Source organism: Polyodon spathula, chromosome 11, assembly GCF_017654505.1.
Source record: "Polyodon spathula isolate WHYD16114869_AA chromosome 11, ASM1765450v1, whole genome shotgun sequence".
NCBI lineage: Eukaryota > Metazoa > Chordata > Actinopteri > Acipenseriformes > Polyodontidae > Polyodon > Polyodon spathula.
Window position 1 is genome coordinate 21295570 of NC_054544.1, and position 67611 is coordinate 21363180.

General features: G+C 37.9%; 1 protein-coding gene across 1 annotated transcript; it reads left to right on the forward strand.

Moving 5' to 3' along the window:
- Nucleotides 1–307: 307 nt before the first annotated feature.
- Nucleotides 308–26564, forward strand: LOC121323070 (lactase-phlorizin hydrolase). The gene is made up of 15 exons (XM_041263799.1): nt 308–428; nt 3674–4258; nt 9944–10031; nt 10308–10992; nt 12148–12796; nt 13853–15409; nt 15811–16079; nt 16852–17142; nt 17768–17966; nt 19768–19970; nt 20919–21025; nt 21902–22033; nt 22330–22553; nt 25573–25809; nt 26200–26564. The coding sequence occupies exons 1-15, from the start codon at nt 308–310 to the stop codon at nt 26445–26447; spliced, it is 5595 nt and encodes a 1864-aa protein (XP_041119733.1). The 3' UTR covers nt 26448–26564.
- The last annotated feature ends 41047 nt before the right edge of the window (nt 26565–67611 follow it).

Below are 67611 nucleotides of genomic sequence, written 5' to 3' on the forward strand. Positions count from 1 at the left end.
AATATGTGTAAGATCTGGTATTCAATTTGCATAAGGGGTGGAGCTATGTTATAAAAGGCCCTACGTTGCCAATTGTGTGTGTACTGAAAGCTGGTTATTGTTCCAGGTTTGCAGTGAAGCAGACAGAACAGTGGTGTCTGAGTAATTAAAGCACTTGAACTTGAACTTGAACTTGAACTTGAACTTGAACTTGAACTTGAACTTGAACTTGAACTTGAACTTGAACTTGAACTTGAATCAGGCGTGTTGTCACCACCTTTTCTTCCTCCTTGTGAAACGCTACACTGTCGCAAGAGCGGGATACAGAATGGAACACCCGAGCGTCAAGCTGGGGCGGCTAAGAGAAGGGGAGACGAGCAGCGAGACGGAACGACTGTCCCAGCGCCTCCAGGAACTCGACATGGAGATTGCCCGGACGATGGAACAGGGCAAGAGCCGCGTTGAGGGATGGCAGTCACCGGCGGCAGAGCGCATGGGGCCCGGCTAGGTCCCGCAGAGCTCAGCGCCGGATACCTGGAGCAAAGAGTGGCGTGTCTGAACTCGCCCAGAAGAACAGTGGTCACTGGTCACTGGTGGCAGGGTGCTGGGTCCTGCAGAGTGCCGCGCTGGATGCCCAGAGCCAAGCAAGACCGTAGGCTGATCAACCAGGCGGTGATGGAAGTGCTGCAGGACAGCAGGGCGTGAAGCTGCCCAGCTTTGATGGCACCATGAGCTAGGAGGCCTTCCATGCACAGCTGTCCATGCTGGGTAAACTGTGCAAGTGCAGCAAAGACAACAGGTCACAACAGCTAAGAGGGGAGGCACAGATGGTGCTGCTAAACCTGGCCGAAGAGGAGAGGGGCAACTACCATGACTTTGTGGCCACCTTCTAAGGTTAGGTTAGGCTTCATAGTTAAAAACATGTATAAAGAAGAAACAAATTAAAACATTCAAGGAAAAGTAATGCATTGTGAAATGTTCATAATAATCCTTGATGCGCTCTCTGGTTATAGAGCTCTGCATTAGTGAAGCAGTCTTCCACGTGGCTAAGTACCAATATACAATGTCCAGCATCTAGTTGATTAAATGCACATTACATATTGTGACGATATCATGGCTTCAGTTCAGTTACTTGTCAACACACAATATAAGTTTGATACTTATTCTGTTGGTGTGATGTTTAAAACAAAGTAACACGGTCATCCTCTCTGTGGAAGTTAGTTGTACAGCAGTGCAGTGCAATATCTTTGTGAAGGCTGTAGGCAAAAGCTTTCATCGTTCCGGAGGGAGCCCATCTTCTCCAGGACAGCTTTGAAGATTAAATCATTGCGTCTTCGTTGAAGAACTTCAGAGTTTGAGCAGAGTTGAGAGTGATGAGATGTTTTGAATCCAGAGCATCCAGTGAGAAGAGGGGGAAAAATCATTGTTTTGAGTTTAAATAACATGATGTATAGGCATTCCCTTGTACTGTAAACAAATCCTTGTCGGTCCTTCCATTGGTTCACAGTATTTGATAGTCAGTTGCTTGTCACACAAAAAGGGTGTGTTAGAAATGGAATGTATCCGCCTATTTTGTTATCAAAAGATTTTACATTTATCATTTAAACCTCCTATTCATTATAACTTTAGTTCATTGGAGAAGCATACAAATTTCAGTTTCATTCTCTATACAAAGTTACAATTACAAGCATATAAAACACATAATACAATCAAAGGATAATATTTAAAAAGTAGTTATTAGTTTATAATATTCATTTACATACAATAAACACTTCAGATTTATTGGGAAACTTAAAATAAGTATTAAACTTGTGTCCACAAGTTATTTAATTAAAAATGATTCTTAAAGCATTTTAACTAACTTTTAACACAGTAATGGAACAACTGCATCATCACTGTAGCTTGCTTGATAAGTTTTATGATGCCTTAAGAGATTAGACAATCATTTGGAACATTTGGAAGGCGAGCTTCAAAGAGTTAACACAGTTTGTGGCCTGTGCCTTATCTAATCAGCTTTGAAGTAACAACCCATTCCCCACAGCATGACCCACAGACAAGAGTTTGAATTAAATACCTGGAAAATACTTATATTAAAATGAATTTAACCATGAATTTCCTTGACAAACCCCCTTTTTCAAAATACAATTATTTTGCAAGATATAGTTATACTTTGAAACACTTTACAAATTAAATTCATATCATTTTGCAAATTTCAGATATTAAGATGTCACCAGTTATAAAAGCATCTCTTTTCTCTCTATTACAGTAATTTAGCTGGGTAGTTTACAAACAGTAAGCATTCACCTTAGCAATCAGTACGATATCTCAGATTTCATCATACAAAGTATAAACCATTTTAACGTTAACAGATGTTGGATATTTCTTAAAATGATCGGGTCATATACAATTAGACATTGACATTTCTTGTTAGTAATCAGATGTATTAGAGAGTGTTAAAATCTTTAGGAACATTACTGGTACCACAAAAAAAAAAAAAAATACTGTGACTACATCTGTACAATTACTACTACTAATAATGATAACCATAAATGTGTTTGATATATAGGGGTGTTCAATAACTCTGATCTATAAATTTTACAAGTCCAACCTTTTATTTTACAACGGAGTTACCGGGGGTCAGGGTGGTAACCTTTATCAAAACAAGACCTGTTTTGTAATGGGACAGCCCATCTGTAGTATGTCCAATAGGAATGCATGGGTGGGGTCACGTATTTATCTCCCGTCTGTTTCCAAGTCACCTCTGGTGATAGTCATTAAGACTTGTTTACAGACCTGATGATTTGTTTTGTTCTGTTCATACTGCTAATCCTCTGAGATGGAGAAAAGTAATAAAAACACATCTTGTGTCCAGCATGCTGTTTACACAAAAGATAGTGTCAAAAATTCTGGGAACAGTGACAAAGTCACAAAGAGAAAACATGCTTGATCAAAAATCTAAGCAGTTATAAGAGTGCACAAACAACACTTTCACAAATAGAGCACCAGGCATTATCAGCTATACTATTTATTCATGTTTGTAAAGTAGTGACTAGTCGACCTATTTTAACCTTGACTTTTTAACTCAAATTAGAAGTCATTCTACTCCTACTATGGGGATATGTAGAGAAAGCCTTTTAGAAATGAGCCCAGCATCTAACAGCAGTGTTCATAAAAATAAATAACCCATCAGCCTGGGGACCATCACTTTAGCAAGTGTTAGGGAGAGAATTGCATTTCACTGGAACCATCCTGCAGCCCCCAGGGGACCGCAGTGTTACAGTGTTTGATATAATCCTTAAAGCAGCTCCCATATTTAATGATATCATGGGCTACAAATCATTTACAAGTTATCAATTTCTTATGTAATCAGGACTGATAACAGTCAGCAAATTATATAACAAACAGTTGTCATTTATCACTGCATCAATCACGCAACACATTTAAAAACAGATGCTATTAAACGTTATAGTACAAAAGTGAGAGGTTTTATGGTCCAGCTATTAAAAAAAAAAAGATGGTAACATGCAAAGGCTCAAAGGTCACAGTTCAGTCAGGTATTAAAGTACAAGGCTTCAATGAGATCCACAGCAGGCTTCAATGATGAAGACAGCAGTCTGCAAAATGTTTTTAATCTTACTCTTCATGTGTCTCTGGAACGCAGTGCAAAACTCACCTAACCTTTTGTTTATTGCAGGACCTCTAACAAACAACTTGGTCAATGAGTTAAACAAGGGTGAGCTTGCAATCCAGAGCTTGGACTCTATTGCTAAAGAAACTGCTTCTGCTGGAGAGCAACTGTATGTGTGTGAGAAAACTCTGCCTCAGTCTGCAAGGGACTATTTCATTCACTTGCATTCCAGGGGAGTCACGCATTTCAAAGTGTTCTTGTCCTGGTCGAAACTGCTCCCTGCAGGTAACACAGCAAGTCCTGACCTGAACATTGTAGAATGCTATAAAGCCTTATTCAGACAGCTGTCCACTTCAAATCTCAAGCCCCTGGTTGTACTACATCAAGCTGGCATCCCTGAGGTCTTGCTCTCCCAGCACGGAGGATGGGAGAACGAGATCCTTGCCCATCTTTTTGAAAATTATGCAGAATTTGCTTTTTCTGCTTTTGGTGACTTTGCAGACATCTGGATCACATTCAGTGACCTTTATGGGTTGGTGGAACAGAGGGACACTGAAGACTCTGAAAGCCTTAGACACTCAGCTCTCAAGAATCTCATACTTGCTCACAAAAAAGTATACAGACTTTACCATCAGCTGTTTACTGCTAAAGGTAAGACCAAACTCACATAATTAGTATGTACAGAATTGTCAGGTTATACAGCACTATTAAAGAAATTTGTAAGCAAGCAGTGATTTGTAAGCAAGTTGCAATAACACACGCAAAACACATCTGTGATGTTAGGCACAGAAAAGTAATATATTCACATCTTATTTAGGACAAGTTTATCAGCAGATACTAGGTGAGAATAACTGCATTAGGCATCTAGCAAAATAATTTAATATAATAACTATATATACATGCTCCATGTGTTCACGTAAGAGGTGGAGTTATACACAACCACATAAATGTGCTTTTTATATCATTTATGTGCATTTTTGTGTATTTAGTTTCAGATTAATTTTAAGAATACATTTTAGCTATATATTTTAGCAGTGCTCAGTTAAGTGTCCATGAATTCTTTTGAGGTCCTTCACAGTCAGTTAGGTGGTTTTTTTTGGTTGTTTTTTTTCTTGGTAATATCTATAGATTGCATCACTGTCTGGAAATCTTCTGTGATTTACCTGCAAAATGTTACCCTGTGGCTGTGATAACATTCAACACTCATAGTCATTGATAAATAACATAGTTTGCACTTTAAAAATATAAAATGTTAATGCAGTTAATAATATGTATATACAAAACTTGAAAAAAAAAATTGGGATGTGCACAAATGATAGCCACTCCGCAAAAGAAAGGCTTTTGTCAGAAATGTCCAGAAATAAATAATTTTTTAATCATTTAAACCCAATGTAGTCCTTTCAGGTACGTGCAACTACACGCGCCCTTAATATGGCCACCTTCCCAATTCCGCCTACCGTCAAAGCAGTCCATCTAGGAGGAAGCCTACCACCAACCTCACACAGCACCCTTTCTAGTTGGGAGGGAAATTTACAGTTCAAATACTTTCTCTCTCTGTCACAAAGCCTGATACCTGTTATTAGCTGTATAAATTGCTATTTCAGGTTTTTCACTCCATCTTATTCTTATGATTCTGTATGACACATGCATTCACAATGTTTAGAGTTCATATCCTAGCCTTTTATTTAATGTATTATGCCTGTATTTAATGTATTTGTATTGCATTGGGGTTTTTTGTGCTTTTTTTTGTATGCATTGTTCCTAATTATCTTGTAAAGTGCTTTGTGATGGTGGTCCACTATGAAAGGCACAATATTAAATAAATATTGAATGATTGATTGATTGATTTGTCAATAATAGAAAAACAGTAACATTTATGCTTATGAAAAACTCCAGGATACTAACCTTTAGTAACCCTTCTGCTGGGGCAAAAGCAACATCATGAGACCTTATCGTGGTGCCTTTATCTTTTAGTAAATAAAATACATCATTCTATGTGTAATCTGATAAAAGGGTCACATGCTAGTTTAAGGTTACATTAATAAGCATGAACTCACCTTTAATGGTATGATGATAACAGTTTATTCTAGTATTTAATTTATGCAGTTACTGATCAAATGTTAAAACTAGACAGTATGTGCTATTATGTTTTATGTATTTACTTACAGTACATTGTGTGATAGACCTGAAGTTGATTACAGTGAAACAGTACAAATACAAAAAAATAAGATGACTGTACCATAATTTACTTGGTTTAGTTCCTTTAGGAAATCAATGTTTGGAGATGTGAATGCATTGTTAATATGGTGGTCTTTTTTATTTACAGATAGAAAGATATCTGTTGGAGTTAGATCGTTGAACATTCTGGCAAAAGAAACAGTATACCAAGCCGAGGTCAATCAAAAGGTAATACCAACGCAGACCTTCCAACACTACAAACATCTAAAATGGTCTAGGACATATTGACATAAGTTTCATAAGTCAACTTTATAGGCAGTTGTTGGTGGTCCTGAAAAAGGGGAAGTGACAGAGTGACTTAAATATCAGTGTGGCTTATACAGTATGCCAATTTGTCTTTAAGGCATAGTGCAATAAAGGAAGTCAATAAATGCTTGATTATAGCCTGTTATTTCTTGAGTATTAACTTCAGCATAGAAATAGTTGCACAAATATATATATATATATATATATATATATATATATATATATATATATATATATATATATATAGAGAGAGAGAGAGAGAGAGAGAGAGAGAGAGAGAGAGAGAGAGAGAGAGAGAGAGAGAGACTGACTTACCTTCTGACCTTAAGTGAATAAAAATCAGCTTGTATCTTACACAGAACCCAACACTGTATTCATTTTTTATAAAACATAGTTAAATAAGAATACTTTAACATTGTAGCTAATTTTAATATGATATCATTTCTATCTGATACAAAGACATTTCAGATGGCTGTATCACATCAATATCTGGGATCATTAATTATCTCTCTACATTTGTGGTAGTACAAAGTATTTGACCATGACCTCTGGCTTTAGAAAAAAAAATAGTTTAACAGCAGTAACACATCTGTATCAAATACCATCCTTCAGTAATAGACATGCATTGCCAGGGAAGTTTGATGCAATTGTTTATGCAATCTTGTCTTGTGTGTTTTTTGTTTTTTTTCTGGTGCTTTGATTGAATAGTGCTGTTGAGAGGAAATAATGTGGGTATCACAGCTATGCTCAATTTTTATATTGAAGTACCCTTTAGGGTTAAGGCCCAAGATGTGATATCTATATAAAGGTTTATATGAAATTGTTAGTGTTACAAAATTAGTAGAAAGCAACTCAAATAAGAATTGTCGCTAGTTTCATAAAATTAACAGATATTTCATTTCACAAAATGATGTCCAGTAAATAGCATTGTGGTATAAAACCCCTTTCAGTCTATGTTTTATATGACTTTAATGCTGAATATGGGTCTCACTGATTTTCAGTGTAACAGTTATTGGGAGTAAATGTTAACAAAATGTAATGATTTATTTTAAGGGATTTGTAGATTTCCTTGCTGTGCACCTTAACTATGACTGCAAGCCAGAAATACATTTGGAAAATGAACTGTTAAATTTACAGGTAACAAAGTTATGCTTTATTTGGAAGTATGATGATGATAAATTATTTACAATGTTGTTTTTAAATGTATCTTTTTCATAACTAACAGTTTCATAATAACAAGCTTTCATTAATATAAATAACACTTCAAAATACTTACTCATTAGTTAAAGCTTTGGGATAAGTGCCTTCATAGGGATTGTTTTATTGACTTAATGTTATTTAATTTACCACAAGTCCCCAAGTTATACAGTAATAAATAACATCAACACCCAATAAATAATAAAACATCAACAATTATAATAATGATAATGAATAACAACAATCAAGCCTCTATTGCTTGTTAAACTTCTAGCTCACATTGGTTCTGTATCACTCAGTGACAGGTACAGTAATGTCAGGCTTGCTGGGTCAGTCTTTGTTTTTGCAGGGCAGTAGGAAATGGAATCTGCCAGTTTTAGTCTTCCAGCTATATGTTGAAGGATGTGCTGAAGGACAAACCACCAAAGAGATTCAACCCATAAGAAACTTAATGAAGAGTAAGGATGCACACATTATTTTAAAACACAAACTTTCAGCAAGCAGCACGTTGCTTCTAGAAACATGTGTAAGGCTAACAGATAGAGTGGAACGAAGGTTTCCTTGTGCAAACTGGGCTTTACATCCAAATGAAACCCATTGCAAAACTGTATTTAACCTCTAAAGAAGATGGTAATGTCCACTGAGTTTCTTAACATTTTACAGGAAACATGTTGAATTCTCATACTTTTGGTCTAGGGTGTAGGGTGACCAACCATCCTGCAAATCGCAGGACAGTTCTGCATTTGGACCCTTTGCCCCGCATCCCACAACATCTACAAAATGTCCCGCAAAATACTGATTTGAAATTTTGAACATGCAAATAGGTTATTATCTAACGCTATGTTTAATATTATCAAAATTATTATGATTAACACAGTTTTCGTAAATAGAGTACAAGTTCCAGTATGTCTTCCTCTTGTTTAAATGGTTTGTTTAATCCCATTTCCATGGTAATGAGCCTCAGCTGGTTTACTGACCTGACACCTCATATGCCAATCACACCCGCATTTATTGTACAGTAGCTTGCTACAGTCAATTTGGAATTGCAGTTAAAGAAAATGGATCCTCCAAAAATGAAAAGGTGATTATGTTGCTACAACAAATAATGGGAAACAGCATACCCACGGATAAAGTACAGGAGATTCACAGATCCACCGTCTGCCATAGAATTTTTACTGTAGTATCACACATGGGGGTGAGGCTGATATATAACAGCATAGCACTGGTGAATCTCACAGAAAATAAAAGCTCTGCGAAGAGAGAAAAACAAATCTATGTCCACTTTCTTCGTAAGGCCAAAGGACAGCAATGTAGATAAAGTAACTGTGGTAGAAGTGACTAGTGTCTACCACACGGTACGCCATGGACTTTCCTATAGATCAGCGACTGTGGAACGAAACTCTACTGTACGGTATTTCCAGATTTTGGCATTGCAAGGAAAATCTCATGCAGTTACAGACGTGCTTGCTCCTGCCTCTGTCAAAGTGCTTAGGGGATTTAAATTCTAAAATGATCGAGACCGAGAGTGACTTAAAAGTTGATACGAGGTCGTTCGTTTCTGTTGCTTTAGATGACTCAAACCATGGCAATATAAAATGTTTCCCCTCGCACTCCGATTCTGGACACCCAAACTTGGTTTACCTAGCTAGCTATAGCTGCATTCGACGAATTAATTAATTAAATGTTGAGAAATAGTGACATCCAGGATAGGAAACATTATGAAAAAGTATTTAAGCACCACTACTCGCTAGTTAACTAATTGCTGTAGTATGTGTTTAACTCGTTATTATTTACCTCGCTGCTAGCTGTTATATCGATAGCTAGCAGCTACTGAATGCAGAATTGTGTAACGTTAGCTAAATGTGTTGTTGTTTTAACTGTTTACAGCTTGCCGAAACATCAGGCTATTTTGCGAGGGGCTAGAAATGTAGTGCGCTCTTGGTTTCATTAAAGTAAGGGATATGTTTTTGTAATTTCGTAGTGTCCTGCAGTGTCCTACAAATGAGTTTATGCTGTCCTGAAATTGGACTTGTGGCAGTTGGTCACCCTATCTACTCGGTAATCATTTTCTGAAGTATGTAACTGTATGGGACATAACATCTGGAAGTAATTGAAGCTAACAAAATAATGACATACATTTTTTCATGCAATCAACATCCTGTATATGTTTTTTTTTTTTTTTTTTCATTTTAAACCCTGGTATCCGGTACTACACGAGGCTAAAGAATATCTGTTTGCAGTCCTTGTTTTCAGGTAGTCTTGCCCTTTCTTGGTCATTTCACATTGAATTATATTGTCCCCACCCCTTCAGGGACATCCTTTCTGTCAGTAAGCAAAGAGCTGCTTCCCATAATGACTGACATGCTTTGCAGCCAATAAGATGCTTTCACCCAAAAGACAATCCTGAGGTGAAATATGCAGATAAAGTGCAACTGAACAGATTTCTAGGAAAGCAAGGCAAGAATCCCTTTTTTTAACCTTGCGTAGTAGTACCAGATAACCTCTACATTTTGTTTTTCACTACAACCACTGTAATATTCATTCTGTTTTCACTGTAATTCTCTGTGATATGAACTTTTAGCTTTTATAGTACAAAAATGTTAAAGTTGAATCATGTATCTGATTTGTTAAGGCCTTTTTCTTTCATAATTGCAGCCATTAAGATGGATAAAGTGCAGCTCTTTGGCTGTGACATTAGTGACCTTTTGGACCTCTTACCTGACATGGATGTAAATTCAGACAGGTAATTATAATGAACTGGCTTTAGAAACATGGCTTTTTTTTAGTGGTAGTCAACTGTTTTCTGTAACTACAGACAAGGGATTCAAATTGACAGTCATTTTGCAGTATATCATGCTTTCCTCATGCTTGTAGAATTTATAATCCATGTTTTTTTTTTTTATCATTCTTCTCTTTACCACTATGCTTTTACCAACCATGGTACACTACAGTACTGAAGACTGACTCTATATTCTTATATGGTACTTTAAAGAACTTTTACTCTTTTTTTACAATGCAGTTTGATCATTCAAGACCATGGGCAAGAATATGGCACCTCCCCTTTCTCCTCCTACCAAACAGTGTGGAAAAAATTTGCCAACCAGACAGCGGCTGAGCGGGACATCTTCTTGCAAGGGACCTTTCCAGGCGACTTTCAATGGGGCACGTCAAGCGCTTCCTTCAAAGTGGAAGGTGGCTGGGTGGAACATGGGAAAGGGGAGAGCATCTGGGATCGGTTTGGGCATGAAGGGCACGTCTTTGGGAATCAGACAGCTGATGTAGCTTGCGACAGCTACAACAAAATCGACTACGACGTTTACCTCCTGAGGGGCCTGCTTTCGAAGACCTACCAGTTCTCCATTTCCTGGTCTAGGATTTTCCCCACAGGTTTCAAAGAGAGCCTAAACGAAGACGGTGTTGATTATTACAACAAACTAATCAACAGTCTGCTGGAGTCCCAGATTCAGCCCACAGTGACCCTGTTCCACTGGGACCTGCCACAAACCCTGCAGGACTTGGGCGGATGGCAGAATGAGTCCATTGTGGATGTGTTTGCTGATTATGCAGATTTGTGTTTTGCTAGATTCGGAGATCGGGTGAAAGTTTGGATCACGTTTAGTGAGCCTTGGGAGGTGAGCTCTGCTGGGTACGGGACAGGACAGCACCCTCCAGGAATCTCAGACCCGGTCATTGCCTATTACCAGGTTTGTTGTTTTTTTTTGTTTTTTTTTACCTTTTTAGATTATGAATGTTTTGCATCCAATAAAAGGTAGAAATTAAAGGGTTTGTATATATTACCTGAAAACATGGGTAATAAACCGTTAATATATGACTGGAGGTGTCATCCATATGAGATAATCACAGCTTGAAAGTTGTTATGAGATACAATGCAAAATTGGGTTGCATGAGTACAGTATTTATTTATTTATTTAGCATTTATTAAAGCGCCTTTAACCAAGGCGCTTTACAAGTTTTTAGAATGTGTACAATCTGTAAAAATGGGTGAAGAAAGAGGGTAAGATTATTAGGGTAAATTGAGGAGATTAATAGCTATATGAAAGCAAGGGCCAGAGGCTACTTCAGGATCAGGCATGCAAGGTCATAACAAGAGGTCAGGGGCAAGGAGTAAGGGTAGGATAGGCTAGGGAAAAAAGATGAGTTTTAAGGGAGGAGCGAAAACTACGTAGAGTGGGTGACTGTTTTATGATGAGTAGGAGTTTGGAGGAGCTGGAGGAAGAGAGGGGAAGTGTGGAAGTGGTGGGGGAGGTTAAATATAATACGGGCAGCAGCATAGGAGGGGAGACCAAGGAGGAGGGATTACAATAATCAAGCTGGGTGAAAATGAGAGAGTGGAGTTTGGTAGCGGAGAAGAAGATTGAGGGGCTTATTTTGCGGATGTTGAATAGGTGAAAATGGCAGGTGTGTGTTGTGGCCGAGATATGGTCAGAAAGGGAGAGGGTGAAATCAAATATTACCCCGAGGTTATGAGCAGAGAGGGTTGGAATGATGGACAGGTGGGAGTGGGGGGGAATGAAATGGTGGGGCAGGGTAGTGATGGGTTGATGAGGAGGTAACAGTACGTAATCCAAGGTGCGTGACGATAGATATGACTGTAGCCAGGCAAGGGGTGTGCCAGAGATGCCAAGCACATCTTCTGTTACAGATAATGCCAACTCCTTGAAATGTTTTTTTTCTGTTATCTACAAATGCAAACTAGTATTCTCCTTTTGTACAGTAATTGTAGCTAACAAAATATTTTCTTACCATATCTGTGCCATGCGCATCCATTCACTATACATGTCACACAAATAGATTTTGATATGGATCGTGTCATTGTGTTTCTTTTTTTCCACCAATAGGTTGCCCACACAATGCTTAAGGCCCATGCCAGAGGCTGGCATGTTTACAACGATAAATACCGCACTCAACAAGGGGGGAAGGTGGGCATAGCTCTGAATTCAGACTGGGCTGAGCCAATGAACTACACAGATCAACAGGATGTGGAAGCTGCTGAACGGTACCTGCAGTTCATGCTAGGCTGGTTTGCTCACCCTGTGTTTGTGAACGGAGACTACCCTGAAATATTAAAAACACAGATTGAACAGAAAAATACGCAGTGTAACAAAGAGGTGGCGAGGCTGCCTGTTTTCACTCAAGAGGAAAAGCTAAACATTAAAGGGACTGCTGACTTCTTCGGGCTCAATCACTACACATCTCGGCTAGTGAGTGTTAGTGCCAATAAGACCTGTACTGCAGGCCCTCATGGAGTGGGAGATTTTACTGAGCATGTTGACCCCTCATGGCCTGATACTGCATCTCCTTATATTTATACTGTTCCCTGGGGACTTCGTCGGCTCCTAAACTTTGTTGCTCATGAGTACACGTTGGCAGCTAGAGTGCCAATTTATATAACCGGGAATGGAGTACCAACAGAGTATGGGAGAGATACTATTAACGATACCCAGCGGATTGACTTCCTGAATGGCTACATTAATGAGGCACTGAAAGGTTAAGTCCTTTTTAATTATTTTCACGGGTTTGCATGTATTGCAGTTCTCTTCTTTGCGTTTAACATGAATTCAAGTTTTTTTTATTAATTTTATAGTTGAGATAGCTATAAGGAAAATATTCCCAAACCATTTTTTATGTCCAGTGTCATAGATCATTTTTTTCATTTGTTAAGCCATTTTTTTTTGTACTAATAGTAATTATTAGAAAAATCGCAACTTGCTATATTTGGGATTTATCCAATTTACGTTAACAACAGTAGAGCAAAATATGCCCCTGTTTTGATTGACCATTTCAAATAGACCATATGAACATAGCCTGAAGTGTATTAACATGAAACTGTTACTACAACAGTTATATAGTGATAAATCTCTTACCACATGTGTGGGTATATCTGCGTGTGCTATATCTTTGTTATTTAACTTAAATGGGATAACATAAGTGGAATAACATGCTTACTGGGACTAGTTTCAAGTATTTCTTTGTCTGCATTGCAATCCACTGGTGTGCTGCTGAAATTCAGGATGGAGCTGCGCTTCGGTACTTCAAACAGTACTGCAACACCGATATGCGTTTCATAACAACTTTAAAATGTCTGAAATCATTTCAGATATCTATAGTTTTTTTGATTTGGACTCCAGTTTCCTTGAGAACGAGTTACCAATCTGTGTGCATCTGACTTATCCAAACAGCCTGTAGCCCCTTCATTAACAACGGTAACAGTAGGAAACAACAGGGAGGCTGCAAATTCACAGATTGAGCTCAAGGTTCTATCTAAAAAGACAGTTGCAAAGAGGCCACAGACAGGGTTTGAAATGAATTCGTGTAGAAGCATAGTCTGTTGAAAATTAAAGATCCAGCAGGTAAAATAATCTTAGGAGGATATCCTTACATAAACCACTCGCCCCTGTCTGTGAATAAAAACCTTATACTACGAACAATCACTCAGTATTGTCTATATGTAACAACCCTTGTCTGTGCAGAGAAGCAGTTAGGGAAAGTCTCTATTATCTCAGCACTTACTAAAAACAAACTTTTTTATTTTTATTTTGTCAGCAATCCGGATAGATGGTGTGAATCTGAAAGGCTTCACTGTGCGCTCACTCATGGACAGTTTTGAGGGCCATCAAGGGTACAGCCAGAGGCTTGGCTTGCATTATGTCAACTTTGAAGACACCAACAGACCCAGAACACCAAAAGGATCAGCCTACTTTTACTCTCAGATCATTGAAAACAATGGCTTTGTGAACAGCACCGTAATGAGGCCTTCTCGGCTACTAGTTGGTCAATCTGGAATCAACAGGCTGTCCAGCCTACCAGCATCTGAGGTCCCCTCAAAAGCAAAGATTGTCTGGGAGAAGTTTTCTCTTCAGACCACGTTCGAGAGGACTAAGTACCACTACGGCACCTTCCCAAAAGGGTTTTCATGGGGTGTGTCCTCCTCAGCATATCAGATTGAAGGCGGCTGGAATGCAGAGGGCAAAGGACCAAGTGTGTGGGACACCTTTACCCACAAGCCCAATAATATCAAGAACAATGACACTGGCGATGTGGCATGTGACAGCTACAAGAAGATAGAAGAAGACCTGTATATGCTGAGGGCTTTGAGGACAAATACCTACCGCTTCTCCCTGTCCTGGCCTAGGATCTTCCCAACTGGTAAAAAACAGTCCCTCAACCAGAAGGGGGTGGACTATTACAACCATCTCATTGATGGCCTGCTGGCCCACAATATCACACCAATGGTAACCCTCCATCATTGGGATCTACCTGAAGACCTGCAGCTCATTGGAGGCTGGGAAAACGAGCAACTAATTGACTTGTTTGATGAATTTGCCGACTTCTGTTTTGCCACCTTTGGGGATCGGGTGAAGTTTTGGATGACCTTCAACCAGCCCCACACCATTGCATGGATAGGCTACGGATTAGGATACTTCCCTCCAAATGTTAAGGAACCTGGAGAAGTTCCATACAAAATTGCTCACACCCTGATAAAAGCTCATGCTAAAGCCTATCGCACCTATGACCAGAAATATAGAACCTCACAAGCTGGACTGGTTTCCTTAAGTCTCAATACTGAGTGGGTTGAACCCAAAGACCCCAGGGACCCCAGAGAAGTGAGAGCTGCTGATCGTTACCTCCAGTTCCAGCTGGGCTGGTTTGCCCATCCTATCTTTAAGAACGGGGATTACCCTGATGCAATGAAATGGCAGGTGAAAAACAAGAGTGAGCTCCAGGGTCTGACGGCATCCAGGCTTCCCTCATTCACAGAGCAAGAGAAAGCTGACATCCGAGGGTCTGCTGATGTTTTCTGCATCAACACCTATACTACAAGAATAGTGCACCACAGAACCAGCAGGCTTAGGCCATATTCTTATTCTGATGACAGAGATTTGGGGGAGGAAATAGACCAGAGCTGGCCTGGCACAGCGATAAAAGAGTTCAAAGCTGTCTCATGGGGTCTGAGGAGGCTATTGAACTGGATTAAAGAGGAATACGGTGACCCAGACATTTATGTCACTGAGAATGGGGTGGGAACTGATGCAGCTACAACTGTGAGTGACATCGACAGGATTTTCTTTTACAAAACCTACATCAACGAGGCTCTGAAAGGTAAAAGATTTGTATATATTCTTTTTTTTTTCTCTTGAAAACATAGGTAATATTGGGGGAAGTCTTATAATGGTGGCCTATAGTACTTACAATACATGTTATTTGGTTTGGCAGGACTATAACATATTGTTCTGTATAGGTTCAGCATTCACTTGACTGGTTATTCTAGTGAAAAACTAAGTACTATAGAGAAGCAGCGGCTAACAACATTAGACCATTTTTCAAAGAAAACACACCTGTGACAGAGCAACATGGTTGCCCAACTGACCATAAAAACACATAATATATTTTTCTAAATGGGCAAGCTAATTATATTTAGTTATAGAAGACTAAACTGTAAATCTATAGTACTGGACTTTTGTATCAGAGCAAATAATATACATGACCCTTTTCACATGCAGCGCACAATTTGGATGGTGTGAAACTGAGAGGATACACAGCTTGGTCCCTGATGGACTCTTTTGAATGGCTTAACGGGTACAGCATTGGATTTGGTCTGCACCATGTGGACTTCAAGAGCCCCAGCAGACAGAGAACACCGAAGCGATCAGCCCATTACTTTTCAGAAATCATCAGCAAAAACGGATTTCCATTACCTGAGGAAGAGCAGACTCTTTATGGGCAGTTCAGAAAGGACTTTTCATGGAGCGTGGCTACAGCAGCCTATCAGGTGAGAATACTTTTATCGGAACTAATAGGTATTAGAAATAACCAAATCATTCCAGTAACTCTTACCTAATATTTCTTGTCATTGGTTCGTAAGTCTCACATTTCCCTGCATAAAATATGCACACATTATAGTAATTCATGCATATTACATTTTTTAATGGTGCTTGACCTATAGCTCACATGGTTTCAATGTCCATGCATTCTTCTTGAAGTACAATTTGGGGACACTTTGGAAGTGTAGCAATGTAATGTCTGCAATGAGCGATGAGTATATCGTGTTCATAAATAGTTAAAATCATATGCATATATTATGGAAAATGTAAGATCTATGAAGCAATGTTATTATATATTTGGGAAGCTTTCCTGCTAACAAATGTTAAAATCCATGTTCTTTCCATTGTCACTTTTATTGAGCTTAGAATCTTTTGGTTCTTATCTTGTTTTTTTTTAGTTATTTCAGGATACACAAAACTAAAATGATGATGCTGTAGATAAACTTCTGCATCCTGGTACTTAATCTGAATGCAGCTAAGCCATTGAGTTTGAACTACAGTTGAACTCAACCTTGAGGGATATTCTAATGCTATATTTAAAATTCCAATAAACACATAATATTCTAAATGCTCCCCCTTTATTTCACTATCAACAAAGTGACATATCTTAGACAGTGAATTAGTGAATGGTCCTCATTGAAGTCCAGTTTTTCAAACAGAATAAAAATTGGGACCCATAACTCTTTAGTAAGGTTTTAATTTGTCCATCCCCATGTGAAGATTGAAGGAGGCTGGAGGGATAATGGAAAAGGCCTCAGTATCTGGGACACCTTCGCGCACACCCCTTTAAAAGTAGGAAATGATGAAAATGGGGACATAGCCTGCGACAGCTATCACAAGATTGATGAAGACGTGGCTATGCTGAAGAGACTCAAGGTGTCTCACTATCGCTTCTCAATATCCTGGCCAAGGGTCCTTCCTGATGGAACCACAAAGTTCATCAATGAAGCTGGTCTCAACTACTACGACAGGCTGATTGATGCACTACTTGCTGCCAACATTCAACCACAGGTAATTCACAAGTGCCACCGACGTGTGGTCATCTTTCACATGGACCACTTGATTCACTGCTGAGATCTTAGTATAACACTTTACTGCTTAAATTAGTCATTATAAAACATGAAATCTGGTACTACTTTAGGTTGAAGAGAGTTTGAGTTTCCGTGCTGTACTTCCTAGGTCTTTTCAGCTCAGCAATGTCTTTTAGGTGGTGCTGGTTGATCAATGACAGAAAAAAGGCCTTGAAGGGATGGGGACATAGTCACCCTCCAAGTGTAATGACAAAGGAAGTGCACCACTATCTGAAAGCAGGGCTTGCAAACAGAGATTTCTTTAAACTACATACTGAGTTAAAGAACAAGAGGTAAAATGTATGGAATCATTTATTAGCTACAGTTTATTTCAGAATATTGTATTTGCCTGTTTACTATAATGTTACTCTATGTTGTTTGATTGTTGTAATTATTTCCCAGGTTTACTAATGTAATTTTTCTACCATGGGGAGTGCTTCTGAAAAGACTGAAAAAGTTCTCAACAAGTTTTTGTGATTGATGCCTCCCACTGTGACTGAATTATAAACAATATATTATGAAAATCCAAATATATATTTGCCATCTTTGTTCTTCTTTTACTGTAGGTGACGCTGTACCACTGGGACCTGCCCAAGAAACTGCAGGATATTGGTGGCTGGGAAAACGAAACTATAGTCCAGCGTTTTAAAGAGTACGCTGATGTCATCTTCAGAAGACTGGGAGATAAAGTGAAGTTCTGGATTACTGTGAACGAACCCTATAATGTGGCAAACATTGGTCATGGCTATGGAACAGCTGCACCCGGTAGGACCGTTCTGCAAATTCTCTAGACCTAGATACTGTGCAGTGCCCTTTTATGGGGTCACCAATAGAGAATGCAAATATTTCCTGCCAATGCAAGCTTGGTTCAAATCCCAGTAGAGCTGGCATTAGTCTTTGGGTATAGATGGGTGTAGTTTGCTTTAATGACCCCAAGCAATTAATTAAACAAATAAATACATACTGGTAATGATAATGATGTATTATTAGTTACTTACTTGAGTTTTCTTTTAATTTCCTTTTAGTAGATTCCTGTGGACAAATTAATTTCTTATATTCAAGTAAATAAATCATAATATATCTTTTAAAACTTCCCATGAATCATCTTTTAGATATGTTCTAAGATAAATGGAGAGTGCTTTCTGACAGTATTTCCCAAAAATATCAATTTGCCATAAAGTGGTAAAATAAAAATAAAGAGCTAGTCTTCAAAAAAAGCTTTGTTGGAACACCTGAAAATGTTGTCTCAACAATAATAAAAAGATTTGGAAATAGTCGATTCAGTGGTTCTAAATAGTGTTGTTACATCACTAAATAAGACTGGCATTTTACATATTTGCACTTACAGAAATGCACTAAAAAGGGTCGGAAGCACTGTTTGATGTTTGATTTTCACAACCTTGGTACACAAGTATTATCTCAATGGCGATATTTAATTCCTCCACTATTTGGATACATTAAATAGAACCCAGTGTGCTAATTCTGTCTGGGTTCAGGTAGTAAAGGGTAATTCAAATGATATGTAAAGAAAGATACAACAAATCATTGTCCAGCCTTGCCTATTAAATCTACTTCAACATAACGGGCTGGCTCTTCTATCACAACAAGCTGATTTTCAGATGCTGCTCTGTCCTGTGCTAGTCATGCATCAGAAGTTGAGTTACTGTTCTGGGGTGCCCCCTGGCTGCCTGTGGCACACTGGGAGGTGTATGTTAAGTCTTTCAAACAGCTTGGGGGGTCTTGCATGTAACTCATCTTGCAAGCGTGTAAGTCTTTCTTCTGCAGAGTTAGCCACACTGTGCTGTTTTGTTGATGGGTACCTCTATTACACTGATTACCTCTGTTTCAGGACGATTACCTGGTCAACCTCTCCATTGTGGGGTCTGTTGTTGGTTAAAAAAAACCCTCTGTTCGCCCCATTACCATTATTCACAAAGGATGTACCAGTGGTTTGCACTGAAACCTGACTTATTACATTTTGTGGGGGATTTTGAATAGCCTCCTAACCCTCCACTCTCACTGAGCAGGAATTTGTGTCCACACTGTATCTGGTACACTCTGTGTCTTTGACCAATATTTGGTCAACAATTACCTTTACAACATCTATCTCTGGGTCAACATGCAGAATCAGAGCCTTACCTTTGGTTGCAAATTGTCAATATATATTGTCTTAAATTCAGGATAGTCATCTGCTTGAACGTCATCCATGGATCTTTATTCTTTTTACAGTGTTCTAGCAGCAGAAGCTACTGCTGGTCTATTACAATAACCACAATACTCCTTTCTCAATGCTTTACACAGCAACTAAGAATTAAATTTTACAGTACTGGACTGATTACACATCCACCAACTGCTTACCTCAGCTGTTATTTCTAAGAAACCGCATTTCACCTCATCAGAGACTTAAAGCTAACTCCCTAAGAGTGGTCAGATTCCAGTATCCCATACACAGTATAACATAGTGTTGGTCAGTTTTGTCTTACTGACAGGTTAGTTTAATACAGCAATGTTAATATGTCATATTTCAGGTCTATGTTACTATAACAGTGTTCTGTCTTACTTCTAGGTATCAGCTTTCGGCCTGGAACAGCACCTTACGTGGTTGGTCACAACCTGCTGAAGGCTCATGCTGAAGCCTGGCACCTTTACAATGACACATACAGGGCAAAGCAGGGGGGGCTAATCTCTATCACCATCAACTCAGACTGGGCCGAGCCCAGGAACCCATACAACCAAGAAGACATTGATGCAGCCAGGCGCTTTGTGAAGGTAAAACAAAAGTCAAGAAACCTATTGATTTGGCAGGGAGAGTAATCTAACACAATTCAGCCTCAGTATTATAGTAAAATAGATTAGTACTGTAGGATGACACTGTGTGGATATTAGCCATTCCTAGAAACCAAGACTGTTAATGGCAAGATGTATGTATTCTTGTTGATGAAGGCAAGTAGCTTCAAATTACATTCCTCCATGATCCTCAGTTCTAGTTGCCTGCCATACAAAAAAAAAAAAAAAACTAGGAAAATGACATTTGAAGGTAATTACTATTTAAGAAATAGGTGATTAATTAAAGCCAGATTTCCTGATTAATATTACCTGTTTTGACTCCACCCTGGCTACAACAAATGGAAAACACTTTTTTGGTTTGTTTTATATGGATTGGAGGTATAGTGTGAGAAAATGATATTCCTTTGCCATCCCACAGGCATAGTAAGGTGTAGCAAGATGTGAAGTCAAAGGTTACTGTGACAGCTTTACAACCAATGAGAAATAATTGCATAGAAAGTGCATTAAGTAATGAGACTAAATTATCTGCAATGTACAGTAACTACAGTTTACACTGTATACTGTATCTGCACTGGGAGATGGCAAAGTATATTGAGGGATACAATGCAATCTAGCGTAGGCTACATTTGAAAAAATCACAGTGCATAAAAATGAAAATATCTTTTTAATAGAGAATTGTGGGGTAAAATGCATTAAAATGCCTCACATTCCCCTGCTCACAAAAACCTTTGTATAGTGAGAGTGTGTCAAAATCTAAATATTACAACGATGAATTTGCATGCTACAGTAATTGTTCCCCATGCTTTACAGAACATTTATTTATTTAGCAGCCAGTTCTTCCTTACAATGCTTTACTTCTCGATTAGCGTGCATTGATTTCTGTGTTCCGGACCTGCGCTCTCAGTGCTTAAGCCCTGTTTGTTTCTATAGTTTTATTTAGGTTGGTTTGCCAATCCTGTTTTTAATGGAGACTACAATGAAATAATGAAGACTAGGATTCGAGAGAGGAGTCTGGCAAATGGCCTTCCCAAATCTAGGTAAGAATATTGATACGCAGTTTTTTTTTTTTTTTAATTAGAGTCACTGTCAAACCATCTTATAATGACTTGCATAATGGTCATTAAAAGTTAATAATAAAATGACTGCTGGGTGAGTTTTCACTACATAAGTTTACCATTTAGTTTACCTAGAAACCAGATCTTCCTGGCCTTTTGAGTTTATGCTCATTCCCTAAAAGTAGTTTTTCAGCAACATGTGCTCACTTTGTAGGTAATTCTAAGGAGAAACTGAAGACCCCAGCCTAAACATTTACTTGACTGAAGAGGAAGGGAAAAGAGTATGTTATCAAAGTTACAAACATATGAATTTTCTTTTTACAAAACAAAGATTTCTCTTATAAGGTCTAATAGTTTTAATCAGTCGTCGAAAACCTTTTTTTTTTTTTTTTTTTTTTTTTTTTATTACATATACAAAGCACCCTAACTGCCAACAGGCCCATTTGTGTATTGGTCAGGAGGCCGAGCACATTATAATTTCTCTCGTTTGACACTACTTTTTCTAAAATTTATAATAAAAGAACATTAAAATACAGATATATTCAATGGAACAAGAGCAAAGAATAAGAGCACAGATTAAGAGATATTAATGAATTCAGCTCCCTATATATACATATATATAATCAGTATTTCAGATACTGATGCAGTTGCAGGCACCACGCTCTGCTCTTGCAGGCACAGATTTGCCTGGATCAATGCACTAAACAAACTTGTTTAACTTTAACATCTGGTCTCTGTTCTTTGTAATTAATGTTATTTGCCACTAAACTTCAAATACAAATGCTTCAGCTAGGAAATTAACTTCTGATATTCCAGAATTAATTCATTTAAATAACTTCTTTCCATATTCACGCACAGGCTTCCAGAATTCACAGACAGTGAGATAAAGAGAGTTAAAGGCACTTTTGATTATTTTGGATTTAACCACTATACCACCATCCTGGCCTTCAACCTTGATTACAAGAAAATCCAGTCTTATGATGCAGACAGGTAAGCACTCATTATTTTTCAATTCTAGTGTTCAATGATATATTTATTTATATCCTGGAATTACAGCATAGTATGATTTAGGGTTAAATGTATCTGCTTTATAAACCATACAAAACGAGATGATTTCTTGAAGTACGTTTTGTGTGAGGAGAATGTAACCCTTTTTGGCACTGCAATGAATAAAGGATGGTTGTTTTTTTTCTTTTTTTAAGGTAAGAGGTAATAAGTACTGAAACCCCTTTGTTTGTGAGTGTTCTTGATACTGAAATCCTGTTCAATGTGATTGTTACATCTAGGGGGGTAGGAACAATCACAGACCGCAGCTGGCTCAGCTCAGGTTCCATGTGGCTGAAAGTGACTCCTTTTGGGTTCAGAAAAATCTTGAAATTCATTAAGGATGAATACGGTGACGTTCCCATTTACATTACGGAGAACGGCATTTCAGAGCGCGGACCTGTGGACCTGAACGATATCTGGAGAGTACACTACTACGACAAGTACATCAACCAAGCACTAAAAGGTACAATATGCAAACAGATTTATCTACAAAGCAATAATTAAGAATCATATCTGCAGAGCTATATTTAGCACAAAATACTCATAATGACGTAGTCTGTAACACAGTATATACCTATATCATTAAACACAACGACACTATGCACGCATAGGGACTCGTAGGGTCTACACGGTGTAATCACTATGGGTATTAACGAACGGAAATACCTCAGATAACAGAAGATTGGAGTTTATCTTACAATAATAATTTTCTATATATAACAGAAATTAATTAGAACCTGGAAGGAAGAGATGGCAACGGAAAACGTAGGATGTGTTAACACATTAAGTTAGATGTTGGTTTGAAATAATGAGTATTGAAAAATGCTTACGATAGTGTTTCATCTTAATCAATCTTAAAATTAGCAAAAAGCAGAAGTGAAATAATTTTAAGGTCTGCGTTTTTTCTGTAAATGTTTGTCTTAGATATACAGTATAATTCTGGAAGGGCATTAGACCTTCAAGTGATAAGGCTTGGTCTTTGGCACCTCAAAGCAGGATTCTGTGTTGGCGCGTTAAAAAGCGAGATTCACTGGTCTTCAGCAGTTTTGAATCCAAGGTCTTTCCAAAATTAACTCTCTTCATGATATCATAAAAATTAATGAACACTTGGAAGCCGAATGAGCATTTGATTAAAATAGAAAAGTCATCTGCAGTATGAGTCCTTATCAGATAGGTAGTGATTTTAATTGGAATAATGTTTGCAAGCCAAAAATGACTTCTTGCAGTGAATTTGGAAAAGTGCTTACAGTGGAGTTTCATATTAATTAAAAACACTAGGCTTGGTGAACAACGTGTGTGGAAACCTGCTGGTGCAGACAACTTTTAGAAACAGAGAGAGGTCAGTTTTAGTCCAAGCATGGTACAAGTTAATATATATATATATATATATATATATATATATATATATATAATATATATATATGATATATTAAGCGTATATTATATAGTCATATAAAATGCATATCGAGTTCTTTTTATTTATTATCGTATAGCTTAAATTTAAATTTAAATAGAAATAGCTGAACTAACCACTGTATGCTTGTTCAAAGGCTAGTCATAAACCCCTACAGTCTTTTCGTTCCATATTTTGTTAATATATCTGTATATGAAAGTGATAAGATATGTTACTCAGGCGGATTATAGCAGGCTCATGTTAATGTAATCACACAGAACGTTGATGTTAAATATATAAAACAACATCTCTTTTAATACACATATAAACTTGTATCGTATTGCATTATATGGTAGCACCATTATATGGTGGATGATAGTGAACCATCAGCTCACATTCAGTTAATTTTGAAAACAGAGTTTATCGGATCCTTCTAGAAAATATCATTAACTCAAAGTTAGGAACTGTCAAGGCAGATTGATGATCAGATTTAATTGGGACTCCTGATGTATTCAATGGAGGTAAAATCCTATAAAAACCAAAGTAAAACCCCAGTCAAGTATCGTGCGACTTGCTAACTATTAGTTGTGTGGTCCATGCTCTGAGGATCTCTGAAAAACTGATTGTTGTTTGGTCAAAGGCAAGTATCTGCCTTTTGAAGAAAGTTTTTATTTTTCAATATGTCCTACACTACACTTCCATATACTGGAAGGTAATCTTATTTTTTAATTTAATATCTCTTTTATATTGATGCATTGCTGTAAGGTATAGGATTTAGATTTTAACTGTAAAGAGTGATATATTGAATGTTCTAGAACGTAGCTGTGGGTGCTTTAGCTTTTTGCATTTTATAGCCTGAAGGCTAAGCATATGATAACCATATTTGTATTACTGTATTGAAGTATTAATGCTGTTCAACCTGTAAAAGGCCTGTCAGCTGGGATTCGAAGTAGTCTATAACTCAATTGCGAGCTTCTTGATTATTAAAAGTCATCTGGATACGGTGCAGGCCCAATGCACAAACGATCCACTTACAGGAGTCCGAAACATCTTTGTCCTCCTGAATGTCTCCCTTAAGTTTAAGAGTGTTCTTAAAGCATATATATCAATAAAGAGTATGTGCGAAAATCCTGACAAGACACATCATAGTCATTGTGATGAGTCAAAGGGATTTCGGTCTGGGACTCAGCCTCCCGACAGTAGATGGCTCAAATCAACTCGGGACTTCCCTTACCAAGATCTCGTGACCATGGCAAAAGTCATCTTTTTGAGGGGCGGCACCTTGGTGAGGGGCGGAAGTACGAGTATGTAAATTCCAGCCACTGGAGTCAAGTGAAGGATAAGGGCACTTGTCAGTTGGGGATTGGTGTTCCACTGACTACAGAGGCGGGACATTACATACTAAAGGGAACGTACTACTGTGTTCGGGGTTGGTCCGAAAGTAAAATAGGCGGAGTAACGGGTGCAGCGGGATTTTTTGAAAACACTAACATTTCTTTTGTCTTTTTTTTGTTTATGTATGGTTCGCCATGAAGACGATTAAAGACGAGTTCTCACGATCTGTTTTGGATTTCACCCCTGCACTCCTTCCCTCACGCCGTTTTGTTTTCTTTTGTTATTTAATTATTTTGTTGTGTATAGATAATAAAAATAAATTATTTTATTTCTGTACACATAAATTACTGTCTGGACATTCCGTTTAATACACTCTCGCCTCACAGTCATATTTAATTGTAAACGTATTCTATAAAAATATTTCCTTGTAGTTATTTTCATGGGACCAGAAAACTACACTTTTCATGCTAGTTCAGTTTTTCCAGTTGTTGCCAGGGCCAGCGTTTTCATCTTGGAGTTTGTTTATAGATGATTGTAGGAAACTAGAGAAATATTACTGAGCTCTATCAAACTCCCTGATGGCCTGTGACTGAAATAGCTAGAGACTAGACTCTATCTACACAATATATGTTCCTTAATTAAAGGCCTGGTTGAGTAGTTGCAGCATTCCAATTGATTTTGTAATGATGGGTCACATAAAGAACATACTATGCCCATTTTCTTGTTACTCACTGTGGTTTGTTTCAACATACAGCTAATAAACTGGATGGTGTGGACATCCGTGGCTACACAGGCTGGAGTCTGATGGACAATCTGGAGTGGGCTGTTGGCTTTGCTGAGAGGTTTGGACTGTTCTACGTCAATCGCTCTGATCCTGCTTTACCACGTATTGCCAAGGAATCTACAAAGCGCTATTCCACAATCATACGCTGTAATGGGTTCCCAGACCCTGCGGAAGGCCCTCATGCCTGTCTTCAGCCAGATCCAGAGGGTAAGAGCCTGCTCCCTTTAAAGTGGTTGCAGCTGTTCAATTTTTCAGTAAAAATATGTTGTAGCAAACATGTATTTTGTGATATCCGGTACTGCACCAGGTTACAGAATATTCTCAAATTCCATGCCTTTCTCTCAGAAAGTCACTAGATAGAGGATAGAGGATAGTGAGGAGCATTTCCCTTGTATGCATTTAAAAAATGAGAACAAAAAAATTGCTTTTTTCCATGCCATGACAACCATATTCGTTCTTAGCCACTGCTGAAATAATTTCAAGGTTCTAAAGCCCTGCAGGAATTCACAGGTAGATAAGGTCTAATGACTGTTCTTCATAATGACAAAATGCTAGTACACACATCCTACAGTATTTCATTTTCTTCTTTTTTCCCAGCTACAACCAAGCCCACTGAAAACCCCAAGCCCACCGACACCCCCAATACTCCCTCTGGGGCTCAGGTGAACTTCCTGGGGTTGGAGGTAACTGCAGGGAATGCAGAAGCCGCTCTCTATGTTCTCCTGGGCCTCTCGGTAGCTGGTACCATTGGGATTGTTTATGTCTCCTACAGATACATTAAAACAAAGAAACGCATAAAATCATTAAATTCAAATGATGACTCCGTAAACCTTAGACGAATGTAAGTACAAGCAGTTAAAAAATTAATTTGGAAGGAATAAGCAAAAACCATTTAAGATGGGATTGCTTGTTTCAGTCTTCAACATTTGTCATGTTTTTTACTTAAAAGATGATTGTTTACAAGGCCCAAATAGAATTTCAGAAATCATAATATATTTTTTTAAATTTGTGGATCTGTTGCAAATTAGCTCACACCTTCCACAGGTATTGTCTAAATTTTTTAAATTTTTCAATACAAAGTCTATTACACTGTTGACGTACAACCCAATGTAATAATTACAAACATAAGAAAGCTGTTAGCTTACCCATTGCACTGTTCTTTACACTTTATTGTGGTACTGTACTTTATATTCACAACATTTCAATACTGTGCTTTAACTTACATGTAAACTTTCAAATCATAAGGTTTTATTAACTATGAATGCTATTAACAAGAGTGTGATAATAAACAAAGTGAAATTACCAGTTGCTTGTCTCCATTGACTCCCATTTTCTGGCCGGGACATTTCAATGTGATGAAAATAGGCAAAAGGTGATATTAACAGCTAGTGAGCAGGTTTTGGTGTAATACATTTGTCAGTTTTCTGGGCATATATTAAGAAATGGTCAAACTTACATTTTCAATCCATTTATATGCCTGGTAATTTATTATTTACAAAAATGTATCTACTGAATTCTTGGTATAAACAGTCCTAAGTATTGAATTGTGGTATGAAAATTTTACTTGACCATGCAGAACCGTATCACAATGTCATCGCGAGTCCAAGACCACGCAGACATCACCACAGCTGACATTACAGTGTCGACCACACAGGGACTGTCCATAACAGCGCTACGACATCACCGCGTGGGCCATTACTGCGTCAACCATTACAATGACTGCTCATAACAGCGCTATGACATCACCATGTCAAACTACAATTCAATTCCCAGAAGACTCTGGAAAATTCAAAACGTGTTATATTCATACCGTGTGTGTGTGTGTGCTTATACAGTGGTTGTCTAAAGTTTACAAACCCTAATTTATGTAAGTGTAACACCCTAAAATTAATGTTGAATACATGCATATAGTACATTCCTATAAACACCCCTATTTATGCTAAAGATGGTAAATTCCTAAAATCCCCCTATTATTCTGTTTTCTAATATAAAAAAAATAGTTCCAAAACAAAAACTGTCAGTTCAGCTTGTTACGGTTACGTACGGCTTTGTTTACGTCGTGCTCTTGTAGCCCTGAATAAATATATTTTCAAAGAAACAAAAAACCACCATTTAATGTGTGCAACAGAAGCATACACTGGGATACCTTTCACAAACAACTGTAGATATCGGCCAATTGCAATATATGCTGAGCCCTTGAGGGTGAAAGACTCAAATACAGATATGAATGCACAATATAATAATAATAATAATAATAATAATAATAATAATAATAATAATAATAATAATAAAAGCTTCTGCTCAGAACTCAGATACAGGGGAATGGGGAAGAGCTGCAAGTCTCACGCTGTCACTGGAAGAATTGGATCAAGCTTGCGCCTTTGACAATTATAATTAATTACAATTATATTATAAATATTAGCAGGTGTAAATACCTCTGATGTATTTGTAAGGGTCTTTTAATAGACCATTTTATTAGGCATAGTGTAAAGACCCTGATTATCAGTAGTACTGTAATAATAATAATAATAATAATAATAATAATAATAATAACTACATGCCAAGCAAGTACGTAAAGGGGAATTATCTGACTACAACATTTTCATTTTAAACAACAAAAGCGAACTCACTCTGGATGAAAGCATCTTGCTAGAAAGAACACAGTGTGTTCAGTACGGATACAACAGGGCAGAGACGCAAGGACAACAATCTAAAGTTAAACTCTTTATTTAAAAAACATATCTGTATAAAATATGCATTAAAAAAATAAATAAAAAAATCTAAACACGTCATGTCCTTGTATCGGTCCTCAATCCCAGATGTCCTGTGGAGGAGTAATCGCATATAAATATAATGCAGCGATATAGGTTAACTATCGCTGCAATATATATCAAAACAGGTGCTGCATATCATTCTGCAACAAGTGGACATTTCTTTAATAAGCCTTTGATGAACGCAAGCCCACTGTAGACAGCAGTACTCTGAGCCTTTCAAGGGGAAGTACCCTGCTTGTTCGGTCAGCACGACAGCTCAGCACGACCTCCCAGCTTTATAAGGAGCAGAGGAGTGAAGAAAGGTCACACATCTTGAAATGAAAGACCTTTCATCCTGATTGATTGAAGGTTTGAAATGCTTAAAAACAGTATGGTATAGGCTGGCCCTTCACCCTAGACCACAGTCCCAAAGAAAGTGTAAACTCTAGGGACACAAGCCATCCCTATACTTGAAATCTGCTTGCCACTACATCACTGCAGTGGAACCCTTAAGTATTGTTCAATCATTGACTGGATGGACTGGAACTAATTTACTTTCATGTTATCCTTTGGTTCCAATAAACAAATGTGTACATTGATGTTGAAAAAGCAATCAATCAGTAGAAAAATAGACAACCATGACATCAGGAATATTAATTTCTAAGTAATAGGATGTAGCAGTCAACTTCATTTGCAGATTAATTATTGATAGAACCATGCAGTATACTTTTTATATTTCTTTTAATTGGTATTGCTTATTAAGAGGGATCATTGCTGCTTTTTGCTAGTGAGATTACATTAAACTTTTTTGTCTGAATTTTGTTTGTTAGAATTAATTGGCAATTATCCAGTTAATTAAGCAGCAGATCACTCCGTTGCTCGTTTAGTTTTTTCATTTGTTACTATTGTGTTTGATTAGTATGGCAGTACCACTGGCAGTCAGAGAACTGGGCCTAAGAAACTTGCAAATCTTGATTAAATCTAGTGAACTGGAAAGATGATAAGGACACCGCACTGCACATTGTGTGAAGCACAATGAAAATATAAAAAAGTGAAAGGGGTATAGTAGCTGGTACTTTGCTAGACAACCCTAGTTGTCTAGTTAATCTGATGCACCAGGGAGGCTACTCCACCTACCCCCACTGTCACCTCTCGTCGTAACCTCCACTCTCTCTAGCCCTGTGTCTTTGCCTGCACCAGTCTCTCTCACCTCCATCCTATAGACTCCTTCTCCCAACTCTCTGTAGACTCTACAAGATCCACCCTCTTCTCCACCCTCACCTCCCTCGACTCCCTCTGTTCCCTCACCTCCCAACCTGCCTGCCTCTCCCCTCCCCAACCCTGGTTCTCCTCTGTGCTCTGCTTGGCAAGAACCAAACTGCGCTCTGCTGAAAAGAAATGGAAGTGAACCAACTCCCTCCTGGCCGGCCTCCCTGCGTCCAGCACCGTCCGCTTCAGATCATCCAGAACTCCTGCGTCCAGCACCGTCCGCTTCAGATCATCCAGAACTCTGCTGCGCACCTGGTGTTCTCTCTGCCTTGCTTCTCCCACGCTACTCAACTGCTCCAGACCCTCATCTCTCCCTACAGCCCCACCTAACATCTCCGCTCCACCTGCACTAGAAGACTGGCTGTATCTCCTCTACGTTCCCCTACCTCCAGAACTTGCTCCTTCTCCACCTTCGCCCCGCTGTGATGGAATGACCTTCCTACGGATGTCAGGACTGCCTCCTCAAGACATACCTCTCCAGACAACACCTGTAAAACTCAACTCTTCCTCTGGACAATATAGCACTCTGCCTTTAGTGCACTTTAACTTGCACTTATATGCTCCTTATTTTACTGTATTTAATCCTGCACTTAACCCAATCTGTAGTATTTTGTATTTCACTTACACTAGTATCTTACCCTGATGTAACTATCAACACTGTTATCTGCTCTTGAACTCCCCTGAAATCAAATTGTACCGTATTTTGTATTTGCTCTTAATTGTACTGTATATATATATATATATATATATATATATATATATATATATATATATATATATATATATATATATATAGTGCCTTGCAAAAGTATTCAGACCCCTGACCAATTCTCTCATATTACCAAATTACAAATGGTACATTGAAATTTCGTTCTGTTTGATATTTTATTTTTTAACACTTAAAATCAATTATTGTAAGGTGACATTGGTTTTATGTTGGGAAATATTTTTAAAAAAAAAAAAAAACTGAAATATCTTGCTTGAATAAGTACTCAACCCCTGTGCTGTGGAAGCTCCCAGTTTGCACCGATGAAAGAAATTGCCCTAACGAGGACACAATTACCTTACCATTGGCCTCCACCTGTGAACCATTGAAGTTGTTGTCACATTTTCTGGATAAAAACCCCACTGTTGAAGGATCATTGGTAAAGCTGTGAATTTGAAGGAAAATTAAGACCATAGAGCATTCTGCAGAAGTTAGAGATAAAGTAATACAAATGCATAGATTAGGGAAAGGGTACAAAATAATATCCAAGTTTTTGGATATCCCAGTGAGCACAGTTGGATCAATAATCAAGAAGTGGAAGCTGCATCACACCACCCAGGCACTGCCAAGAAAAGGCCGTCCCTCAAAACTCAGCGCTCAAACAAGAAGGAGACTTGTGAGAGAAGCCACAGAGAGGCCAACAATCACTTTGAAGGAGCTACAAAGTTCAGTGGCTGGAAGTGGAATAATGGTGCACCAGTCAACCATATCAAGAGCTCTGCATAATACTGACCTGTATGGGAGGGTGGCAAGAATGAAGCCGTTACTCAAAAAGTACCATCTGAAAGCACGTCTGGAGTTTGCCAGAAAGCATGAGAGTGAACCAGCTGCGATGTGGGAAAAGGTTTTGTGGTCAGATGAGACCAAGATAGAGCTTTTTGGCCAAAACTCAAAGCGCTATGTGTGGCGCAAACCTAACACTGCCCATGCCTCAAGACACACCCTCTCTACAGTGAAGTATGGTGGTGGCAGCATTATGCTGTGGGGATGCTTCTCATCAGCAGGGACTGGGCATCTTGTTACAATTGAAGGAAGAATGGATGGAGCAAAATACAGGAAAATACTGCAAGAAAATCTGCTTCAGTCCGCTAAAAAACTGAAGCTTGAAGCTTAAAAATATTTCCCAACATAAAACCAATGTCACCTTACAATAATTGCTTTTGAGTTTCAGTGTTTTAAAATAAAATATCGAACAGAACGAAATTTCAGTGTACCATTTGTAATTCAGTAATATGAGAGAATTGGTCAGGGGTCTGAATACTTTTGCAAGGCACTGTATATATAGTATATATATATATATATATATATATATATATATATATATATATATATATATATATATATATATATATATATATATAACAACTGTAAGTTGTCCTGGATAAGGGTGTCTGCTAAGAAATAAATAATAATAATAATAATAATAATAATAATAATAATAATAATAATAATAATAATAAAATATTTATTTTGTTTTAATAAATACAGTATCATCTTCCATTCCCCTGTTAAAGACACCTTGAAAATAATGATGTTTATCCAACATCTCTGTAGAGCAGATTGAAATATTTTCCTGTAAACTGTTTTAACAAACTGCCTATTTCCTTCAGTGCCAGACTCATCAAAAACACTCACATCCAACAAGTTCATAAATCTTTCATCTCTTTTTATGTTACCCTTTCCTTTACAGCAAATAACAGTCATTGAGCAGGGCTTAATTTGTCTTTTTAAGAAAATGCATGTTGGTGTAATAGTCATCATTTGTCAGGAAATAAAAGAAATCCCATTCCAAATAAAATTACACATATACTGGTAATTGGAAAAACAACTTTGGGAAAGCAAACTATATGAACAATGAAAACAAAAGAAGCTTCCTGTGTTGTCCCTGTAGCCACAGCTATTAAAACACAACTCACCCTTATAATAATTTACCATCGTATTTTAGCAGCTTGGGGTTCTGCATATATCTAAAAGTATCAGTCTTTTAACGATTTCTCGATGCTTTCACAGTTTTATTCACTACTAGACGTCTTTCAGAATGTGGACCAGACGATACTATAATGAATTATTTTGTATCTGAATACTGAGTGTATTCAGAGTTATTTATACTACCGATTACTGGGGGGAAGCTAAACCTCTACTGTTTGCAAATGCAGAATAAACAAGGAACTGCTTATTTTATTTTACTGCCTGGTTTGTGGTTATTTAGATCATTTACAAATAAAAATGAAGACCTGAACCAACACAAACATTCTTCACAATGGCACAGTAGAGGCATAACTGAGCCTGATGTGGGGCACACCAATGAAGATAGATAGATAACCTTTAACCACATCAAATGGGAAAGAATAAAAGGGCAAAGCAATTGAAAGTACAGGCAAAAGCTGAGCCAGAATTCCCTATGCTCTACAGCACCAGATACAGGTTCACAGTCAAATCTCCCCACAGTTAGCAATGTCCATGTCAGCTTGCACGACAGTCTTAACAGAAAAAGTCAAATCAGAACAAAGTAATTTCAAAACCATTATACCAAGGAACCAGGCTCACTTGCGAGAACTGTTGCAGACCAGATAGATTTCCAATTGCTTGTATTACCTCGTTTAAGCTGCAGGGGTCAGTCTTGCACCAACCCTTTTTACCCTGTGCCACATTAGCATGTGGAATACATCTCAGTCTTTGAAATAGAAAGAGGAACAGCAATTGTTTGAAAGCATAGAGCTTGTTTGTTGAAATACTCCTGTAACATAATCATTTCAGAAATATGACCAGATGTACATAAGCTAAGAAATGAGACAAAAAATGTTAATTCTTTATCTTGAAAAAGAATAAATTAAGTGTGGTTACATCAAAGAAAACTAAGTTAAAATAGAACTTTGAAGAACTTTCAGCTCCTAAGGGGGTTATCAGGCTCCCAGGGTGTACTCCCAATTACCAAGGCAACTGTTTCTTTAAAATCAAATTTAATCATCATTAACATGATGATATAAACAAATACAGACCTAATTAAGTCTATTAGACTTTAGTAAACATAACAACACACATTGTAACTGTAGAAACAATGTTTTGGCAATTTAGAAATGGGCTGTTAAGGCTCTTGAGTGGTGCATCTGGCAAAGACACTCCATGTGGATTGCAGGATGCACCCTATAGCCTGGAGGTCGCTGGTTCGAGTCCAGGCTATTTCACTGCTGACCATAAATGGGAGCTCTCCTGGGGGGTCTTAGGTCAGCCAGAGTATCCTCAGCTCACTGCACACCAGCAACCTCTGTAGACTAGCCTGCAAAGTGAAAAGAAGCAGTCAGCTAATGGCACACGCTTCAGAGGACAGTGTGTCTTCATCTTCACCACTCCCAAGTCAGTGCAGAGGTGGTAGGGTTAGGGCTAGGGCTAGCTGAGCCTAAACTACAATTGGACATTTCAAATTGAGAGAAAATGGGGTAAAATGGGGTAAAATCGATCAGCAATAACTCAATTTTTCGAAAAGAAATGGTCTCTTAATTCAAGTCAAAGAGTTTGCAAAAACAGCTTGTGTTTTCTTACATTTTATTATGATGCTAACAGTGTACAGCACTTTCTCTGAAAAACAAACTACAAACACTATACTTAAGTTCACACAAAAGATATCGTGAAGGAGTACATCCCGCTCCTGTGTGTGTTATATTATTTGTTGTATTATTATTTAAAATGTATGGTTTAGTGTGGTAGAAACTGTTTTATTGTTATTATTGTTTGACAGCCTGGGTGGGGTTAAAATGCTCCATCCAGATAAAATCTTGAGAATGTATGGTTAACAGTGAGTGCTAATTGATAAACCGGCTGTTGACCACTCATATGATAAAACCTGTGCCGAATGTGGTCAAGGGATAAACTAGGTACTTGATAGCCAGTTAATCCCTCAGCCACAGTATGAAAACAAGCAGCTTTAGCTGAACTTGGTTGGTGTGTTCAGAGGCGGAATGAGAGTTGAAAAGTAAAGCAAAATAATCAAGGGAGAAAGATTAATAACAATTGCTACGCGTGCTGGCTCTACAACAGCACCACACTTGTTTGGTTCCGTGTTCTGTTTTGTCTGTTTGTTTTGACCAGTGTTTTGTTTTGTTAAACCTTTTGATTTATAATTAAACATGCTCATCAGCGCTTCCATACCTCAGTACTGTTGTCCAGTCTAACTTCCTGGTCTGACGTCACCACATGAGCTGGTCACCTGTTCACAGATATATACAAGGGTGGGACATTTCTAATTTATAGAAAATCACCACGGGCAAAAAGGCACATGACATGCTGTGCAAAGTCATCGATCTTTGCTGGGGATTAGACAGAAAAAGTTGCATGGGCTCGGATTAGAGAGACAACATTGACAGGGACTGTTCCCTCACCACACTACTGCAGATCTTACTGGCCAGAAGGCTAGGTGAGCTCGTGCAGGACTGCCCTTTGATCTCCACGGGAAGGTAGCTTGCCGACATCCACTCTCAAGTTCCCTGGTGTAAAGAGACAATTGGCTTGAAGAAGCGTGATTTGATATTCTCAATCAGGAAAAAAAAAACTTGGGCATGAGAAAAATGATATTTCTCAACAGGCATTCAAACAAAAAAGTTTTGTGTACTAAAATGATGTCACATAAGCAAAGGAAGTAGAACATTTTTTACAACGTTTTCTCCTTTTTTCATTATCTGACTTACACAACAAAGAAATGTGAAATGCTGAAAATAGTAAATTAGTGAAGGGCCCTTATATAGTAAAATAATGTACTTGTAAAATGTACTATCAACATGTCAATATAACCATGAATTAATGAAATTAATTGTAAAATATTGGGCAAGCACTTCAATTGGCACAACCTGAAAGTAATAGCATATGTTGGACATTTCTTGTCTTCCTTGTTCTTCTCTGTCCCTGGAGGTGCCAGCTTCACTGTTAAACTAAAACAGGGCAGACATGTCTTTATTCAGAAACAGTGAGCCAAACAGGCTATTTGAATAATTAGCAGATTAGAGCACCACTGTTTAGGGACAGATAAATAGTTAAATAACAGGGTTTAATCTATTAGAAAACCACAACGCCACTTTAATAATCAGTCTGAGGAATAAGTCAGAAATGAAAAAACAAATATTACCTTGCCTAGGGATGCATACATGCAGAATGACTGCGGATGGTACCCTGTTGTGAGTTTCTTTCTAAATATCTCTCTATGAAATAATATTTAAATTGAATAATGTAAATGTGTAGTACACTACACTATATAATTCACTCATAAATGAGAAACGTAGAGAGACGAAAAAGAAACGAGTAAAACTAGAAAACCAAAAACTACGAAGAACAACGGCATGGGAATTTAAAAATGTTTTTAGGGAGATTCCTAGCAGTTCTATTCCCTAACTGGTAAAAGTGATGGACAAATATTTTGTCAAGACATCTTTATCCATGAAAACATAATGGATTTAGAACAAATACTGCACCAGTATTGGTACTGGTATACTAGAATACTATTACCGATAACAGATTACCAATATGTACTATTGTATAATTTAACAAATCTTGCATAGGGTGCCTTATTATACAGTTCTGTCTGCTCAAACTATGCGGAATGATTTCTGTTATAAGAAGAAACACTGGCACACAACATACTAAGTTATTATTATAAATCACAAATTAATATTGTACTTGGGAACTGCTATAAAACATAAAAAGTTGTTTTTAAACTGTACTGAAGATAAGATGTACTGGAATTTTTAGCAGTACTTAACATAAATTGATAGACTTTTTTCATAGTTCATGTTGGATGTACTTCAAATTACGGTTGCATTACCTACTCAGTAGCTATACTTTACTTAAACTTTTGTCACATTATGTACAGCATAATGTGGTAGCAATACATGGTAACTACAGTGAAACTATATGTTGTTTTAAACTGTAGAAAATGTACCACTTTGGTACCATTATAACAATGACTCATAACATTGTAGCTGCCCTTGTGCTACCATTGACCCTCAATACAGAACCATGGCATTGCCATTGCAGTGAGGGTAACAGGAAACCAATGCAAGCACCTGGACAGTTGCAGCGGCTAAGCAATCTGTCTAATTATAGCTGCAATAATAGAAAACCATAAATCAGATATCTTCAATTATGTGATACAGAATTCTCCACAGATGTGCCTTGCAAGCCTTTGCGGTGAGGTCATGACCCCAGAATCTAGTCTGGACCTGAAGAAGTCAATTTGTCGCTGCATTATTAGCCTTGGTGAGTGCTTGCAAACATATCATATTGCTCGGCAGCTTTTACATAATGTAACATAAACTGCAACTGCCCCCCAGGGAGAACCAGCACCGTACATCTGAGCTGAGCTTCGGAGGGAAAAATCAATAATGTGACAGCAACCCTTCACATGTACACTATGGTTTGGAGGCATATGCTTTAGAGACTGTCCTCAAAGACGGCGTGCCATGGTTCTCAAAAGGATGTAGGATGCCATGTTTCTCCTATGGCCCATCTTCTCCAGGAGCAGGTGTGAGGTACAGGGTAAGAAATCCAGGAGAAAATGTCACTCTGTAACTGCTCATCCAAGCCAGCCTGCTTCTCTGTACACTGGTTAAGATCTGGGGTGAAGATCACATCCAGTGATCTGTAGTCTGTGGACCTCTTTGTCTGAGTTAGGAACCTGCTACACATGTATCATTTATCAAAGACATACGTGCTAAAAGAAACTCAAACTGTGAAAAATAATGTCTCTTATAGAGCATGAGAACATTTACAAACGAGAGGACATTCAGCCCATTTTATCTTGTCCAATTCCTAGCAGCAGACTGATCTCAGAACTTCATCAAGTTGGGTCTTAAAGGATCCAAGCAATTTTGCCTAAACAACATGATTAGGTAGCCCATTCAATACCCTCACGAAACGTCTCCTTCCCACTGTCCTAAGTCTATCTCCACTCAATTTCCTAACTGCACTTAAAGTATTGGTTTCGGTTACTATATCAACTCCTTTTAAAGTCTTCCATCTTGTACCCCCTAATTTTTCTTGTAGGCTAAATAGATTACAGTACTTGGGTGACATCTGTACATAAGATAAGATTAATAAGACAAGTAACATGTAGCCTATAGTATTGCAAATGCAACAGCATGGTTGCAATATTTCCCATTTTAAGCAAGCTGTTGTGATACTATTCCACCAGTATATACAGTGTGATTAGAAAGTAAGTTTACCACATCAATGCACCATATCATTGATGTGGTAAACTTACTTTCTAATCACCCTGTACATAAAGGGAAAGGTTAGCTGCCTCTACCAAATCTGTATCCATCCGCAGATACAGAATTCACAATATTGCCATTTGTCAAAAATATTTGACAATCTGCAAAGACACGAATTGAAGAACACACACATGAGGTGAATTGTGTCAGTATCGATATTACTCATATTTGTTTGCTCGTACTGGATCAATAAATTGAACGAATACCAATACAATAATAAAATACATACATTTTTACTTTCGTTATGGCTGGTAGTTATATTCATTTTATTGTATAATAAGTGTTTTCTGTAATGGTGAGTATATTGCTGGTTTTAGGTATTTACCCATATAGCACTTGATAACAGTAATAATAATTACAATATCCAGATTCAGCTGTTTAATTTAAGTTTAAACATACAGTACTTTCTTTTCCATGCTTTGCACCTGCTACATAAAAAGAATATTCTGTGAATGTTTATGAGTGCTGTATTCATTTCACTACATCCCACTCTCCCTTTTCTGCTGTTATTCATTCATTCTCATTCATGGAATAACTCCTTGTGGCAAAGTAGCTAGTGGAGGGGAACAGGTGTAGCGGTGATGCGATGCAGGATTGACAGGCAGACAACAGTTTACAGTGGGAAAAGGTGCTTTTATTTATAATCCAGGTCTGGTGACCGTTAAATAATAAATCCCCGGCTATACACAACAATGTGTAAAGGGCGGGGATAGCAATAATAGGGCACAGTCCCGAACAAAACGAACACACGGTCACCAGTCCTGGGTGAGTGCAGTCGTGCTTGTGGTGGGTGAAGACACTGTATTTTGTGACGGTTCCGTGCAGTGGTGATCCGGATTGTGCTGACCCTGGTCGACAGCTCCGGATAGGTGAGTTAACTGTCTGGTGGTGCAAAACGCAGACAATTACAAAACAAACACAACACGTAATTCTCTGTAACAACGAGAGCTCCTCTCTCGCTCCTTCTCTCTCCGAACGTTTACCCAAACGAAGGAAAAGATCAATGTTACCCTGACCCCTACATGTAATCCCGCATGATATCTAGGTAAACGGTTGCAGCTGCCTCTCGTTTACCTTTCAAATCAATACGGTCTTACAACAGAGTCTCGCTTCTTTCCAGGCTGACCCACTTCCCTGACCTGGAAACAAACTGCTAGTCCAGCCCTTCCAGATACTTCTCCTCTCGTTCTTTAGCGAACCTCACAGGTCGGGAGGAAGATTCATCACCAGAACTCATCTTTCCGTCACACTCCTCTATAGGTTAAGCAACATAAAAGGGAATGTTTTTAAATGCACTACAAGTCACTAAAAGTCAGGATTACTTAAAACATGCAAATATTATTTAGCTTTAAAATATATTGGCTTGTTGCAACATGCTTGTGTTTCGTTAGACTCCAGACACGGTGCATTTGTTTTATATAGCCAGTACACTGAAATAGATTCAAGCAGTCAAAAGAAACACCAGTTGAAGGCAGTTGGTACAAATTAAATGTGTTAATACATTTGTTAGGGTATTGTTTTGTTTGGTATCCATGCCAACCCCTGAATTTTAAACAACAGGTTAGTTAGAGTAACTTTCTATAAAACTTAATGATCTCTTGTAAGCAGATCCTAGTGCCAATGTGTTTACAGAGGCCTGCTTTAACAGGACCAGGACGTGACTCATTCCAGTGACTGAGGGCTACAGATTCTCCAGGGTCTTAAAATGCCAGTTTGCAGGAGGCTGAATAATGCTGCTTCTGTTCTACCTAACAGCCTTGGCACAATTGTTCGTTTAGTCTGGTGATATCATACCTGTACACCAAAACTACACACCTCTGGCTGTGTTGTAAGACAATAAAATGGTTGGTCTGAAAATTGACACTTTTTGAAACAAGCTTAATATATCAATGGGGTCTATTTGAATCATCTAAACAATGTTGACAGTGATACTGTAATATTTGGTTACATCCATTTGGTTAAAAGTTGCCCACAGTAAAAGCATTGCAAAGTGTAATAAAGCATAGTGAAAGCAGGGTAAAGCATTGGTAAACACTGCAAAGAATAGCAAGGTATGGTAAGTAAGCAATAACACATGATAGGGTGGGTAGGATTTTCAAAAGGCTGTAAATGATAACTTCAGTGTTAATCAAGAAATTGGTATGTAGCATTGATTTTGGCCTTTTCAAGTAGTCATTATGCCTATTTCGTTATTAAACAATCGTGCTAATGTAATTTCTGAAATTACGTTGATTTATGAAATGTTAATATTTTAACGCGCAGGGCTTCTTGCAATCTATTTCTTTTGTTTGAGAATTTGAGCATTTAAAAGCAAATCTGTGTTAATTGTTATAATTTATCAGGAGATCAGTTGCACTTGGAAAAGGAGGGTTTTAATTAACAAAATAGTATTGTAGCGAGCACGGGGGAAGGCAGTAGCAGGGCTGGTAGGTGACGTAATCACACTCTGGGACATAAGCCCAATATATGCTCCTTGCAAAGGATCTGGCACTTTTGCAAGGAGTATATTGTCACTATGCTTTAGTGCGAAAGGAGGATTACAAAGAGTACCAGACAAAGTGCATGAATAGAAGATTCACGGAACAATTATAAATAAATTGAGTATTGGGTAGGGAGCTCTATCGTAATTTTAAAAGTGCAATAACAATATAATGAAATGTTACATTGTGGCAAAGTAGTTAACAGTGTGCAGGTGCAGGTGATCAATGAACAGACAGACAATTATAATCCAGGTGCAAAGTTCTTTAATGGGTTCATCTGTCCAGTGCCCGACAGCAAAAAAAAAAAAAAAGTAAAAAATAAATGATGCTAAGTAATACAGCAGCATGTATTAATTAAATTGTAATCCCTGTGTTTGTCCCAAACTAATAGTTCTGTTTATTATACAGCTACACGAAACACAAAACACATACACAAGTCTGTTGGTGCGTGAATTAGTGCTCATGGTGCAAATACAGTTGTTTGTGATAAAAGTGCAGTGCTGTTCCAGGTTTGTGCTGGCCCTTGGCGACAGCTCTGGAAAGTGTTAGTCGTCTACTAATAACAATACACAATTAGAGACAACGCAACACACAGATCCTTTCAGATTCTTTTCTCTAACCAAAACAAAGAAACAGATTACGTTGCTTTGTCCCCTACTTATACCGTCACTCACACGACTGCAGCCACTCCTCCAATCCGCAGCCACCACATAATTTCCCTTCCGGGTCGATGAGTTAATGTAACTAAGCTCTGCCCCTTTTCTAAATGACTGACTTCCTTTTAACCTCAGGAACAAAGTGTCATGCCAAGCAGTCCAGGGTACTCTGTTCCTGTTACTTAGCGCCCACACAGGTTGGGAGGGAGATTTGCCACCAAGAATCATTGTCTTTCTGTCACATACATACATGGTATACATGTATAATATAGCTAACAACTACAAACACAAATGGCACTGCAAACGTATTTATTTATAGCCTACAATCGTACATGCCAAAATACAGACATAAGTAGACGTCAACATAAGAAAATAAATTCCAATCAATATATATAGATGGTTTAAGGTATTTTTTTTTTCTTTTTAACCAAAAAAAGATTGCAAAATGCACATTAAAAGATTTGTATATTGTAAGCTATGACAAAATATCCCCCTGAAAGAGGGCAAATAACTAGTGGGGTTTCATTTTTATTTAGTTATAATTGGCCACATCCCCCAATATACCTTCAGTCACGCCCCCTTCGGTAGGGGGTGCAATCACATATCCTCCAATTCACTGTGTATTGTGACTCCACCCCCTTTCTGGATGGCCGACTTCCAACTAACCCTGGAATTAAATGCCAAACCATCCAGTCCAGGGCACACTGTTCCTGTTATAAAGCGCCCTCACAGGTCGGGAGGGAGGTTGTTAACTTGGATTAATTCGCTCTCTGTTACAGTGACCAGCGACAATTAAGCTTTTTAACGAGAAATGCGTTCATTGATGACCTCGTCGACTCAATTTCAAATCATTAACGGATTGATTTAATTAACACATTTTGTTTGAAAATCACTTGCTACTAAAGCTCTCGTTGCTATACTACGAGTTAAATACAGTAACACTGGTTGTGCCCATTGTGTTGTAGTTATAAAATGACTGCACGTCCTGTGTGTTGTAAGGCGAAGCCAAGTGCCTTCAAACAACCAGGAAGTGCGTAATTTTCTAACTTGTTCTACGTTATTGCTTACTTATAAAATATCATGGGCAAACTAAATGCTCAGAATGGATGTTAGTGACTACATAATCATGCACGAATGATTGCACTTCCACAGGAATACATTCTTCAGGCCAGTTTTTGCATTACTGCAGTAATAAGTTCTTCAAGCCAATCTGTAGTCTCTACAGGAAAAGCATCGGGACAGTGAGTTTTAGAGCGGAGTTCTCGCCATGGCTGACCAGATCAAGATTGAGACATTGTTAATGTCTTAAATGCGTGTGATTCCTGACAGTTTTAAATGCGTGAGATTCCAGACAGTGTTAGACAAATGTATAATTATTAAAAAGCTGAATATCTAAGTGGCCTGTAGTTCTTAATCACATGTAATAGTGGTTGAATTACGTTTTAAAAGCTGTTGACCCAAATGCGCTTTGATCTCACCGTGTGACAAATTTTATTTATTTTTTTGTTCCTGGGTAGTAAATGTTATTTCCTAAATGCTTATGCCTCAAAAGTCTAGAAAATGGCTATTATTCCCCACAAACTTTGCTTTTGTGACCAGGACAGTGATAGATAAGTCACTTTTTGTTTCAATGTTTACATCCGGCCAGCCTTCTCCACTTTCACATTTTAGCCATGATAAGAGATGCATAGTCTTAACTTTCAACTTGGCAGCACCTGCTTCTATACTTTAGAGTTAAAAGGTCACAATACCAACTTCAAGACAAAAAAAAAAAAAGGGAGCTATGATTCAGGAATCTATTCTCCAAGTATATTTTCTCAATTTCTTCACAATAGATAGTTACAGTTATCTGTTGTTTGATTAATTTCAATTTTGTTGAAAAAATGCAGGTACTGAAAACACAGCCATCAGATTAGCAGCTGATCTGCTGAAAAGCCTCACATGAATCCATGCCTGGGAACCCTCTTTATTCAGCTGTACTAGAGGTAATACAATTGAAGTAATAATGAAGTGACAAAGAAGCAGCATCTAGAAATGAACAACCTGCTTTCAGTGCCTGTTTATTATAGTAGGGGCAATATTTAAAATTTTTATAAAAGCAAAGTAACATTTGCTGGTTACCTACGGTGTCCTACATGTACCATAAAACATTCACAGATTGTCTCATGGTAGATGCCATTTGAGTCTTTAAACTCGTATTGATATGGTGGATACATTTGAAGCACCTTAATCCATTTGAAAAAAATGTATATCTTAATGAACAAAATAACAGCTGGCCACATTCCACTCAGAGCAAGTCCTTGCACATGATACTAATTTCTAAATATAATTATTTGATGTTTGTTTACTAAACATCACTTGCTATTATCCTTCTGTGTACTTTACTGTCTAAAGATAGCTGTTGGTAGATTGATGAAGGCACTAGCCGCAAAGGTCTCTACTTGACTTGGTTTCTAGAACGTTTTTGTCAAGATACAGGTTTCCTCACCTGGCCACAATACTGGTATTAATTGCATTTGGCAGAATCAGCTTATGATGCTATACTGTACATATCATATTCAAGCTTAATTCATTAAAAAATACTTTTATTATAAAAACACAAAATAAAAGGATTTAAACACAAATAGAAAGACACAAAAGCAAAACTTACAAAAATAAAGGTACACTTCCCTACACTTCCCAACACTTCCCAACACTTCCCAACTTAGCTCTCTCCTCCCCCTAATGGGAAGCTGAGGCCTCCTTTTATGTCAGGTGGCTGGGTGCTGATTGATCGTTAATTATGCTAATCAACTAATCAACCCCAGCCACCTGAACACAATAAACCCAGGCAGGTAGGGGAATTTAACCCCATCCCTGCCAATCTATATAGACCAGAGCTCTGCCACAGGGTGTTATACTTTATTCAGTTAATCTTTTACTGGATGCGGGGGCTTGGGACCTCCTTGGGTACTGCACTATGGCTTCAAGGATGCATTAGCACATACTATGTTAACAAAGCAATGTCCACTTAACATGAACCGTTGCTGTTACGTGCTTGGGGTTATTTCAATATGAACATTGTGCCATGATTTACTCAATGGAACTAAAGTTTTATTGGAAACAATTCCTTGGCAGCCTCCATGACTGGGAACTCTGACAGGAGAAGCACTGGAAATTTGAAAAGGGTGCCATGAAAAAACAATCCATGCGAGGAAATTGTGCTCAACAAACTAAAAAACACCATCCTATTCAGTGCAAACTAAAGGGCAGTGTAAGACACAGTATGATGTAAGGTAGTGTTATTAATTCAATTAACCACTGAGCCATCTCTTGCAAATATTCAAGAATACTTTAAAAGTAATTCATATGAATATGTAGTTACATAATGCTTATAATGATTACGAAGGAGCTTGCTGTCAAAACGTGTGCGTTTACATGTGCGTTTTTAGAGTTATGGAGGAATTGCATCTGACATTGAAAGATCTGATTATGTTGAGTAGAAACCGATACTAATAATAAAAAATACAAACCATAATCTGTACAGCTCATGTAAGGGATTGAATGGATAAAGAAGTAGAAAAAACATTTGAAATACAGTATTATAGACGTGATGGTAGTAATAACACAGGCAGAGGTGGTGTTTCTGCAAGAGACAAAAAAGACTATGTTTGGCTTTAATCCCTTTATATGAGCCCATGCTAGCTACCTTAATATGCTGGTAGTTAAAAATAACTATTAAACTTGGACAAAGAGTTAGAATTAGAGTGGTCAGTCTTTGCTCCATTTGGCAGACAGTTACCATAGAAATAAATAAATGAACAGCTGATCATGTGTTCCAGAGGAAAACCGGGCAGGGATCAATTGAAAATAGTCTAATTTTGCAATAGAGCAAGTGACGAGTATATCAGCATACAAAAAATGGAACAGAGCAAAATTTTTGAAAGTCAGCCTGTTAACAAACTGGAAAAGTACACATTATGTTGAGTCCCAAGTTTAAGTTTAGTGCAAGGGCAGCTATATTGGTAGAATGATACATACCAGTGGTATTACAGTGGTCTTTTCTACATACATGGAGATTGTCAGGGACATGTAACAGATAGCTGAGCTCTCAATACCCTGGACCCCCCCAACCCCCTTACCTGTGCACTTACATTCCTGTTGCAGAAATCACGTGCATTTTCATTTTAAAACGATAATAATACTAGGTTAAAAAAGCTCTCAGTTTGGCTATAACCCCTTTAAATCGCAATTATATTTTTGAAACTTTATATAATAGACATGTGTGACAACATATATGAAATCAGTTCAATAAAGGAAAGTGCTTAGTGAAGCCCTGTCTTAATTATTCATTTCAACCCCAGGTATAGATTTGGCCCTGAAGAATGGGATCCAGTCTTAGTAATGCAGAGCTCTAATAAATGGCTTCAACATACGTTATGATGGAAAAAATTTAAAAAGTCAAGCAGCTAATTTAATGGAACAATTCCTCTCGCTTCCAAGCCTGGCAGTTCTCCAGGGTTAGAATGTCACTTCATAGCCAAGGGAGAGTGCTTTTTTACACACTGCCCATGACCTGAACTCAACTTGTTTTAATTAAAATCCCTTAACCACCTCCCTAAATGAGTGAGGAAATAGCCTGTTTGGGCAGAGTTAGGGAGTGGTCAGAAATTAGGAGGGTGGAGGGGATGTTATGTATGTTTTGATGGCTTTCAAGGGGGGAAACTATTCTGGAAATTTACCATTTTAGTACTTGTACTTGTTTATATATTTGTCAGTCTGTAAACAATTGTGCTATACTATTGCTTTTGCGTGGTGGAATGGTTTTTATAACAAGTAATAAGAAATAATGATTCACTATTATTAGGCGCAAATTTTTCTCAAATAATATAAACATGTAATCAAATCAATTCAAACTATTTAGAAAAGTGCACTTTCAATTTGTGAAACTATGCAGGCAACCAATCAAAAAATGACATTCAAGCATATACAGAAAGTGGTATTCAAGCATATACATAATAAAGGTAGAATGGAAAGAGTTCAGACAGACATAAATCACCCATGGCAACGATTGCAAGAGTATGAACCAGCATTAAAGTAATTGTAGCTAACAAAATGGTTCCATTCATTATAGTATATATGTCTCAAATGTGCAGTTTCGAAAGACACACCTGTTTTAGCAGATTTATTTCATTTTAAAACATGCTTGGTACAGCACTACTCTAGGTTAAAGAAATCTTTGTTAGCCATGTACACGTTGGGTAATTTCACCAGTAGGGTGACATTGTTTCCATATCTCCACTGGCTTCTTTGCTGTCAATAACTAATCAACTGCTTCCCCCATTACATGCTTTCAGAAGACACTGAAGGCAAGAAATGACCAAGGAAGTAAGCAGTAAAAGACTTCCTGGAAGGCATGGCTTGAAAAGAGAGATTTTTTAAACTGTGTCATACCAGATATCATGTTTCAAATGAAAATACATGTTTGTTGTACTATGTGTTTCTCTCAAAACTGCACATTTAACACCTATGTAGTTAACTGAAGTGCAACATAGGTAAGGTTTATGAAATTATTTTGTTAGCTACAATTATTTAAAAAGAAAAAGAAAAACTGTAACTTCAATGAAAAATCCATTTTAGAGCCCCCTAGAAAAATACCTGTCATCTGGAGTGCAGGCTGGGTCATATGGGCGTGGTCCAAACCCCACTTGTGCTAAATTGCAGATCTTGTCTGGGGAGCCCTCAGGTAGTTTGTGTGGTGTGAACTGTAGATGGATTTTTTTTCAGGCTTTCTGTTCATAGATAGGATCCACAGAGATCGCTACACTGGCCTTTGTGCTCACGCTTTGGGATATCCCCAGGGGCTACTTCACCTCATCGAGCTCCAGCAACCACTACTGCTGAAATGCTTGGCAAGTCCAGGCTGGGCCCTTGTCTCTAGGGTTCAGGAGCTTGCTAACATCGTTGCTTAGATTCAGTTTGTGAGACGTGGCCTGGCTTGACTGCAGGAATGCAGGTAACACATTCATCTTCACTCCTTCTGATCAGTGAGTGGGAAGGGCAAAAGTAAACTGGGCATTTCACATTAGGTAGAAAAAACAGGGTCAAATTGATAAATATGTTTAAAAAAATCAACGATCATGGGTGCAGTATCATGTTTAGTCACATAATAATAAGTATAAAAGACAAAAGCTAGCATTTAAACATGTTGCTGCCAAATAAAACATGAATTGAAGCAGTGTCACAGACACAACAAGTTGCAGTGGACAGAAAAGTATTCTAATGATCCATGTGTAAAGAACTTCTCCCACCAGTGAGACATGGCAGGAACCAAAAAAGCTGAAAAGTTTTGATCCTAACGGTAATTAATACCAGAAAATGAATTCAACCCAACATAAAGACCAATATATTAATGTGTATTTTCAAATTTCATTTTTCATCTAATTGATGACTGATTAATAAAGTAATTGATTTCACATTATACACAAGACCTCAAAAAGGATTTTTAACTTCTTGAGGAACTTCAATGGGAAACCCAAAATGAACAGAATCGGAACAGCTTTAACTATTGCTACCAGACTCTAAGCTCCCTGTCTTGTTGATCAGCCACAAGACAGATGAAAATTAAAAATTAAAAATGTATTATTATTAATTAGTTATTACAGAGACTAGGAGGTGAACTATGCATCAACAACAGCTGCTGCTGCAGAATCACTTGCAATAGGACCTCGGTTTTACGTCTCATCTGCAGGACAGAGCACAAAGAGGTAAAAGAGTGAGTATCGGGATCCTTCCAATGTACAGTGCACTAGAGCGGCCATTTTGAAAAGAGCTTTGAAACAGACTTTAAAGTTATGAGTGTAAAAAGTTGTCAGGATGTTAACAATGGATAGAAAAATGACAGGTACGTTATTTAAACAGTTGTAGCAAGACATGGGGGTGTGTAATGCTATATTTTTTGGAACCCCACTACTTACTCTTTAAGTGACTTGCTCAGGGTCACACAGTTAGTCAGCAGCTGGGCGGGAATTAGAATGAGGGATCATGCCCTTTCCTTTAACCACTGGACTTTATGTAAAGAAAAAATAATAAGTTTGAATAATCCATTACTTTTCTTTGTAATACATGATTTGATGTCTGAATGTAGACCCCAAATAAACAGAAGGACTGCCGCATCTCAAATCCTCATTTTTTTTTAAATTGCCATAAACCTTCCTCAGCTCCAATTAGAGCTGTACTGTGCGGGGCTTTAATGGAACAATTTCATTATCTTTCCAGTATGACATGATGTGTCAGGCTGTTCAGTCTACACCAGCCCATGCTTTCAAGCTGAGGAACATGCAGGAACTTCCCACAGACTCAGAGAATCACAGCTTGTTACCTGTTCGTTCCCTTCTGCCAAGTGACAGAAACAGGCTCTGCTGCTCCAGCGAGATGGGGACTGGGAGTATCTACACTGTGGGAGATCAGTTTTATAACAGCCAAGTTCAGTTGTGATTGAAATGCATCTCGTTCTTATGACTGTTAGAGATAATTCCCCAGGGGCCCCTGCTGTAGACACAAATCCACTTCACAGCTTTTTACAAACCGTAGCTCAGAAAGGCACAGCATTTACTAGATAAGAGGTGCATTCATACTGTAATTACTATAATAAATGTCAGTGATTTAAGTGTAATTAGAAATGGTCCTTTATCGCGACTACAGCAGCAGGTATTTATGTAATTTCTTTTGTTTAAAAGATGAATTCCCCTTGCTCTACTTTAATATAGTACAGCACACCAAATTCAAACTAGTTTGTTCAGATTAGAGATTTGTGACTACTGAACCTAAACTGTTCCATACTTAAAAAAAAAAAAAAAAAAAGCCTGGTTTAGTTTTTATACTGTAAACCAGACTACAGCACCTGGTGGAGAAACTACAGGCACCAGGTACCGGTAATTTGGGAGGGTAAACTACTTAACACTTCAGATACTGTTTAAAATATTCCAGGATTTAACAATTACTATTAATCTTACTTTCAGGTGCGTCTATCTAGGTCCACACCATGGGCTTTGAACAGGAGAGACACAATACAGGTATGTTTTATTATATTTAATAAAAATACAGTTCATTAGACAGGGAATTAGACTTAAATGAATAAAGCTTGCATGCAGAGGGAATTATAAAGAGCAGAGAGAAGAAAAAATCCTAAGGCTGACGATAAAAAAAATAAAATAAAATAAAAAGTCCAATTGCTGCTGGTATGTAGCCAGTCCTTCAAGGTTTTAAAAAAGAAATGGGGGGAGGGGGGAATGCTAATCTTCTGCACTGTCGTTTTTAAAAAGACAAAGAACACTGCAACCAACCCACGTGGCACTGTAGTCTGCTTTCAGCAGTGGGTGTTTAAATGGGAAATAGCATTGGTTTTTAAAGTTCTGGTAAACTGAAGAGTAGGAAAGCAGCACACCTGCCTGGCAAAAGCATGCTGGACGATGAAAACAAAGAAAGAAACGTCCACCACAAAATCCAGTGTTTGTAATGTAAAAAAATCCATGGCAAAATAATCTAAAAGGACCAGTCAGTGCACCACAAAAAAACAAAATATCAAAACAAAAGAAACATTGTAAAGAATGTAACAATCACACACAAAAAAAAAAAACACACCACACAGTCTACCAATTACAACGCTCCTGCTGCTTTCACGTTCAATCTGCTTTCCAATAATTTAAATAGCACACCCACTTGTTCCCCATTTTCTTCTTACCCATTCTTCTCTTTCATTCTGTCTTGTTCATTCTTTCGTTATGTTGCGTTCTGCCATAGTTCAGTCAGGTTCTCTGCATTCCAACTCTGTCCATATCCCGCTGGTTTATCTTTCCCTCTGTCCATTTTTTTGCCTGTTCCACGCTCTCCCTAATCTTCTGCTTCCAACTTTTTTCTTCCTGCTCTTTCTTTTCATTTCAGCTACCTTTTAAATACTCAGGTTCATTACTTGTTTCTTCCATTCCGGGCTGGTGCGTAACTGACAGCTAGTTAGCAACATGCATTCTGCACAGGGATTCCTGCCAGGATGTGACAAATCAATTGGTGCAAACAAAATAAATCGAGAGAAAAGATGCACATGAAATAAAATACAAACAATCATTGCTTGTGAAAAAAGCTTAGAAATAAAGTGGAGATATAGAAAAATGAAAAATAGTACAAGCGAGCAGAAAAAAATAATAATAAATATAAAAATAATTAAATACTGATTTGTCACCTGGTGACATTCCTCCATGCTTTTCAATTGTAGTCCCTGACAATGCACAAATGTAACCTTGTTATCTAGCTGGACATCTACCTCCGTTCTCTCTTAGAGAGGGTTTACCTCCACATTAGGGTTTAGTTGGGGTACATTACATCTCCAAAAAGGGGACCAATTCAAAGCCTAGAAGGGGGGCTGTTCTAGCCTAGGGGTTGTCTCTAACCTAGGTGTAGGTTGGGGAAACACAAAGGTGCACGCTCGCAAGTTATTTCTGTGGCTTGTCCATTCTGGTCCTTCTTTCCCTTCAGAGCGAAGCCTATAGACAGGACTTCCAGCTTTCAGTGAAGCAATGACTATAAAGGGATCTGGATTCCACCTTGCTGCTAAGTTAATTTTGTGACAAACTTCAAAATTAAAACTAGAACCCTAAAGATAAATATTCTGTAGCTACAACCTCCATAGGGCCTGAGCAGACAATGTGGCTAAGGGGAACTCTCACCTCTGGTCCGGTCTTACCCAGGATGCAGCGTGGGCATTCAGAGACCCAAGCCTGCACTTCATCTCTCATCCTTGGCCAGAAGAAACTCTGGTGCACCATCAATAGGGTCTTCTCCCATCCGAGGTGTACAGCAGCCCAGTGGTACTCCTCCATTGCGTCTGTGCCTGGTGAACAACAATTTGATGGAATATTTCACCTGTACTTGACTCTTGACACTCCTTCAGGGAATTAAACGCAGACTGACAGTCCGGGGTCCAGTCAACTAGGGCAGTCTTCTTCACATGTGTGACCATGTGTAACACATGCAAGTGTGCTGAAATTTTAGAAAATGAAGGGATAAATTGTCGACAATATCCTGCACACCCCAGAAACAAACATACTCGTCGCACTGTTGTTGGAGGCTTCCAGTCCCTGACAACTTGCAGCTTTCCTGGGTCTGGGGCAACGGCTTCTCCACTTACAATGTGGCACACTTCCTGACATTTCTTAGGTTGCAGTTTCAGTCCATACTTCTGCAACTGCTTGAACACTGCTTCCAAATTCTGCAAGTGGGAGTCAAAGTCAGATGATTACACAGTGGCATCATCTAGATAAGTCAGTAAAGAGTAAAATACTTGCCCACCCAAGCACCTCTGCATCAGTTGCTGGAAGTTTGCAAAGCCCAAAGGTCATCCTCTCGAACTCAGAGTCCTATGGGTGTAGTAAATGTTGTCTTCTCCTGTTTGCGGGGGATCCACTTCCCAATATCCACTGGCTAAGTCTGATGTTGAATACCACTCTGCTTACTTCAAACTGGTAAGGGACTCACGGGAGGGCGGAACATCCCCGATAGGTATTTGATGAAGAACTGCATTGGTGTGGCCAAAGTATTCATGGGCTGCGAACACATTCTGCCAATTAATTAGCAATGCAACCAAGCGAGCTTGTTGTGACGCCTCCAAACCCTCAACTTGCAGGAAGTAACCAGAAGCCTCATCCTCTGCAGCCTGGGCAGCACGCACATCCATGTCTATTACCCCTGGTTGCATCTTAGACAGGAACAGCTTTCTCCCCTCGCACATCCCGTGGTTCCACCCGGAAGACAGCAGCTATAGGGTCACGTCTTGTGACCTGGATGGGGTAAGAATATAGGTTTCGGACCCTCACTGGCACCCAACCCTTTATTGTTTGCCCCAAGGTTCTTCCTACCTCCCACTCGGCCTCGCTAACTTCAGCCTCCACCAGGACGCAGCAGACTTGTTAGGGCTCAAGTTCGGAACACTTGCCTAGATCACATGCTCACTCTTGTGGGGAATCAATACAGGTTGTTGGCCGACTAACCTTGCCCTCTCAAGTCGAATGATTGGACCCTGGCCCATTTCAGTCCAGCGGCACGTGGCAAAGGTACACTACCAGATCTCTCATTCCATTGCTCCCACAGCTTGTCGAAACAGCTTCTGATCTTTCTGCATTAACTCCAGCAAACAGAGATTACATTCATTCCAAAAATCCCTTGATCCTCTCCAAAGCAATTCTCATTCACAAACACTACCCCACGATTTGGTATATTTACCCCACCTACCACAAAATCCAGGATTACATAGCCCACATAGAGAATCTGGAGGCTGTTTGCTGCCCGTAGGGAAAGCCACTCTAGGTCTGCAGTCCTCCATAGATAAGTCTCCAAGCCACTTTTTTTTCTATAAAGACTCACTAAAAAGTGTTATTTGTGAACCAGTGTCCAGCAAACATGAAACCCTAAGCCCATTTATCTCGATTTCCACACAACGTTTCCTGAACAACGAAGGAGATCCCATCCACCCACTGACTCCTCATCCAGAATTCAGGCCTCCTGCTGGATATCTGAAAACAACTTGTCAAGGTTATGTCGTACCTGTCTTCGATGCTCTTGCTGAATAGGTCCTTCATTCTGAGCCGGACCCTCCAGATCCTGCCACTGCAACCTAGCAAACAGTTCTCGGAGCCAGAGAGTGAAAGCCCCCACAGCCTCATTACTATATTGTCTGCAACAAAAGAATTGGGACCTCAAATCTAGCTACAGCAACCCTATATTCACAGATTCCACCACACCTCCATACTTGAGCGCTCGTAGCCCTTGCTGTAGATGCTAAAAGTAATATTTTCCTCCTTGCATCCCCTTCTAAGCACTAATAATAAAAAATCGATTTTCTGTCCCTCATCTAGCATTGCAATCTTAACATTGTATCTGTGCCTGCCAATCTGCAAATTTTATTTCACCGCTTAACCCCTTAAACTTCAGGATCCATGGAGCTCCCAAAAACAAGGGCATCACCATGGCAACTGATGCCCTGGTGTGGACTTAATAACTAGATCCTGCCAACTTACGCCAGAAAAAAGGCGATGTCACCAGTTAGAGCCAGACTACGTCACCTGGTGTATAAATTACGGGCGACAGGGAATTAGACTTTTAAAAAATGAATAAAACTTACATGCTGAGGGAATTAGAAAGCAGAGAGAAGAAAAATCCAAAGGCTGATAAAAGAAAAATATTTTTTCAAAAACAATAAATAAAACAAATTGTCCTGTTGCTGAAAACAAAATGTCCACCATAAAATCCAGAGTGTTTGTAATATTAAAAAAAATCCACAGCAAAATAATCAGGACCGGTCAATGCACTGCAAAAAAAAAAAAAGTTGTAAAGAATGCAAAGTCACACAAGAACAAAAAATAATCCAGTCTTCCAATAACAATGCTCCTGCTGCTTACAGGTTTACTCTGCTTTCCAGTAATTTAACTAGCACACCTACTTGTTCCCCATTTTCTTCTTACCCCATTCTTCTCCTTCATTCTGTCTCGTTCTTTCCTTATGTTATATTGAGTTCTGCCATAGTTCAGTCGGGTTCTCTGCATTCCAACTATGTCCATGTCCCGCTGGTCTATCTTTCTCTCTGTCCGTTTTTTTGCCTGTTCCACACTGCCTGTTCCACACTCTCCCTGATCTATTTCTTTGCCTGTTCCACGCTTGCTCTGCTTCCTGTTCGCCCCGCTCTTCTACTTTTATCTTCCAGCTCCTTTCTCAGCTCCTTTCTCTCAGCTCCTTTCTCCCATCTCTTTTTTCCTGCTGTTCCTCTTTCCTTTCGTTTGTTTCAGCTACCTTTTAAATACTCAGGTTAATTAATTGTTGCTTCCATCCCAGCCTGGTGTGTAACTGACAGCTAGTTAGCGATGCACATTCTGCACAGGGATTCCTGCCAGGACGTGACAAAATCAATGCAGACAATATAAATCAAACAATAGTTTACACAATATAAATCAAAAAAGAAAGGATGTATGTGAAAAATAAAATACAAAACAATGACTGCTTGTGAAAAAAAGCTTGGAAATAAAGTGGAGATATAGAAAAACAAAAAATAGTATAAGTGAGCAGAAAAAACGAGAATCAACAGTGATTTGTCACGTGGTGACAATAATACTGGTTCATAGGAAAATCAGCCAGCCGTCACTATTCAGTACTCAACAGTGATAAAGTCCTCTTCTTTTTAAATGTGTTCAAATATAAATTTGTATTTCTAAACAGTCAAATTTAGAAACTAGCTAAGTCAGCTCCCATTAAGTAAAAATGGACCACAGTTCTTAGACAATAGTCATATTGGTTGAAAGTAAATATTAAATATGTCCATTGTTCTATACCAGTAATAATAATAATAATAATAATAATAATAATAATAATAATAATAATAATAATAATAATAATAATATAAACATGACTATCGAAGTGCTATTTAAAATATAACTTGAAACAATTTATTCTATATTAGTGATATGTCAGTGCTTGTATTTCTTGTCAATCTGGATGCGTTCTTGCAGAGCTCCACATGTCACTCTGGTCTGGACAGAATGCGCTCTGCTCTGAAAAAAAACATAGAGCCTTCAAGGGACCTTTTTTGGTTCACCAGGAAATTACGGCAACACAACAAAACTGGAATATTTGGATGCAAGGGGATATATAATGATTTTAATGTTGAAATGGCAAGTAACAGAGTAAACATTACATTCCAGAAAAGGTGAAACGTGCACAAAACAAAGATAAGCACAACAAAAATAAATCTTCATATCTATCAATATTCACTTTAAAATGTCATGTAAAGCTACACTTGCTCTTTAAGAAAAAGAACCGTGATTCGTAGGCATTACTGTCTGCTGGCTTAGCACTTCGTAAAGGTGCGGCTCTTACTATGCAAGACAGTGAGGATAGCCCATTCCATGCACTCACCACTCTCTGTATAAAGAAATGTCTCCTCCTAAATTCATATACTGCGTCCTCTGTTACTGGGTCATGTGCTGTGCTTAAAGTAATGTCTAGGCTTAGCCAACTCCTTTGTTTTGTTTTTTTTATTTTATAATCGAGTCCCCTTAATTCTTCTTTGTTCTAGGTTAAATAAATCCAGTGCCCTCTTCATACTGTATCTAATTTACTTTAAACCCTGATTATAGATCATGCTGTCCAGAATTGAGCACAGTCTAAGTGTGGTTTCACCAGAACACTAGACAATGTCATCACAACCTCATTTGATTTATATTCTTCTTCTAGCACTCTTTGAAATTAAGTGGTATCTAGTCACAAAATTTAATTCATAAGCTATTTAATTTTTTTATGATAAAAATAGATACTTCATGAACAAGTATTGTAGTTATTCCACGAATGAGGAGGGCGATTACCCAACAAACCCTTGAAAGGGGTAAGTGTTATTTACAGCACTCCAGATGAGTGAAATAAACACAGGACTCCTTGTTCAGTCAAGGAGTTTTTTTGTTTATATAAAATAAAAATTATAAGGAACTATAAAAACTTTATCTCTTGCTGCATTAATTACAGTATGTGGTAAAAACAGGCTCTCCTGGTTTTGTTTTTGGAAAATCTTTGTTGTTGTTAGTGACTATTATCAGATTGACACAAAGCCCATTGTGTCCTCAGGAGAACTTCTCATGTTACCACCAGCCTCCTCTGAACTGATCGAAAGAAGATACCACAGCACTGTTACCTCCTTCAACCCCATAAACAAGAACAAAACAACAAAGCGGCTAAAATATAATAAACTCCTCAATTAGCAAGAGGATTTGGAATTCCATTCCGATTCCTGTGTCTTCTTTTAGTTGTATGATTCTCCCATGACTAGAGTTCAGGTTATCATTCAGGCAAAGCATGGGGCAAACTAAAAACCAGTGTGTATTGAGCATTTTATTTGAAGAATTTCCTGTGCAACTTTTTTCTTTCAATAATCCTTTGCTTTATCCTTTTCCCACTCGTCTGTAATAAATCTCACTTAAGGAAATCCTCAATCATGAACGATTTGGTTTTATCAGCATGCCTAAAATATACACAATACATATGCCCACCGGGGGGCAGCATCTAGTCAACAAAGGAAGCAGTAAGTTGTGACAGTTATTTAAGTTTTTGTGGTCAGGTTTTTTCTCAGGTCTCTGGACAGTAGTTATATAGACATGAAAATTGTGGGTTATTTTTAAACCTTGTTACAGGAACCTTATATCGAAATGTTATTGAGCTCTCAAGAACTGTGCACCGGAAGTCCCTCCAGAGAAGGAGTTTGCAATCCCATATCATTTTATTGACCATTTAATCATGTTTTTAGACAGCTGCTTTAGAAAAAAACTATACCTGCAGTCACTAGTTTAAATGATGTAAATCATTAAAAATGTCATAATTTTCAGGCTGTGTCTCTGGTTGAGTACTTACTACACCCTATTGGAAGGATGGCTCACATATGTCTAAACAAACTATGTTTGCCAGTAAGCTTGATCTATAATTGCATTTAATATGTTTACCTTAGCTGAGTTGCTCAGGCAGCATGCTTTATCCCCTTGGGACAGGTGTGTTGTAAAAGCATTGCCTTGCATGTCCCTACCTATCAGTGTGACGTCAATGCAGCTGACAGTAATTGAAGGGAAATGCAGAGGACAGGATATAGATATAGGGATATACAATTGCTGGCACAGAGAGTTCCCTGGTTTGTGTGAAAAAGGTGCTGAAAATATTTAAAGCCATAAAACGGCTGGGCGTGTTTGACAGCTGACTAAAATTGTTAGGGTGGTATTGGGTAGAGTATAAAAGAATGCAACAATTAGGCTGGAGTAACAGCTTTTGCATAGGTTTAAACTCAGGCAACACCATGGTTGTGTCATATCTGCAACTGATCTATAAAGTTCCTGATTATGTGACTGTCTGGAACAGATAGAAACCAGCTCCAGATTTTTGCTCTGTTGCACGTAACAGAGATACTCAAATCCACAGCTGTTTGGCGTTAATGCTAGTCAGCACAGGGTTGACACAATTCATCTTAAACAGTTGGGTGTTTCTTTTTAAAGTTTTAGTACACTTATTTTTGCTGCATCTAAAATGTTTGGAGCTGTATCTTCCCTAATCTTTTAAAGGAGTCATATAGAAGCGCAGGAAAAAGGTTCATGAATCTGTCAAACACCTACATTCCTTACAGAGGTCTAGCTTTACATCTCCAAAGGCTTCAAAAACCAATCCGGAATGGCTTTATATACTTTCAAAAAGTAAAGTTAGATAGACAGAAAGCTAGATGAGCGAGTTTTAGTTTGTTTTTTGTTTTCTGTCGGGAGATTCGGCAATCACAAGTGCAAGCTTACCAGAAGTCATACTAAATCATCCAAAATGTTCATAACCCTAAAACGAAATTAATTCATAGTGAAACAGTCATAGGATAAACTTCAGGAATGACTCTCAATCAAAATGCATTTCACTAAAGCCCCAAGCTAATAGGGTTGGTTTCGATTGCAGTATACCATGATTTTAAAGCGCAGCATTACCGGAGAGCATATTAAATTGCTTTACATAACCAAGAATGCTCACCACCCTGAAAGAATTTTTTTTTTTACAGAAGTTGAGTAGTTGACCAATCTATCTGATGGCGTTTTCTTCATATTGCATACCATCAAGCAATTTCGTGTTAAATCTAAACCAGACATGGTATTTATAAAATTCTTTCTGATCCTACTTCCTGAGGGCTGTGACTACCACTAATAATTGTACAGTTTTTAGGTAGGCGATCACTAAATTACACTTACGAGGACATTTCTAAAGAAAAATTAATTTGAGTACATTTTAAAAACGCATTTTGTTATATTCAAACTAGGTAATCGTAGGGTATCTTCACTCTCAGCTGTTTAGAAAGGTGTAATTTGGTATACTTTTGGTGGATATTTGCCCTGATACATAAACCGCAAGTCAAGGTATGTCAATCAGGCCTCAAACAGGTTGAATTTTCACCATAGCTGAAGGGTTAATACTTTACTGTGACAAATTTTGATACTGTTAAATAAAGCATTCCCACAAACATCCTCTAAGGGGATAAGAGCCAAAAAAGCTTCAGCAGAATCCAATCATGAACTACATGATAGAGCGGAGGCCGACCTTGCTTGTTGTCATGCCCAGGCTTGGTAACAGATACTCCCAACACTCTCTCATCTCCTGATCCCCTGAGAGCATACATTCAGAAATAAACAAGTGTTTTCGAGGGACTCTGATTTCAATCCGCCAAGTTCATTTGGAACACTAAACCTTTGCCCATTTTCACAAGCCTGGCAGCTCTTCTGAATTTCTCGTGAATAATTTAAAAGCGCATCAAGAAAAGGATAATAGCAAGGCATTAGTGAGAAGTTAGCTTGAGTTACATTCTGCAGGCTTCACCAGTTGTAGTAAATCCATAGTATATAGCCACCAATCCTTTTAAAATGTCATTTCTTTTGCACACATTCCATTGTGGCTCTTGAAGGTTTCTCAGTCTAGTGCTTACCTGAAAGTGTTTATAGAGACTCAAACTGCACCATTTTAACATGTCTTCTGTCCTGTGTGTGCAAATTAATATACAGTACAGAAGCAAAAATAAAAATAAAGTACAGTATGACAGTAACATACATGCCACGGCTGTTAATTCAGTATGCAGTCCATGAAGCATCAACAATATGAATAGAATAAGAAATTACAATCAGTTTAACAACAATTGGATCAGTGGTATTTAAAATCGAGAAGTCATTAGGTAAGCAAATGAGGTGCTATTATAATGTATATTAAAATGATTCATTTACTGTATGTGGAATAACTGCTTGTGTTCTCAAATGTGACATACCATACAGATGGACGGATGCAGAGACTTCCATATATCCCCACAATCTGATACTCTGAATAATTTACATAATCTGTATACCAAGTTTCATCACAATTTAATAAGCAAAAATGTAAGTGTGACAAATGTACAGATGCCACAATAAATCCCTGGAATCCAATTCTCTCAATGACATATGTTAAATAAACAGACATACAACCGCCTCCACAACCCCTGCAGCACGAATGTAATCCCATGCAGGGGATAATAAGAATAAACACTGACAGACATGAGCCAACGCATGTGTCTACGTGAGTTTCTTTTTTTTGTCAGAATCTGTGACTATGTGTTTAAAGTTCAGGATGGAAGACTGTATTGCCATAGTCATTTAAAACTAGGGATTCTAATAAGCAACAGATGAATCTGTAACACACACACTGTCTCTTTGTAGTCATTTCAGCCTTCTTCCTTCTTTCTGCACACTCTTTTGGTATCTATTTCAGCACCAGGTGCCAGAAAAAAATTGATAAGAGGATTTGTGAACCTTATAAACAATTTTGGCACAATCATTCTTCTTCAATGTCAATAACTGATATATTTGCCCAGCTCGTTTGTCCACTCAATGTCCATGCCAGTGCAGTAAGAACATAAGAAGATATACCAATGAAAGGTGGACATTCAGTACATCCATTCTCATCTGGTTCCTAGCAGCTGATTGATCCCAAAACTTTGTCAGGTTTTAAACGATCCCAATGATTCAACGTTATCAATGTGGCTTCAAAGCGTCTTCCTTAAAAAATAATATTATATCAATGTATTGCTTTCAATATGAAATATTTAGAAAACACTCTGAAGATACACTGTCTAAAGCAATTTTTAGCAAACTGAAGGAAATGCATTCCTCAATGTCACTGCAACAGCAGGTAAATAAAAGTAGTTAAGGAAAGATCATTCAGTTCAGCAGCATGGTCAGAGCATTTTGTGGTGATGCCCACCTCCACTTCCACTTCAAGTGTTTTTCCCCAAAACACTTGAAGTGGAAGCAAAAGACTGATAAAAGCATTATCCAAAACATTAGCCAACATGTTTGTTTACTGCATTTGTATGTAACTACTGTCACCATGCAGTTTTTATATGTGTCGTATCTACGGTTTCAGGAACCGTGCTACACTACTCTCAACTACTAATCTCATAGTATATCTATGGAATAATGTGAGAAATAACGTGACTAATCGAAGGCACTGACCAAGTGTGATCATTCCCATTGGATATAACCAAGGGCTCCATCCTTCTTTGTAGACTCAAGCATATCATGGTCTTAAACAATAAAAAGTGAGGTCTTAGACAAAAAAAAAAAAAAAAAAAAAAAAAAAAAACTTATACTAACCCTTGTGTGACCACATGGTAACACACAGGAAAAGAACAACAACTGTAAATGTGATAAAAGACTGTTTCAAGTTATACTGTATTACTTCAATTTGGCACCGCCGCGTTTACGTTAAATTGATCAAAATGACTGCGGCCCTTAAAAGAGGGCAGCGATTATACGACGCCTGCCTTTGTTAATAATACTATGCTTTTTCCGACACGTTTTTTTTCCTCTAACTTGGTTGATTGTAATTTCTCTGCAAGAGAAACCGAAACTAAATCTTCTCAGACAGTAAGCGCTTTGTTTTTATTTGTACGGGAATTACAATTGAACTGAAAACAACAAAACCACCTGTAAAAACTTCACAAGGACTGCTGTTCTGTACGTAGTTTATCTTGGATTTTTTTTTTTTTCATAACTGTACCATAAAATAAAATTTGCTTACTATGTGTGTGTACTTTTGTTTGCAAGGTACGTGCTTAATTGAGGCTCCCGTCTCATTGGGGGGGCGTTACATGTGCGTTTGTTTGATCACTGTGTTTTTTTAGTAGGGGGAGAAAAAAATACCTTAATGTTTCTTTATTGATAGATGCGTTTATTCGAGGGCGGCCTCTTATAAAGCTGATATATGACTGCGGCGTCAATATGAGGGCGTCTTTAATTCGAAAGCAAAACTCAGAATGTCTACTGCTGTGTTCTGTCTGCTGTGTCCAGCCACCAGACTCAAACGATTGAATCTCAAATAATGATGTCAATACTAAGTGCAGAATACAAAATTGGGCAATTGTTCCCACTATTGGCCGACCTAATGGCCATCATATGAGAGAGTGCTACATGTGACCACATGGTCACACTAGGTAAACCTACCTGACAAGAGGCTACTTGTCCAGCAGTTTACTGTAGCCTACTCTGGAACTTTATTAACAAAGTGAGATAGCTGTGTTTGAACTGAACTTTAGCACATAAGTTGCGTTTAATTCAATTCTGAAGTCTTATCAGGGCTATAATAATTCTGCAGGGATATAATTAAAAGTTTTAGCAGTATAACTGCATGGTTGAGGGTATATTCTCATGGTTGGTTTGGTTTATGCTGCTGATGGGTAATAAATTTATAAAAACAGGTAATGCATCAATGTTTTTAAAGAGACCTCAGGTCTAAAGCACAGAGAGCTTACAAAATAATTCCAGTGAATCCTGTATGTATTACTGTTCATTTCTGGGTTTCACATTTTTCTATATGATGGTAAGTGTATATATTGTTTTTCTAAGCTACTAAAGAACTATATTTTCCAATAATAAGATAATCTGAAAACATGCGAGTCATTGGAAACACAAAGATTGGTTTCTGAGAAGGAGAGCCAGAGTGTGGGACTTCTACTGTAACTAGTAAAACTCAACGGAGTTAGTCGATTTCTCAGTAACAAATCATTGATTTTCCTATGACTCAGGAAAAGATAAAGTCAGATTTAGAGAACCAAAACTACTCTGAATGATTACAATCATAACAAAGTACAGGAAATGTAAATAACGCAAATCAAAGACACTAGGGACTGGTTTGGTTATTATGAAGAGGTTCATAATCTCTGGTAATTCCAATGTAGGAGGATATTATTTAAGTGGTGAGAATAGTGAAGCGTAAAACAAATTAGAGGTTTTTGCAATTTCGATAACTTTCTGGGCTTTTCCAAAACAGGTCAAAGCACTAACATGGGTCAAATAAAAAAAAATTAACTAAACCCAATATTTAAGTAATGACATTCAAATAATTACAAATATCATAAAAGATAAGAAAAACTAAAATTAAAAAAGTTGTTAATGTAATTTGAAGCAAGGTAAAGTTCACTATGTTGAATTTATATTTAATTCAAGTGAAAAGTTTATGGTAGACTTAACAAGTTCTCCTTTAAGCAGCCCTTCATCTGTTAATGATTACGCTGTCCCTGTTCATAATGAATTCATATTAGGTTTGGATTTTAAGGGAAAGGGTCCATAAATGGAAATTTTGCCTACAAGTGACAGCCAAAAAAGAAATTTGATTCACCTTTAATGGAAATACCATAGGGTTTATTTGCAAAAATTTTATTGCCACAATCTTATTTTTTCCATCTTTGAATCCCTTGCTTGCTTCATATCAGTTCAAATGTAATGAAGTATTAGTTCCTAAACAATTACATTATAATTCATGAAACTTAAAAGGTGCCTGCGGCCAAGCATGCAGAAACACGTGGCCTACATACCCTAAACCTTCATTAAAAAACACATTAGCAAAAATGGAAAGTTAAAGCTGGAACTTGAGTTTAGAAAAAAAAAGTTCATATCTGTTACTTACTGCCAGTAGACCTACAATAACTTCAATGTGAGCTGTGTACAGCTAAAATTTAACAAATTATGCTAAACTGGCTAAATGCCCAAATACAAAAGTACCAGAAGATATATGACACCATTAGTGGAGGGCCCGGACCAGTATAAATAGAGATCCAGGCTAAACTGCAAAACAAAGTGCCCAATGAAAGTGTTGCAATGCGCATGGTCATCCTGAACTGAAAACTATTTGATAGTAATTTGAGCAGGACTGAATTTTTCAATTAAAAAAAATAGAAGAAGACCTGGATTTAAGAGAACATTGTACAGCCTGCAGTCTTAGTACAAATATCTGTAAGCTACTTTAATTGCTTCTGTGAGCAGGTTAGTCTATTTTTAAGCAAGGTAGCAATGTTAATTTACTGAGTATTAAGACCAGAAATTAGTTTTGTTTGTCTGCTTACTTTGTTTGTATTGGTGCAGTTTTTTTATGGGCTGGTGTCAGCCCTGCACACCCATGCTGCGTTGCCCTATAAAATACCCAAATCACCAAAAGGTTATGATCATGCCCCAGTCTCCTGGTTTTTTTAAGGGTAAGCACAATCTGAAACAATAGATCTAGATTTGTACAGTAAGATCCAAGAACGAGATCCTGTGCTGGCTGTGCATCTGCACACTAAGCAAAATTATGGGTTTGGCAAACAAACAAAAAAAGCCTCAGCAAAAATGTTAGTTATTTTGCTTTCCATTCCCCATCATCTCAGAAATAATACTAAAATACAAATTGAGCAGGAATAGACGGATAATCTCCCCAACTGTACTCCACCAGTGAGCAGGTGTTGTGCAGTAATTACAGAGGACATACATGGTAATTGCATACAGTCAATGTCATAAATTACAATGAGAGTTATAATTACTTGCTGTAAAATGTATGACCAACCTAATGAATTGATTTGGCATAGTAATTACTGTGAAGCTGACACTAAGGCTCTTAATGTGTAGAAAGATTATAAAGCATGAGCCCTTTCTCCTATTAATAAAACGCTTCACACATCACAATCTTTCTTGGTGTTTTTTTTTAGTTTTTCAGTTTCTTCATTGGATTATCTGTACAGTAACTGAGAGGTGTTATGAGATTATGAAAGTGATTGTAGCTAACAAAATAATTATATTAATCTTACGCTTTGTACACTTCCATTGGTTACAGTTTATTTTATTTGAAATTTGATCCTTCACTTAATGAAAGTGTGTTTGCAGGCCAGAGTTAGTGTTGCAAATCAATTTTAATACTTCTTGAAAGCAATAGCAATTTTATCACTGTCTTCCTTTGTGTCCAAAAATATATATATTTGGTTATTTTTCAGGGACGTGTGGTTACCAAGAAGGAAAAGTCTTGTTCTTATCTGATTAGCTGCATAAATGTTATACAAGCAAATAACCATAATATATTTAGTATAAGAGGAGCACTGTCCAGACAAAATTCTGGTGTTGGACACAGACCTCAAGTGGGAGAAGCCTGAGTCAAAAGGCGAGCTGGAAGGGCCTTCTATTTCCCATTGGCTGGAGGAGGAGCCTCTGTCTTCCCAAGAGGAGGTCTCTGCTTTCCCAGGCATTATTACATTTTAAATGGGTTGATGAAGGCTGTTCAATTCCAGCTTTCTCTAGACAGGCTCATAGGCTGGTAAGGTGAAATTAGGGAAACATGGGAATGAGATATAGTCAGGGAAATGTAAAAAAAAATAAGAAATACATTTATATATATATATATATATATATATATATATATATATATATATATATATATATATATATATATATATATATATATATATATAAATATTCTGCTTTGATATAAACACAGACCTGGCTGTGTCAAGAATCAAAGCTGTCATTTAATTGGGCTCTTACATATCAAAACCTGTGGGGAAGAGTCTTTTAATTTTAGTATCTGACACAAGAAGGCTCTGTGATACCAGTGAACCCCACAAGGGATGTGTTAAACACAGCAAGGCTTTGAGTTAGAAAATTTAGTAATTGAAATTTTTAAAGCTACATTAATGCCCCTCTCTTCCTGACACTCGTTTCCATTCTAATTGATTTAATTGTTACCAGCCGGATTCTGAAACTGTAATTTAACACCTGCGAATAAACAAAGCAATGCCAGCTGAACCCTGATAGTTCAAAATAGAATGTTGATGTTGTGTGGTGCACTGCCATTATGGATTCTGACCCCCGCAGATGAGACAAGATGTACTATATCTATCTGTTTAACCAAGCTCTTTGGTACGTTGGCTAATGCTGTAAAGATATACTGGAGTATCTGGCGTTTTGAAATTTTGTATTTAGGGATTCGACTGCTCCATTGTTAATACTATTACAATGTATGTAAACCAAGACTCATCCCTGAATTGCTTACATACAGCCTTCCACTCCTCAGTTTAACACTGCGTTATGCATGGGCCTTCACATAACATTTCGGGAGCTCCTGTTAAAGATTCAATTTAACGATGTCAATGTTAACAATGCGAAAGATACTTAAACAGTAATTTGTTCCACTCCAGTCGTGCCTGAAACCAAAATAACCGAAAAATCGCCAACTATGTCTGACTATTATTATGCCGCTGGAAACAATATTGTAGTAGTTTTAAAATTTTGGGCAACAAGTTAGGCCATTATCTGCCAGTTAGAGACCTCCACATCAGTCATTAACCCTTAATTAGATACGATTTACTGGAATTATTTTGTTAGATATACACTTTAAGAAATGTGCTTGTAACACTTTCAAATTGGCATTACACTGCAAGGAATGATTGCACATCCCAATTTTATTGTGACAGTAATAACAAATTGACAGCAACCAATGATACTTACTGTAAGGAGACACATTCTTCAATAGAGGCGTTGTGTAAAACAATTATCTTTGCACACCAGCTTCATTAGTCAGCTTGCTCATTCAGCACAGCCATCTTAGCAGAACAGAACAGATCTAAGTGCAATGGTCTTAATAGCTTGATCTTATTTTTTTAAAAATTGTCTAACAATAGGGTCCCCTGTGGGGGTGAAAGCTGTTATTTGGAGTGCAAGGTGAGCCATGCAAGGGTGGTTCAGTTCCAGGTTTGTTCTGTTGCCAGTATTGGCTGGGAGACTGAATAGGCCCACCAGGATAGTTAGATGGAAAAATTGGCTTGGGGAAGCAACCCCTACTGGTCAGACACCTGACATGTCCAGATGGAGACTAGGTTCACTCACCTGATAAAATCCATTGCTCATGTTCAGCATATGAAAATAACTACCTTTATTCAAATGGAGAGCTGGCTACACACGTTAATACATCTGGTCCATTTTATATCACATCTTTCACTGTGTAATGGATCTCCTCCTAGCGGCTCATGAATTAAAGGTATTGTCATCAACATAAGACACGCACTTACCGCTCGACCACAGAGCTTGTGCTTTAGTTGAATGGAAAGACATTCATCTTTCAAACTTATGGTTTGCGGCTTGCTTCTAGCCCTTGCCTTTCCATTCGATTCAATGGGCTGAGTTGCCAATTCATTACAATTGTTTGACTCTTTTATAACTTGGCCATTGTTATAGTTATTACATCTTTATATGGCACAGATCCTGTTTTGTACCAGTGTTATGTTAGTGCACATATTTTGGTCGGATAAAAATATACTACATGTACTGTTTGGTTTACAATAATGAGAAAATTGTAGTTTTGACTATGCAGGATTGCTATCCACATGCAAAGTAATTATCCTTATCCCATAATAAGTACTCAAGTTCTACTGTATACATCTTAAGTGGTGTTGTCACAAGAAGTAATTGAGGGTTCCTTTGTATGTGGTCAAAAGTTACCACAATGAGTTTTTTGTGATATATCAAATGCAGTAATGAAGTAATACAGGACTAGAAATGGTATTTACTTTTAATATTCAAACCGATATTACTGTATTAATTTATTTTAACTTATTAGCTGTATATTTTGGCAGTCACTGTCCTATTACAAACAACTTACATTTTAGTAACCCAATAGACCGCCCTAGCTATATGTGAATTTACTTAGCATTCCCCAGTTTTGTAGAAACAGTATAAATGTTTTTTCTTTTTTCTTTCTGAAAAACTTGTTTAAAAAAACTTCTTTAATTGTAGTTTCCAAGATTTGCAAAAAAAAAAGTTGCAATTTAACTAGAAATCCAATTGAAATTTTGAATTGAAACTTTGTTTATTTACCTGAAATGACTGTTAGAAATCTTGTTTGTGAAAATGCAATGCCTACCCCTTTTTGGAGTTTGCTGTTATCTTACGGTCTATGTGATGACTGTTTGCCAATTGTCTACACTTAAGCCTGTTTACTGCATCAAACCTTCGCCCCACATGCAAAACCATATTATAATGAAACTGCTTTTTCAAAGAAAACATTCATACTGATACAACGGAAAAAGGTCAGGTGAGAAAAATAGAACTCCACCTTGAAATTCAGTATGGCTTTCAATTCCTGTGAAGTAATAATAAATAAATTACTCATAAAATAAACCACAAGACAAACACAGCTTTGTTAAAAAAGGTTTTCAGTTCTCTATAACTCTGGCCTGTTGTAGCTAGGAAGCAGCATATTTACACTTGGCTGTATGAGTCTCCTTGTGACTTCATTTAAATAGGCACAAAAGACATGAAGCACTTGACATGTCACATGATGACAATATATAAGACCAATATTAGTTGGCTGTTATTACTCAGGGGAATTATCAGTTCATTCAGTCATAAATTCACCATGAGCATCCACATTTTGCATAGCATCTGTTGTATAAAGAATGCCTTTAATTGCTTTTTCATATCTCCCTTCTTATTGTGTGGTGTTTTTAATGTGCCTTTACCTGGCTTTGAGCTTGCATGGAGAACCTTAAGAGTGGTTACAAACGGTTTCTTCATTCCATTGAAATCAGGTGATAATCAACTGCCTGCCCCATCTAAATATATGTCAAGTTGGTGGGTAGACTTAAAAGGTCACATTCTCACATAGTTTGGAATGCGGCTGTTTAGTCCCAGCACTCAGGATTCTGCATACAAGCTCAAAGCAAGGTAGAGACAGATTTCAGGAATACTATCTTTACTAACCAATATACACACAACTGGAGAGTGACGGGAGAAGATAACGACTCCAGAGGAGTGCAGCACCCTTAATAACCAAACACAGATTGCAGGTAGCAAGTAAGCTGTATTTAGAACAGGGAGTTACTACATTTTCCGTAAATTCTGAGGGCGTGGTCACTTTATGACTTACTTTTGTTATTGCTGTTGTGTATGTGTGACCGAACCCTTTTCCCTAATCTACCGATCTGGTGAT

Coding starts and splice junctions, on each gene's coding strand:
- LOC121323070 (XM_041263799.1), top strand. CDS start 308: ATGGAACACCCGAGCGTCAAGCTGGGGCGGCTAAGAGAAGGGGAGACG. Junction 4,259..9,943: donor TCAGCTGTTTACTGCTAAAG/GTAAGACCAAAC, acceptor TCATAATTGCAG/CCATTAAGATGGATAAAGTG. Junction 17,143..17,767: donor CTGCCAACATTCAACCACAG/GTAATTCACAAG, acceptor CTTTTACTGTAG/GTGACGCTGTACCACTGGGA.